The sequence below is a fragment of the Podarcis raffonei genome, chromosome 12 (genome assembly GCF_027172205.1).
Source record: "Podarcis raffonei isolate rPodRaf1 chromosome 12, rPodRaf1.pri, whole genome shotgun sequence".
NCBI classification, from domain to species: domain Eukaryota; kingdom Metazoa; phylum Chordata; class Lepidosauria; order Squamata; family Lacertidae; genus Podarcis; species Podarcis raffonei.
This window is the reverse complement of record NC_070613.1, coordinates 24478090-24549512: the sequence shown is the minus strand read 5'-3', so window position 1 is coordinate 24549512 and position 71423 is coordinate 24478090. Positions and strand designations below refer to the sequence as shown.

The window sequence follows — 71423 nt, the reverse complement described above, 5'->3', positions numbered from 1 at the left end:
TGCATTCTTAAAGTGGACTTCCCATTGTACCTTTGCAAGTAAAGCTCGCTGATCCTGCCAATCAGCTGATCCATCGCCCAGATCCAGTTCCCCACTTCTGGCTGTGCACTGTGTAATGTGATTGGGGCATGTGCTCCCTGATTGCCACAGGATTCCCCTGGATTCCTGTGGGGGAGTGTAGCATAGGAAGAGTCACTTAGAAGAGAAGGTGAATTATAGCAGGCAGAGAATGGGTTGAGCACTTCCTTCCTGTCAAAAGCTGCTTCGGTGTTGAAAATTTCATAACACCATTGGGATTTCAACATGTTCATGGTCAGCTTGTATCTTGGTCTTCATAAGAGTTATGGAACAGTAGGGCAGGAATGTGAAGGTCGTCTCCACTGCTGCAATTGCTGTTGTTTTGTCCACACACAGGAATAAGGTTAATCTGTCTCGATAATGTAATACGTTGTTTACCTTAAGCTATTCATAAGCTGAAATTTCACAAATGCTATGAATTTGAACCGGAATTAGCAATGCATTATGAACAAGTTCTATATGTGTAAGCAAATTGTCCTTTCTGTCCAATTCTCCCTGCTCTGACTCAATATACTGTATCCCATTGCCATTACTGGGATTGACATTTTGCAATAGCTCCCATGAGCAGCAATTTCAGCATTCATCCTTTTAGAGACAGTCACAAGCTACAAATTTAGTGGCCTGACCAGAGCTGATTCAGGCTGAATGTGACACATGGCAGCAGCATGCAGATGACCAGCTCATGTGCCAAATGTTTGCAAGCAGCTGGAATTTGACTGAGGTCATCAGAAAAGACCAGTAATGGGGATCCTCTGGGCCTAATAAGGCCTACTCATTTGGTGTTGTATATGACTTCAGGTGTAGGGCAGGTGGGTGTGGCTTAAGCAAAATAGCCTGAAGTCTAACAGGCCTGATTAGGCTCCTGGGCCAGAAGGTCCCCACCCCTTTCCTTCCTCACAAGAAAAAAAGAAACCCCTACCAGTGTTTCTCAAACTTGGGTCTCCAGCTGTTGCTGGACTACAACTCCCATCATCCCTAGCTAGCAGCACCAGTGGTCAGGGATGATAGGAGCTGTAGTCCAACAACAGCTGGAGACTCAAGTTTGATAAACGCTGCACCATCCTGAGCTCCCTCGAAGGAGCATGGATTATAAGAGCAATAACGACACATGCAATAAGTTTAATATTTTTCATCTGCCTTTTTAAAAGTTTAAATTGTAGTTTGCAAAGAAAACAGGAGCTGTATCAGGGTGCTTTAAAGAGGATATAGAGGAGCACATGGGGCGGGGAACCACTTTTGTCAACTGCATAAATTATCAGTAAAGAATTCTGCATGAGACACTGGGCTTTTGTTTCCCACTGGCTAGCTATGGACGGTTATTATAATCTCAAGGGCCAAGTTTGTGTTGCTGTCCTTCAGCCAAGGATGTGGCATGTCAATACACCTCTTCACTGCGCTAAAACGCCCCTTGGCTGTAGAGATGAAGGCCAAACTGGGCAAATTCCTTGGCGACTATGCCCAGAAGTGGCACACCTCAGGCCTAGGGACCCAATGTTGGGCATTCCCCACCCCTGCCAGTCTCTCTAGACTGTCTCTCCAAACCACATGCTTCACTAGCCCTGCATCACAATCCCCACTGAGTGTTTTTGCCTGGCTAGAAGGTGCCCTTGAACTCTGATAATGCTTGCTTGGATGGCGGATAAGAGAGCATGAAGCTGACAGAACAAAGGCTCCTGCCATTTTTGCCTCTGGCTCCACTCACCACTGCATGCAGCTCTCCAAAGATTTCCCAGATGGGAATGTGACCCTCTGCGTGAAAAGGGTTATACAGAATAGTTAGGTTCAGATACAGTATGTCAACTGATGGGAGGAGAAGCAGGAGAGAGCTATTGCTGTGCTTGCCCTGCTTCAGGCTTCTTAAACGCAACTGGTTTGCTGCTACATAAAACAGGACACTGCCCTATGTGGACCTTTGGAAAGATCCATCAGATATTTTCTTATGTTTCATTAAGTCCCCTGGGGTTTACTTCTGAGTAAAACAAGCACAGGGCTGTTATGACTTATGCTGCTTCAGAAAAGGATAACCAGTTGCAGCAGAATCCATGTCAAAAAGATGTACGTTTTCAGGAAAAAACATCTGTGGCTCCCTAGATGTTGCTCGTGAAGAACTCCCATCGGCTAGGCTGGTTGGGGGGTGAGGGGAAAGGTAGTATTTCCTGCAGGGTTCAAAGCTCACGCCCACTCCCATCCTCATCCCACTGGCTGGACTAGATAGGCACCCATCATCATCTGGGGGGGGGGGCACACCTTCCCCGCACCGATTTTTGCCATTAGCAGCTGTTACTCAGAAGCAAGTCCCACCGAGTTCAGCGGAGTTTGCTCCAGGGAAAATAGGCTGCGTGGGTGCCAATTATGGCGCACAGCTTTAAAGGGAAGTTGCAAACTTAAACGTCCTTCCCTTTTCGGATGCGTCTCCGATCGTGCAGGAGAAGCATTGACCAGAAAATGCAGCCCAACTGCTGCGAAAGTTTTTTTGTTTTTGCTTTTTTTAAGGAAAAGAGAGAGAGAGAAACCAGCTAAATAACGGCCCCGGCGCCTCAGATGGGTTCCACCGGCTGGTGCCATGTGGAAGGGATTGATAATGACGCCCGCAGCCTCTTGTGTCTCTTGTGCTCGCGAGGCAAAGAGGCTCCTTCTCCTCGGGCTGGAGGCGCCTCGACACGCGGGGACTCCCCAGAGCAAAGGGGAACTCCTTCGCCACCCAGCCCAGCACCTCCCTCCCTCGGATTCGTTTTCCTCGCTTCTCAAAACCTCTGCGTGAGGAAAAGGGGACGCGACGGTTCCCCCATTAGCGGTTCCCCCATTGGGCGTCCTGCCCATCCCGCCCCCACGGTATTCATCCTGCAGCCAGTTCCTTCCATTTTCCACAGGCTCCGATCTCCACGTCTCGCCTTCAACCTCCCCACATCTGTTTCTCGTTGAGATCCCTCCAACTTCTCCACCCCCTTGTTGCGGTGTGTCTCTCCCCCCCCCGCGTTCTCCGCCCCCGTCCTTTCCATCCTTTTCTCTCTCTCCCCTCCTCCCTCCTGCACCCTGCGCAGCCACAAATCAGGAGTTTGCAAGGCCAGGGGGTGGGCACCGCCTCCCTCCTCCCCCCCCCCGTCGTGGCTTTTCTCCCCTATTAATCATCCCCCTCCCTCCCCTTGAGCAGGAAAAGCCTTTGCATCTGCTTTTCTGGGCCGGGATTGTGGGGAACCAGCCCCGCTCCGCCCGTCCCGGGGGACCCCGTCGGGCTGGGGTTGGCCGCAGCGCGGGGCGGGGCTTGGCTTTTGTTGGACGGGGCGGGAGGGCGTGACTGGCGTATAAGAGGCGCGCGGAGCCCGCTCGGCCGCTCTCCCGCGCCTCTTCCTCCCGCTGCTCGACGGCGCTTTCTCCCCGGGATTGCCCACCTTCCTCTTCTGGGATTACAACCATGAGTACCAGCAGCAGCAGCCGGAGTTCCTACCGCCGCATGTTCGGCGGGGCCGGCGGGCGACCCAGCTCTTCAAGCAGCAGCCGCTACGTGACGTCGTCGAGCCGCTACTCGCTGGGCAGCGCCCGGCCCAGCAGCGTCCGCCTGGTGTCGTCGGCGCCCGGCGGCGGCGGGCTCTACGCCTCCAAGGCCGTGCGCCTGCGGAGCAGCCTGCCGCCCATGCGGATGCTGGGCGTCGATGGCGGCGTGGACTTCTCTCTGGCCGACGCCATCAACACGGAGTTCAAGGCCAACCGCACCAACGAGAAAGCCGAACTGCAGGAGCTCAACGACCGCTTCGCCAACTACATCGACAAGGTGCGCTTCCTCGAGCAGCAGAACAAGATCCTGCTGGCCGAGCTCGAGCAGCTCAAGGGCAAAGGCACGTCCCGCCTGGGCGACCTCTACGAGGAGGAGATGCGCGAGCTGCGCCGGCAGGTGGACCAGCTCACCAATGACAAGGCCCGCGTGGAGGTGGACCGCGACAACCTGGCCGAAGACATCATGCGCCTGCGGGAAAAGTAAGGCGCGGGTCCCCTGGACGGGGCGGCGGGGGGGGGGTCCGGGGCGAGGGCTGGGCTGGGCGAGTAAACTACATTGGCCCCAATGGGACTTGGGGTTTGAGTAGCGGCTTGCCCTGGCAGACTTCCTGCTCTCCGAGTAGTGGTTCCGTCTGTGATGGCGCGCGCGCATCCTTTGCAAACAAAGGAAATGTGCTTCTCGTTTCAAAATGCCTGCAAATTTGTGCGAATTCAGCCAGCCAGATTGATTGATTTGTTGGTTGATTGGATGGTTAACACTTCCTCCTTCAGGTTACAGCCCTCGTTCTGTCTGTCTCCATCCATCCCTCTCCCCTTAGGAATGAAGTTGTCGCATCAGCGCTAAGCAAATATAAAAGTCTGAGCGTTCATTCATTCCTTTGATTCAGAAAGCTTGTGAATTCAGTCACGTGGGCTGATTCAGAATGATCACATTCACTTTGTGAATCGCATGAAGGACTCGTCATGTGAAAAAGTTCAGAAAACTTTTCCACAGCTGAGCCTGCGCTGGCTGGAGGCACTGGAGAGGCAGCTGGGCAAGCGCCTTTGTCTTAAGACTCTGCAGTGTGGTGGGTCCCCTTATTCACACTCTGCAGCACAAAGAACAAGGGATGAAGTTCCATTCTTGTTTTACTCTGATGCTTTAGCAGGGTGATTCCATTAAAGGGGAATTACTTGCAAATAAACATTGAGAGGTGTGGTTTACTTCCATGTAAGTGTGCATAGAATTGGGCTGCTAGCCCCACCCAGTTCAATAGACTTTACTTTGGCTTCAATTTGCATTTTTTTGCTAGAAGCAAGGCCCATTGCACTGGGTGGGAATTTCTTCTGAGTAAACTTGTAGAGGATTGTGGTGCTAGCCTGCAATTCCTCACAGACTTACTTCTGTGTAAAGTTGCATAGATTGGATTGCACTGTTACGCTACCCATTGTTGAATCAGTTTATGCTGGTACTTTCCAAAGTTGCATGGTTGCAAGTGCCTGGTAATTTTCCACGTTGGTATTAGAATTATAAGGTCTAGATCAGGGCTAAGTTTGAATTTATGGTTTGGGGAGCTGCTGCAAACCTCCAGTTTTAACAAAATGTGTTAGGCAAACAATCCACAATTGTAGGTCAGCTCTCCCTCCCACTCAGCTAGTTTAATAAGTGGGGTAGCCTTCCCCCCTCCCCTTTTTTTTGCTGGTCTTATGTTTATTGTTGGATTTAACGCTGCTGCTTCTGCAAGAGTTCTGCTCCAAGTCTGGTCACACTGTAATGAAAACGGAGCCACACAAATGGAGGCATGGGGTCCTTTTGTGTGGAAGACCTCCCCCTCCCACACTCTTCCCCCTTTTGCTTCTCTTTCCCTCATGGGTGTGGCTGACTGTCCATCAAATCTGAACTTCACTTGGTCAGCTTTCTTCATTTCTTTGAATGGGTCCTTTAATTTTTCCAGACTTCAAGATGAGATGCTTCAGAGGGAAGAAGCTGAGAACAACCTGCAATCTTTCAGACAGGTTTGTAATTTCATACATCCCCCCACCCCCACCCCCCGTTAAAGTTTTTAAGTGTTTGTTAAATTCTAGTGCTTAAATGCTTACAAGAAAAAAGCGGAACGGAAAGCCACCTGGTGGTTGAAAATGGATAATGGGAGTGTTCTGGTTCTTCGGTACAAATTCAAGTAGTTCTTTTACTTCCCTTGTGTTTTGACTCATACGAAACAGTATTTCTGCATTTTTTTTAGCAGTATTGAAATGTTAAGATCATAAGAGCCCAGCTCAATCAAACCCAAAGGTCAGTCTAGACCAGCTTTCTGCTTTTGCACAGTGGCTAATGGGATTCCTCTGGGAAGCTGGCTACATTTGTTGCTCCCCAGCAACTTATAGTCTGATGTACGCTGCCTCTGTTCCTGGAGTTTTCATCTAACCATGATGTCTAGTAACTATAAAGATCTATACTGGGGTAGCCACCATGATGATGTTAACCTAAACCAATTTCCCCCAACCATTGGCCATGTTGGCTGGGACTGATGGGAGTTGTAGTCTAACAACATTTAGATGGCACCAATATTGGCTAACCTTGATCTAGACACATTGTCATATAACAGCATTGTTGCATTCAGATGCTGAAGATGAAAGGATAGCATATTGCCATGGGCCAAGTAGTAAGTTTGTGGCGGAGAAACTTTTTAACAAAACTTGCTGGTCATGCTTTCAGGCACTATGTTAACACCAGCTGTGTCCAGCTTTTTGAGCTGTGCTTGAATTTAGCAGAGGCACTTACAAGCACATAGCGCTCTTGCAGGGGCCAAGAATTGTTTCTGTTTTATCAACGTCTAGCCTGTTACCCAGAGAAGCTCTGTGGAATCGGTTTTTCAGATTGGTAAGGGTGAAAGGGAGCCATCTGTTCGCTTGGCTGAAAGGTATTAATGGTTTCTATGGGATTCACTATGGAATGCCGATGCAGGCATTAACAGCGACTGTGGTGGCAGCAGATTGAAATAATAGGAGCCTTTGTGTTCTGGGGGTGCTTATGGCAGGCTGCATTCTTGCTGGATGTGTAATGATGCAAGCATATTTAGAAACCCATAATTTAAAGCATTGGCCACTTCAGCTGGTCCAGTCTCTAACTGATTATTGAACAAGATTGTCCACTAATTATATTGCTGACATGAAGACCGACCTAAAGTCAACAAGGATGTTAATTTAGGACTGCATAATAATTAATACTTCAGGCATTCCTTCCCATCCCACTAGACTGGTTCACTGGACATTTGAAGTAAATAACATTTGGAGCCTTTCAAACCTTAGCCATTTTGCTTTGAAAAATGAAGCTTTTCTGCCTTAAGTTCTCTGTGTGCCAATTTTTAATACAATAACTAATTTTCAAACCTCTATTTCAAAGGAGAATGTCAGATGGAAACAGATCCTTTTAAGTAAAGCCATCTCCATAAGACAGTGAGAGTCTGAGTTTGGGCAAAATTCATGAAATAAGTTGCATTTTTCAATTAACGTAAAATAAAAATGTTTGCAACTTTGCTGACTATATCCCCCCCCCCTTTTGATCCAGATTCTCAGTTTGTGGAACAAACATCTTTAGCCCATACTCCTATATGCAACCTTGTAGTAAGCCCATTGAATCCTGTGGGAATTACTTTAGAGTTGAAGCAGGATAGCGCATTTGGTTTGAGACTTTCAAGTAAAAGAAAAGGAAGGTGAAATTCGAGAGATCTGGGTGCACAAGCATGAATGAGACATGTGGCTTGCAGAGTTGTCTTCTACAGTTACTGGTGTGGGCCCCCAGAGTGACCCTAAACTGAGTCTTGGTACTCTTTGGATATGTCTAGTACTGCAGAGAGCTTCAGTCTCTGTGTAGCTCAGAGCACCTTTGTGCGTGGCCTGATAGTTCCATTTGCATGGTTGTCTGCCTCTGAGCGTGGGGAATCCGAGAAGGGTGACTTATGGGATAACATAGCACATTGCTAGGACCACATCTGTCTTGTGGGTATTCTCCAAGACTTCCACTCAGGTAGAAAAAGATTACCAAATACTGAGCCTTCTTGACTCATTCCCCTTGCTTTGCTGGGACTCTTGATCTATCCTACATGAGCCACGTGACTGGGGGGAGCTATAAATAAAGGGAACAGTGCACAATGGTGTTGTGTCCTCTTTCCTCATGTGTTTGCAATGTTGATTGAGGATTATTTAGCCCAGACCCATAATGCAGATGCAACACTTAGGAGCTTATTCTGTTTTTACTTTTATCTCTGCCATACTGTAAACCTAAAGCACCCTGGCGATGTTCCAGCGTTCTTGAGCACATGGAAGAATATGATAAGAGATGGTCATGCACAGATGATGTAATGAAGTGAACCTTTGGGTACAATATCTGATCTGGTAAAACACTTACCATGTAGGAAGCTGCATGCATTTTGCTGGCGAGATGCTACATGTGGTACAATACCACTGTATAGCTTAGGCATTTGAAAGAGAAAAAGCAGGATCTTGGAACAGAACTACTTAGGGTGGTGAAATCATTAAAATCCTTAACATTAGGCTAAGCATTAGCTTTTGGAAGCCCCTAGGCTAATTCCCCACTTCCACCTTCCTAGCTAACTCCAGGTATGCTTAGGACACCTTGTGGGAAGGAATAGAGAAACCAGTGTTGTAGAGAGGTAGAATGAAAGATACTTTGCTCACGCATTTAGGGGACATTTGACTTGGGTCATGGCTTGTCCTAGACAGAAGGGTCCTAGGTTACTGTCAATTGACAAGCTCTTTGGCAGCAGGCCCAAAACAACTCTGCTGGAGTTCACTGGGCTATCTTGACTTGATATAAGAGCTTCACATACTCAGGCTGGTCTGTCTGCAAGAATTGCTTCCTCATTTTACTGTGCATGATTGACAGATGGAGGCCATGGAAGAACCAGCGCTCAGATCCAAATAGCCTAATTGCTACAACTCTGTGCAGCAGTGAAGTTGCCAGATACCTTTACAAGTTTAATTTAGTATGGATCCCAAGTTTGATTGTGACCTCCCAAATATAGGGGTTTAAGGCTGTGAAATGTGTGTGTGTGTGTGTGTGTGTGTGTGTGTGGTGTCAAGCTTCCCTCCCCATAATTTAATGGCTCAGAATGAAATAGCAGCTCACAATGAGTGTTTTCAGCAAACTGTCTTTGAAGTCTGTAAAGTGAGACTTGAAAGAGATGAGGGTGTCCTGCTGGAAAGAGCTTAGGAAGGATAAGCTGCGTCCCCCTTGGTTGAAACATGGGGAAGGAAAATGCTAAATCCCTGAAGCTGGAAGGTGGGGGGCAAAGCTTGTATTCCTCTAGTATTCCATAAATGTCTCAGGGCATTCCTCTAAAATGGGTGAGGAACCAAGGGCCTCTCCAGCTGTTGTAGGATTCCTCAACTCCCATCAGCCCCAGCCAGCATAGCCAGTGTTCAGGCAATGATAGGAGTCATGGTCTTGCAACCTCTGAAGCGTCCAGGGCTCCCCACCCATGCCATTGTCTTCAGGCGTAAAACCTCAACTCAGCAATGCTTTGTTCCTAACTAGCATCTCTTGGCTAGTGACCTGCTTCACCACAATGCATCTCTATATGTATATATACAGTTGAGCTCTTAGCCTTCTGCACATGTTAACTTGAGTATGTAGAGCATAGTTACATAGAGTGGGACTCTGCTTTTACCTCTCCCTCCCCCAAATTGTGTCACCCGCCCCCAACAATGGCATGCTCCGCATGTAGAAAAAAGCCCAGTGTGCAAGGAGCTCCATGCAGTGTGCCAGGCATGTGGTGCTCCAGCTTGCAGAAGCACATGCGTTCTTCTACAGGCAGAGTGAACCATGTGGTTGTTGAAGGTGCAACACCAGAGCTAAAACTGGCTCTTCTCTGCAGTCTACATGAACATGCCCTCTAAGTTTCCTTCATAGTTCTTTGCTTTCTCCATAATTGTGTTCCACTGAGAGCCAGCACCTGTTGCTTATTGGACTCAAAGGAACTCCTTCCCCAATAGTTCAAGCCCAGACTGTCATCTCAAGTCAAGCTGCAAGAGTGCACTCTAGTTATACTTGCATGTGGATATTTATTTATTTTTTAGTGCTAGCCACAACTGGGCTAATACTTTTGCTGCCTGAGCTTGTGTTGCTTTCCCAGACTCTCAAATAAAAATCTGCAATACCCCTGGCCAGCCAAGTTACTTTAGCATGGGGGTAGCCAATGTGGTACTCTCCAGATGGTACTGGACTGACAATTGGGCTGATGGGAGTTGAGAGTACAGCAACATCTGGAAGGGAGCACATTGACTACTCCTGCTTTAGCACCTGAGACTGAAAATCACACAAGAACATCTCCCCTTTCTAACAGTAAAATAAATAACAGTTTGCTTGACCACTTAAGACACTCCAAAAACATCTTCCAGCAATGGCAGTCTTTCACTCTTTGCCTAAAGGTGTTGTTTTTCAAAGTTTTGAGGGGAGAGTGGGCCACAAACACTAGCCTGGTGCATCTAGAGTAATCTGCATTAGTTTCATTTTTCAGCTATACTTGCAACAGGTGCCTTGAGAGGAGGATATGAATTCTTGCCATGGGCTCACACTTGTCTGGAATAAGCAGTGAGCTTTCAGGCATGAAATCTGATTTCTGAAATGGCATTGCTCAGTTCCTGTGTGAAATAACTGGCAGCTTTGCACAGTTGCAGAGAAAACAAAAGTAGGTTCTGAGATGAGCTCTAATCTCTTTTGCTTACTGCCAAGTACCTACAACACAACATTATCTGGCTTTCTGTTGTGGCTGAGCCCTACTGTATTTTGCTGTCCTTCTCCAGCCCAGCTAATCCTTTGCCTGGAGTCTTAATTGACACCAACTATCTCTTTTGTGTAACAAACCTGCTGTCCTAAATGGAATGGAATGATAAAGTTTGTGGACATTCATTAGTAGCTTGTTTCACGTGCATTAATATTTCAATTAACTTTCCTGACATAATATCCTAAAGTTCCTAAAGTACTTGTATGCCTTTGATCCTGTTGCAATGAATTTAGTGTGTAAATAGGTTACTTTAACCACACAAAAACTTGCCACACCATTCATTTCATCTCAGACTGCATACAACTTCTATCTAAGCTAAACTTCTTTTTTTTCTGGTGGTCAAATGTGTTTAGTCTAAGTTGACATCGCCTAGATACAGTGATGCTGGCTTTCAAAAAAAAAAAATACTGGAAAATTTCTGCTACTCCATATTGATCTGATTCTGCATGTTTCAAACTGGTATTCATAAGCCAAACTAAAAGTATGTCATACTAACGTTAAAGTTTTTTCAGTAGCCAAAAATAGTTGAACTGAAATACTGAATTAGAGTTAGGCAATTCAATAAAGTGCACTTGGTGTACTTAAAATATTATAATCAAAAATTTTATTGGAAATTACTGATAATGGAATGATTAAGACATGACATGACAATAGTATGTTTTTTAATTAAGAAAACAATTGAAGGTGTCAATAAGATTTATACCCCCCCTCTTCTGACTGAAAGCTGTGCAGCCTTTCTGAAGATAGCTCCCTAGAAAAAGTGATTGCAGTTTCAGATTTGAGTAGACTTCGTTGATCATTAATTAACGTTATGAAACAATGACTTTCTCAAAATGGAAAATTGTATGCAGAAAAAATATAGCTGTGGAGAGCTTTGGTCAGATTCTGTGCTGTAGACAATTTTCCATGGAGAAATGTCAAACCTCCACCTCAGTTACTGAAGGAAGTGAAATTAAGCCGCTCCTTATTTAGACAGTAGTTTGTTCATTGCAGACATTTTTGCCCCATATTTCAACATTCTCCCAGTTAGCTTATGAACGTTTCTGACACCTTTCCCCCTGTTGTTCCTCCCTCAGGATGTTGACAATGCCTCCTTGAGCCGTCTGGATCTTGAACGCAAAGTTGAATCTCTGCAAGAAGAGATTATCTTCTTGAAGAAGCTCCATGATGAGGTAATTTTTGAACTCCCATCAGCTTTCCAATGTGATTCCTTAGGGGGGAAATGAATTGCATTGGTAAAAACGTTCAATCTCTGGAATGTCATCCTTTTTTTCCCTTGAAGGAAATCCGTGAGCTTCAGGCCCAGATCCAGGAACAACATATCCAGATCGATGTGGATGTTGCCAAACCTGATCTCACTGCTGCCCTGCGCGATGTGCGTCAACAGTACGAAAGTGTTGCTGCTAAGAACCTCCAGGAAGCTGAAGAGTGGTACAAATCCAAAGTAAGCGAATGGCCTTTGGCTTCAATTAGAGGATTTCTTTAATAAAATAAAATACTTTAGTTCAGCAGTTCTACATTTTGTCATTTGGATGCAAAGTGCTAATCTTAGTTGTCTGAATGTGATGGTCATGGAACTATTAGGGATCTACTGTAGGCCTTGATACTACAGAAAGCACTGCCTCAAAATGGCGGTATACTGCAGATTTCTTTTAAAAATAAAATAAAACTTGTGTGTACATTAGAAGATTTATGTCCCATGCTTTCTGTCACAAAAAGGATTCTGAGAGGTGGCTTAATAAAATGAGACCATTAAAAGCAATCCATTAAAAATAAATCATAATTAGTAATGAGAGCATTTCACTCTCGTTTTAAGAGAGGGACACTTACAAGCTACACTCAGCTCCGGCTACGTAAGGTGTACACTCTTCTCTTCCCAACCTCCAGTGCCCCAAAGAGAATACCAGAAACAGTTAAGAAACAACTCATAGTCTCCAAGTAACACAACACACAACTTCAGAAACCGTGCCGGAACTGAACTGGGTGAACACATGAACTTGGCAAGTCTGCCCAGGGATGCAGTTTTAGCTTCTTATCATCAGCATTAGAATTCTTCTTATAATTCTTATTTATTGCCTACCCTTAACCAGCAGATCCCAGGGTGGGTTACAACAATTCAAAATTGAGAATTAAAATCAGTGAAGACAGAATACAATTGCAGGAATAGGGTGGGCCATGAAAACACACACATTATATCTGTGTTAGAATCACTGATTTTATTTATATTTTGGTTAAAAAAATGTTGCTTGGGTTTAGCCTCTTAGAGATTTTCTGTCAAATAAGTGTTATATGAATTTTCTTAATTTATATTTTGGATATTTTAAATTTAATACATATTTTCAATTTTTAAAATGAGGGTGGTTCCTGGTGTTCCTTGATAAGTGGCTCTTAATAACATGTAAAGGTTGAGAAAATGTAGGTGCAGCATTGAAAGTTCAGGGTTTCTAAGAATATACCGTATTTTTTCCGTGTATAAGATGCCCCCTATTCTGGGGGACTCCAAATTAAGAAAACACCCCTGAGCTCTACCCGTGTATAAGACGAGCCCCAATTTTAAACCTAATTTTTTGGTTAAAAACCCCCTAGTCTTATACACGAAAAAATATGGAATTCCCCATAAAACTAGAATCCTGTGACAGGATTGTGTGTCTCTTTGTACCTTGATGTTTCTTGAAGGGATAGTTGCAGGCCAGTAACATTCTGGTTTGTTTGTTTTTTAAAAAAAGTATTGTGTCCTGTTGCTAAGGAGCATCAGGCAAGCTGCAGATGGGTTTGGTTATGTTGTTAAAAGCAGTTGGAATTCTGTAGGGACTTCTCTGCATGGTAAACAAATGTCTCACAGACACATATATCGGGAGGTCACGTTGCAATTGTGAAATGAGCCCATTAAAAAAGACAGGGTTATATCATGCAAGTCTTCATGCGGCAGAGGCCTAGTCCACCCAAAGTGGCCTTTCCTCTAAGGTGCGAATCAGCTGAGGTCTGCTCCTCAATCATGCCCTTTGGTACCAGAGTTTAATTCTCCCAGTCCTTAATATGTGTCTTAGCTAAAAGGTGGGCTCTTGAAAAAGTTCATCTAGTTAACCTTGGTGTGGTTGTTAGTTTGCAGATCTGTCTGAAGCAGCCTCCCGGAACAATGATGCCCTGCGCCAGGCCAAACAAGAAGCGAATGAGTACCGCAGGCAAATTCAGAGTCTCACCTGTGAAGTGGATGCACTTAAAGGAACTGTAAGTGAAAGATGATGCTTGGAGGGGAAGGCTTTGGCAGGTGGTGGTAGTTTAAGAAGAAAAGTATGTTTAGGTCTGCATTTCTCAGCTATTCTTTCGGAATAGCGCAACTTGAATATTACATGTTTGCAAAAGAGACCTTTCAAACAGTAAAGTTGGCATATGCCCTAACAACAACAACAACAACAACAACAACAACAATTTATTATTTATACCCCACCCATTTGGCTGGGCTTCCTGATGTGGAAATGAGCCTGTGGTTCACCTCTGCCTCTGATCTCAAGCTGGTGATAAAACTAGGGCCAAGATCTCAGGCTACCCTAAAAATTCTTTCAATTGGAGACTCTAGGGATTGAATGTACAGCCTCGTTATGCATGTGATCTGCTTCTGAGCTGTTGTCTTTGCAAAATGTTCTGCACTGGTAAAATGAATCTAATCTTACGACTCGAGTCCATTCTGCACATTCTTGTAGCAAGTGAAGGAGCCTTCTGTCTTCCTTGTTTACACTTGGGAACATATAAATCTGCCTTAACACTGAGGCAGACAGTTGTATCTCACTCAGGATTGTCTACACCAGGGCTGGCAGACATGTGGTCTTCCAGATGTTTCTGGATTAAAAAATACGTTTTTACGTATGTAAACTTGAATCAGCCCTGGGCAGCATTGCTTAATGGCCAGGGATGAATTGAGCCATTGGGTTTTGTTCCACTTTAATCCTACTAGAGTATAAACTCATTGAAATTAATAGACGTTATTAACTCGGGTCCACTTGCTTGGATACAACCTATTGATTTCACCATTTTACCCATGAACTGAATGCTATCGCTTGAAGCCTCAGTGTATGTTTTTGTAAAATCTCTCCAGAACGAATCCCTGGAACGCCAGATGCGTGAGATGGAGGAGAACTTTAATCTTGAAGCTGCTAACTACCAAGACAACATTGCCCGACTCCAGGATGAGATCCAAAACATGAAGGAAGAAATGGCTCGCCATCTGCGCGAGTACCAAGACCTGCTGAATGTAAAGATGGCTCTTGATATTGAGATTGCCACTTACAGGAAACTGCTGGAGGGAGAAGAGAGCAGGTACTAGATTCATCCGGTGGACCCTCAGCAGGCATATCTGAAAACAGTCTCAGCCGCCGCATCTAAATATGACTTCTGTTTTCTTTTTTCAGAATCACAATGCCCATTCCGACTTTCGCTTCCCTGAACCTGAGAGGTAAGCAACTGCCATCTATAACTGGTAGCTGGACGTCCTTGGTATATTAATAATTTTTATATAAATAGTACTAAGATTGAGTTTAACTTGGCAATAGAAGGTCTTGGTTTTGGCATCTAATGTATGTAAAGGGTCTGGACTTCCCTTGATGCACTCTTGAGTCCTTGTTGCAATGCCCAACTTGTATCAGATGTGTAAACTGGGTCTAGAATTGTTCAAGCGTCCTTCTCTGGGTCTGGGTGGTCTTGCCTTTTGCCTGTGGGTGGGTGTGGATGGTCCTGACTTACGGTTGACTTTGCCGTTTGCTTTTTCAAACATTGTTTTGTTGGTAATCTAAACAGAGCTTTCAAAAGGCCTGATATCTCATTGGTTTTCCATAGCAATATTACCCAAGCACTGATCAAAGATCAGCATTGCTGTGGTATCTTTCTAACATGAGTGAGAATTCTCTACAGAGTTCTAACTGTGCTATTCTTATCTACAGAAACAAACCTTGAGTCTATCCCAATAGACACCCACTCCAAGAGAACACTTCTTATCAAGACTGTTGAAACTAGAGATGGACAAGTGAGTGCTACGAGCAATTACAGTTGTGGGGCTGTATATATACGTACATATTTACATTTATGCTGTTAAACGTATCTTCTAGGGGTGTGGAACATACTACTTTAGCATACTGGAATATATTATGGGGGTAACCTTTCCTCTCTTCTGGACTGGCTGTGTGTGTGCACACACAAAGACAGTCAAAATGGCCAACCTTTTATGCCCAGGATGCTTAATGAAAGTTGAGTGTCTACCTCCAAATTTGTGAAGGATCTAGATCCTGCATTTGCCATTGTTTCATTGGAACGGTGGGAGGGATAGATACTGGTTGCAGGGCATGAAAACTTGGATGAACGGGATTCAATTCTACAAGGATACTGGGTTAAGCCTAGAATTCCATCCAAAAGTCATCAAAAAGCCTATCTAGCTCTGGTTTCTGAGCCCTTAAGTCAGGCTGCTGTCTCTGTTCAAAACCTCCACAATGTGAATAATTTTTCCATTGAATGCTGTGCTTCAAATGCTGTGTGGTGTAGCAATTCCAAGGACTTCTCTGCATTTGTTGGCTGTCTTGGGCAGGTTTAAGCATGTGGTGACAGAAGGCCAGCTGTCTCTAAATTGCTGAGTTGCCTTGCTTTAAACTCCCCGCTCCACACACCCCCTTGGCTCCCAAGTAGATATCTTGAGCAGGTGGTGGGAAGCTGGGAAGACTTTCTGGTGTCCCTCCATATGCTTTGAGGTATCAGAGGGGAGGGCAAGGGGAGGTAGGCGCAGTGTTGCACCAGCCTGTTGAGTTGCACCTTCCCTTTGCTGCCTATACAATCTGTGGACCATGTGGCAAGCCAGATAGTGGTGTTTGAACAAGATTCCTAGTCACTAGCTTCAAGTGGAAAATATTGCAAGTGGCAGTTAAGCTTCCCTGTGAAAGGTTTAGGAGCTGAGATCAATTGACAATTAAATACCCTTCTAATGCTTTACCATACTTGTCTTAATAGGTTATCAATGAAACTTCTCACCATGATGAACTGGAGTGAAGAAAATAGCACATCTTCCTTGTGCCGAAATGAACCCTTACCAGCAAAACTAAAAAAAGAGAAACAGCTTTTCAAGTGCCTTTCTGCAGTTTTTTCCAAGAGCGCAAGGTGGTTATGCTAGAAGATATAGGTCTTAGATCATGCAAAACTGACTCTCTTGATGGGTTAGAAGAGCTTAAAAAAAAGGGAGTCTAGTTCAGATAGCACTATCTTGTGCTGCAATACTGTTGTTTTTTTTAAGTTTCTGAATTGAATAAAACTGCTTTTTCAGCACAGTATGATGAGCAACCTCTCACTGCTTCAATAAACATTTGGGAAATTGCTTTCTCGTGTCTTCTTAATTTGCAGCAAGTTTTTAGCAACATAGATCTACTTTCATTGTAGCAGCAAGAAATGCTTCCAGGATTTTTTTTTTAAATTGAAAGCACACACGCACACATTTACATCTGCTCTTTGAAACTTGATGTCTGTCAGGATTAGCTCTTACACAGTAATTATACACTATTGAGGGGATAAATTTATTTTCCCTGGGGTATAAACACATGACTATTCCTTTTCCAGCACCCTCATTGTGATATTTGTTTTAATATAGGAAAAAGGTGTCTCTCATAGGAAGCTTCTTCATACCACATCAGACCACTGGTCAATTCAGGCTAGTATTGATGGGCAACTTGTGACATTGCTGATGTTTTTCAACTCTCATCAGCCCTGGAAACATTTGGAGAGTGGCAGGCTCCCCACCCCTACTCTACATAGACTGGCAATGGCTCTCTAGCATTTGAGACAGCTTGTCTGTCTCAGCACTATAAGGAGAGACATAGGATTGAAACAACCTCTGCAGCCTTTTGCATGCAAGCCATCTGCTCTGCAAGTGGACTATGCTCCCCCACTAGTTGCCCCTAGTGACCAAGACACACACTCCCTTCAGATCAGCTTTTATACTGGGCTGAACTAATAGTAAGGTATTCCTTCCCCAAAGCTGTGAAGTTCTTTTTTGCACTCACCTGAAGTCATTAAAAAAACCAGACCCTATTGTGCTTCCCATAAGTTGATCTGAGCATCTTCTCTTGCCCCCAACCCTACCTGGCAGCAGTGACTTTGGAGATGCCTAATAACGGTAGCTACAAGACTTTTGCACTCCTTGCGTTAGATAATAAATGTTTCTTGGACCACTGCTGTTGCATTTCTATCAGATTTTGGGTGTCCTGCAAGCTACTTTTTCCCACAGGTGCCTGAAATAATGCCATGCCATTCCAGAGCCTGTGAAGGCAAATAGGTCTTGCCGTTGCCACTGTTTCTGGTGAATTTTTGGGGAAGGGAAGAGGCACTGATGCTACTAGGGTCAATTTGGTTATAAGCCAGTGCTTGGGGCGGAAGTTTATGGCCTCACCAATTTTGACATCACTAGCTGCAATAGTAACCTGCATGGAATGTGCCTGATGGTACAAACCATCTGTTGAATGGAGCCTGTTCCACAATGTGGGTATAGGATGCATATTACTCACTAGTCTTTTTTAACAATAGACTGCTTTTGTTGTTGCTCAGGTGCACTCATTTAGTCCTCATTGGTACGGGGTGAAAACCAGTAAGGCTCTTTCTCTTTGCAGCTCCCTGACCTGCCTTCCCATGTCTAGTAAACAGCACGATTTGACTCAGGAATGTGAGAGTACCACAAATCACCATTTGTCTCATTGATTGGAGTAAACACAGAGCACATATTTATGTACATATACGTAGTGCCAGGCTTCCTATATATCTTATTATGTACAGTTTCAAATTGAACAAACTTGCAGGCAACCATTCATGCCACTTTTGCTGTTTTTATGTACTAATTTAACAGGGACACGTGAATGGGTTTATTTTAGGAGCAGCTTGGGGTGATGCATATGGTTCTCCCTGCCTCATTTTCTCCTCTTAACTCCTTTGAAGTTTTTTCCTACCACCAAGAGGTATATAAACTTCATGAATTAAAAAATATCAACAACCCTGTGAGGTAGGACTGGTCCAAAGCCATACATGGAGCTTCATGGCTGAGTGGGGTTTTGAACCCTGGTCTCCCAGCTCATAGTCCCAACACTCCTGCCATTATACCACATTGACCTCTGTGTGTGTGTCTTGCATGCCAGTATTCATGGCTGGTTTAGCTTCCATTCATTCGCTCTTGCAGCTGAGCGCTTGTTTTGCTCACATCTGCTTTGTCTGCATAGCACAAATTATTTCCCTGGTGGGCTTGTGGTGCCAGCATGACTGGCAGAGAACAAGGCTTAGGCCCTGTTCCCTCCCAGCAGACTTTGGCCCTGTAGGGACCACACAGCCAATTGCTAGTTCGTCTCACGCAAGTCAAGCCTCAGGTAGTGTTAGCAGAGTAAATTAATATAATCATTTGTTGGGTGATCATGTGGCTTACCCCAGCCTTTGAGAGCATGGGTGAGCAGGCCTTTAAAAATTATAAATACCCCTCTCTCTGTTTATTATGGAGCGAAAGCTTTTAATGATAGCTTGAGAACAGGTGGGCAGTTGATGCAATGCCTTTCCAGATTTTTTTTTCTTTAAGAACTGTGATTTAGAACAGTGTGAGACAAAAGGTTGTTGGGTCTTGCTGCTTAGTTATTATAACCATTACTTACTATAGGCATTTAGCATTATAAATCCATTTTATTTTTACTATGCCCTTAAAAAAAGATTCCAGATGTGCTTACAATGAAAATGAAGCTGCACTGAAATTATGTCTGTATCCCTGTTTTTTTTAAACAAACAAGCTAGACTGGATTGAATGTAGCTGGGAGAACACACTCCCATCTTCTTTTTCTATTTTCCCGTTCTTGAAAATATCCCACCTAAGTGACTATATAAAAGATACCAGCCTCCAATTACTTTTTTACTAAGCATCTCTTATCGGGCAACCTTTTCTTATCTTCAAAGCCATTATTTCTGATTGAGCAGCATTAACATTAATGCCACACATTAATATTTCATTTGTATAAATTGATATGATATGAAAGGGGTAGGCGAGGAAAATATGGCATTTGAAGACCAATGCTCATATGGTGTCCACATGGAAATTATATTAACATTTAGGATGGTATTTATTCACTCCCTGTGAGCATGGCCTCTTGTTTCAAGCCTGGCTTTCAGAATTCCTAGTGCTGACTGTATTTTATCAGCCCTCCCAAATAGTCATCCTGTCTTTAGACACATACTAAATATATATCCATCCTGCCCGAGATTAAAAGCCAGCCCACCCTCAACGCTTGTGCTTCACTGAACTCTTGGGTCATTGATTGACAGGGTTGAAGGGGAATTCAACCCTCCAAAGGGCTTTTTTTGGCCTTTCCCTCCATGATTCACATCATGGCCCTGGCTCAGGAGAATCCTAGGCTAGCTCCAGTGACTTTCTAACCAAGTGGCAATAGCATTTTGGCAGCAAGAACGGATTGCAACGGAGTCAAAATCCTTGCACTAATACAATTGCAAACCCATTGTTGCATAAAGCCCAATAAAGTTGTGGCCTGTTTCATCCTGCAAAGGTGTGTTGGTTGTGCTCATTCCTGCCGCCCTCCCAGGATGCCACCTGTGACTGCTGCACAAACAACAGGATAGATGTGAACTGTGGCGGATGTCATGTGCACACCACTTCCCAAAGCAGTGGTTGGAGAGCAAACAGGAGTGTCTGCAAAGCCAAATCACATGCACACACATCGCTGGAGAAAAGAAATGTGACAAAGCTGACAATGATGTGAATGATCTCGCAAGCACCTAGTGGCACTCTGCATTGTCAGTTGACCAGCACCTAGGTACACCAGCAGGGACCCCTCAAGAAAGCAGAGGACAAACAGGTTTTAAGTCCATCCGAAGAAAGAACTAGATGTGATTCTAGATCTATCGTTTTCAGGAGCAAGAAGAGAGCTACCCAGCAAATCCAGGTAAGAATGGAACAACACCTTGAACCCTGTTCTGAGCCTCCTGTTTTGTAGCCCACTTCAGAAATGCCTACTTCACAGGCTTTCCCAACCTGGTGCCCTCAGGTGTTTTGGACTGCAATGCCCATCAGCATGGCCAATGGCCAGGGATGACAGTAGCTGTAATCCAAATATGTCTGCAGGCCACCAGGTTGGGGTGGCTGATTTATTATTTAAAAACCAGGTGGAAACTCTTTTATTTCCTTGGGCTTTTCTTTATTATTTGTTGATGCGTCATTGCTTTTGCCTCACTTTGCTCTTGTGTTGTTTAACCGTTATTATACATTGGACAGTTAGCTTTATTGACTCTTTTTAAAGGGGGGGGGGGAGTTGTTTGAATTTTTGCCTTGCATGCAGCCTTGAGCTCACATTGAGGGAAAGAGCATGAAAAGTTTTAAATAAGTGTAAATAAGCACAAAGGCCACTAGGTGGCTGATAAGTCAAGACCGCTGAGGAGAGGCATCAGCCAGACAAAGCTATTGAAGGAAGAGAAATTAGATTCCACTCTGTTTTTCATCCTAGTTCCAGCCTGACTTCCACAGCCTACAGATGCAAGGACAATCAGAAAATAGAAATTGCCAACAATCCTGACAGTGACTCTGTATTAGTCCTGCCATGTTTTTAACTCATCTTCTTGTATGCTTTTCATTTTCTTTCTCCGGAGGAAGGGAGATGTGGTGATTGCAATCAAAAGAGCCACGGGGTGGCACTGTGCAAAGAAGTTTGGCTTGAACTTGGAGGAAGAAACACTGAATTGTTACTCCATGTAGGGTCTCGACTCTCTCTTAATTCTGCAGCATATCCCCCACTCAGGCTAGGGTGTGTGGGGGTGCTATTATGCACAGGAGAAAGAATGCAGGTTCAACTAGTGCCTGCGTGTGCTGTGTTTTTGCCTGTGTCAATACGTGCAGCTGAAATGCAAACATGTCATTGATGCAATACTGGACCACCAGCCCATATTTCCACTTTATTAGTTGTTCTGCGATGCTTCTCCAGTTTTACTGCATTATTGCCATCCGGAGGGGCACTCTTGCACAACAAAAAGCTCCACTGTTAATAATTTTTCACTCTCTGTGAGCTGTGTGCTACAACTTCCCAGCATTGAGCATGCAGCTTCTTTCATTTGTGCCCATCAGGAGCACCTCCCAAACACTGTCGAGTCAAAGGCTATAGCTGGGGAAGGCAGCCTGCAACATCAGGCAAATTTTATGCTGGCATCAAGGAGGAAATATAGCAGGGGCAAATGGGGATGTGTGTTGTGGGGTGGGAGAAAGGAGAAGCAGAGAGAGAAAAAGGAATGGCAGTGAGAGGGGGGTTACCCTATTCCACCTTTGGCTCTGACCCTGTTCCTGCCCCCTGCACCCCCCAGGGGAATGCAGCCCACAGCAGCAAAAAAAAGTTGCCCATCTACCCTCAGGGTAGGAAAGTGCAAATATGAAGGGGGCAGCGGCAAGTGGTTGGCACGGCAGACTTCTTGCCTTTTTCTTGCCATAGGACACTTTGTGTTCTCCTGGTTGATAGGAAAGCCCTCTCTGAATTAGAGACAGTGTGGTGTAGAAATTAGTACAGGTGTGTTTATTGGTTGTGGGTGTACCCCAAATAGTGAGGCGATGAAACCAAGATGATTGGGAAAATGCTCAAAGCTTGAGAGGGAGGGGGAGGGGGGACTTTTGATTGGCAGGTCTAGTTTTTAATCATGTGAATTATGTCCCCAGTGCACTCCAGTCACAGTGATTTGGGGAGGATGTGAGGAAGTAAACACATGGGTCCATTGTGTCATGAGACAAAGGTTATTGAGAGCAGAAGCAGGCAAGGCCTAGGCAGTGGCCTACACAAATCTTTCAAGCCTAACTGTTAGCAGTAAAATGCTGTGTCACTGTGACTCGTGACTCATCTTGGGTTCCCTATAAATGTAACCAGCCTTCAGAGTCTCTGCTCAGTTTGTCGTGTAGTGTGTGTATGTGTCTCAGCCAGTATGCTGTGTTGTTGCAGACGGAGTGACTTCAGGACTCCAGTTAATCAGTAACCAAGATCTGTGCCTCTGTGAAGAGTCAGCTAGCTATTATGAGCACTCTGTGTATGCTCTTTGACTATGCTGTTTATGACCAAGTTTATTTTCTTCAGTAAAGTTTTATTCTGCTTCTGAAGAAGACTCTGCTTTGATTAATTTACAGCTGCACGACACATTGTTCTCCTGTTGGGCCAGTCTCTCTCAGTCCTACCCTATATTGCAGGATTGTCATGGGAGGGCAGGCGTATAGCCCCAAACTCCTTGGTGGGAAGGGGAGAGTAACAAAAAATACACATCAGAGGATATAGTATCTGGAGCATGCACTCACCTTTTTGAGAGCTTTCTGCACAGCAAATCTGGGGGGAGGGGAGTTATTCCCTTGCCTCCTGTCCCACAAACCAACTTTCTCATTATTATTTTTCATCTTTCCGATGTGGCTGTTCCAAGCAATTGCTCCCATGCAATCCTAGCTTAACCAGCAGCAGAGAAACTAACATTTGCACTTCAGAATATTCGGCAATTATTTCATATCAACACGGCTAATAGCAAATTCCGTGGGGGTTTCTTAGATTTGCAAATGAGTGTATGAGGCCGTCAGTCAAATTGCACCTCATCAAATAAACATTTCCAGTAATTGAAATGATATGAAATGGCTTCTTTTGATGGGGGAAAATGCAAATATAATTTAGCAAAGCTATGAATCCACAGCCTCCCACTTCTGTGGATTTTCCATGGACGGAACTGTACATTTCTCTGTACAGACAAGCTAGTGGAATATTTCTCTCATCTGCAGCGTGCCTTTCCACAGGGAGGAAATGACTGTCCAACCCTATGCATTTGCGCTCATACAGGAGGCAGTGAGGACCATCAAACTGGCTGGATTTAAAAAGGGATCAGACAAGTTCACGATGGGGGTTATGCTCTGCCTCAACGGACCAGGAAGGCAGTATACTTCTGAATACTGGTTGCTGGGATCCATAGAATGGGGCAGTATGGCTATATGTCGGTTGCTTGTTGACAACTGGGGGTGGGGGTTAAATAAGAATATTGCCTTCATGTACTGCTTATAAGTGGCCTAGAAACGTCTGCCTGGTCCCTGTTAGAAACCTTCTTATAGGAACCTTCTTATAAAGCTTTGGTTTTCAGCTGGTGGTTTGGGACACATTATCTGGGGGGGTAGCTTGATCTAAGAAGCTTCCAGGTTGGATCAGTGCAAGGCCCTCTATAACAGGCCGTCCCTGAAGATGACTTGGAAACTTCTGTTGGTTCAAAAGTTAGCAGCAGATCCCTGACCGGGGTTTCCTTTAGCTCTCACATAACACCTGATTTAGTACAGCTGCCCTGGTTGTCATTTGAGATGTATATTCTAGGACCCACGTATTTCTGCGGTTGTAATTTGTTTTAGGCTGTTTTTAGCACTGTGTTCAATGTTGCAACCCATCCTGAGACCTTAGGGTGAAGGGTTGGTTAATAATAATAATAATAATAATAATAATAATAATAATAATAATAGTTGCAAAAGCAGCACTACCACCATACAGATATACGGCAAAAAAGAGGGAGGGATGTTTGGTTAAAAGTGCTTCCTGAGTCTGAAAAGGCTGGAGACTCCTGCTACACAACCTACTCCATAAATTAACAGCCTGTTTTGTGGGCAGATTGCAATCAAGATCAGCACAGCAACAAAGCTTTATTATTTATCAACTTGGATTTGATTTGTGCTGCAGTGTGTATGTGCATGTTTGTGGTTGAATGGGGGTCAAAAAAACCAAAGTGAAATGTCCTGGAAGTTCCCTGGATTATGCTTCACTTTCCCCCGCTAGGTTTTCTTATTTTGATTTTTACAAAAAAGGCAGACTGCTACTGAACAGAGCAAACATTTTAAAGGAATCAAAGCAGATGCTCCTCTCATTCCTCTCCCCCTTCATTATTTCTAGGACCGAGAGCATTAATTAATTAAGCAATGCAAATGAGAATTTCCCAGCAAATTTTAATCAGAGCTGTCACCTGCAAAAACAGTCCTAGGTGCTGATGGCACGGTAAACAATTTATTTCCCTCACTTGATTCAGGATGTGCTTAGCAGAATTTTGACAAGGACTGTTAATATTCCCTCCCGCTGTTCCAACAGGGGAAACAATTTAATATTTTTCAGTGAGACAGTGGCCTAGTTTGCACAACTCAGTCCTCATACAAACAAGAAAAGAAGCTTGGAAGTCGCAGTGAATAGTTAACATGTGAGCCAGGAATTAGAGTTCATGGCTTCCAAGAAAGATCTGCAAGTCAACTTTAAATTATGGTTTCGCATTCTGGCTTGTTTACAAGTCACTAGCTACCATTATTGGTTTGCCCAGGATGGGAAGGCACGTTTGGTGTTCCCCCATAAGAGCACAATATCTTAAGAGAGTTCCCTCTTTGATGTCACATCTGAAGGTGAACTTACCTAATTCACACTGTCTGCACAAACTTCATCCAGCTAGTCCTTCCTGCTTCTGTCTTCTTTCCTCAACATTCTCTTCTGCCTATAAAGCAGAATTGGCCCCATCCACACCTTTTCACTGGGGCTTAAACCCAGGCAGCCAGGGTGGGTGAGGAGCCAAACTGCCTCACTGTCTGGCCAAGACTCATTGCACTGCTATTAACTGCAAGTTCCTGGCTTGTTTCCCTGCTTATGCAATGGGAAAAGTAAAGGCGGCAGCAAAAGGGCTGTGTGAGGCTGGATGGAGTTTCAACCATGCAAACTTGGCCAACATAAAAAAATTATTTAAGCTTATTCGTTCTTCAGTTAATCAAAGAAAAGCAGGAGGATTGACTAGTGGCCTGATTTACACATCCAAACAAATCCATGACTACAAAGCAATCTCATACATTTCTACTCGGAAACTGATCCTGATGAGTCCAAAGGGACTTACTTGTAGGTAAGCATGCATAGGATTGCAGCCTTAGGGAACACTGATTAAGAGGAGGTCTATAGCTCAGTAGCATTTGCTTTATATGCAGGCAGTTCCAGGTTCAAGTAGGGCAGCAAGAGACCCTTGTCTGATATCCTGGGGAGCTGCAGCCTGTCAGTGAAGAAAATATGGCCCCAGATGTGCCAATGGTCTGAGTCAGCTTCCTGTATTCTTGAATGTCCAATGTCCATAATCTTGGCTGTGTTTCCCTACATGATGTGCCATTGTCAAAGGCCATACAATGCTCATCGTTGGTTTTGCTACTGGTTGCATGGTTATATGATGACTAAGCTGAAGAGAGGAGGAGCCACAAATGTTCAGAATCAGGGTGTATAAACTTTTCAGTGGGCTGTTTCCAAACAGGTTTTCAAGAAACCCAGTGGCAGAGGCCACCCAACCATTAGCTTCACTGAGGCAGTCAGCTCAGGCGGCAGGCTGGGGCAGCTGGAAGGGGTGGCACATCTGGAAAGAGGAATTCCACTTCTCCTTTGGCTGTGGATAGGAATGGCTGCCATTGCCACCAACCCAGTAACCCTGAGGGAGACAGTCCCTCCGCTGCTGCCTGTTCCTTCCAAACCTCTTTTCTTCCCTGCTGCCTTCAGCATGCCAGGGCTTCCCTAGGCCACCTCCAGTTGCCCCAGGCAGTGGAAGAGGAAGAAACAGGGTGTGCAGGGTATGTGTGTTGTTTGTGTCCCATTGTCTTGGGCTGGCCCTCCCCAGTAATTCCATCAAGGTCCATGATTTGGGTTTCATTGCAATAAATGGAAGCTGTGCAAGAGCACCATAGCTAGAGCAGAAGAAATCCCAGGTGAGGTATGTTTTCCCCGTGCAATCCTATGCACATTTACTTGGAAGTAAGTCCATTTTGAAGGGACGCGGGTGGCGCTATGTGTTAAACCACAGAGCCTAGGACTTGCCGATCAGAAGGTCGTGGTTCGAATCCCCGCGACAGAGTGAGCTCCTGTTGCTCGGTCCCTGCTCCTGCCCACCTAGCAGTTTGAAAGCACGTCAAAGTGCAAGTAGATAAATAGGTACCGCTCCAGTGGGAAGGTAAACGGTGTTTCCATGCGCTGCTCTGGTTCGCCAGAAGCGCCTTAGTCATGCTGGCCACATGACCCGGAACCTGTACGCCGCCTCTCTCAGCCAATAAAGCAAGATGAGCGCTGCAACCCCAGAGTCAGTCACGACTGGACCTAATGGTCAGGGGTCCCTTTACCTTTTTAAGTCCATTTTGAAGCTTACTGTCTAGTAAGTGTGTTTAGGACTGAAGCCTTACTGATCTGGCTGAAGGCATGTATATAATCTAGTGGAAGACATGGCTATAACAAGGCGTTGTTGTTTTTTTAATTTCCAAATAAAATTGCAAAAATATTCCAGGTCACATCTAGTTAGTGCAACATCCAATGAGTGCAACATCCACTGTATACACCATGACATGAAAGCAAACAGTCTTTGGCACTGAGGCACTTCATCAATACAGAGCATCGACGACATCATCTGGCTGACAATAAAACTTTACCTCAAAGTACAATAAAATTAAAAACAGAAGTATGACACAGCACTCCTCTCAATACATCACACAGAAAGAGAAGTTATCCATACATTAATACAGTCAGACACTTAGCAACAGTTTCAAACAGACCATAATATCACATTTAGATTTTAAAGCATCAAATGCCTCCTGGCAACACTGGACCTTTCGATGGGGGAGATTTCCTAGAGCAGAAGACTATCCATGGCTACCAGCCATGATGGCTATGTTCTACCTCTGCTGGGAATCCTAGGTTTGAAGAGTGCTGTTGTGCTTGGGCCCTGCTGCTGTGCTTGGGCTTCCCATTGGCAGCTGGCTGGCCACTGTGAGAACAGGATGCTGGACTAGATGGGCCATTGGCCTGATCCAGCAGGCTCTTCTTATGTTCATATAGTATTATGAAAAAGGGAGGTCCCAATACAGTGAGAGTTGTAGGAGACAAGAAGCCGCAAGTAGTTACTACAATTTTCAAGTATAAATATCCCAAAATGCAACGTTCGTCAATCTTGGCCAGCCTACAGCAACCCGGTGCTCTCTGGCTGTTTTAGACTTCAATCCCCATTCTCTTTGGCATGCGCCAGTTGAATCTTTAGTACAAAATAGCCAGAGGGCACCAGGTTGGTGAAGCCTGATAGTATCACATGCTGAAAGGAAAGGCTATCCAAATATTTACCAAGATACGTAGAATGGTCTTTTAAAGACAACCTTTCAACTATAACTGAAAGACGCCTGTTGTTGTCATCACAGGGTGAGAAAAGTCTGTATAAGGATTCCCTGTAAGGACCTCATTTAGCAGTTGACCCTCTGTGGGATTCACAGCTCAATAGCTCAGTTGGTAGAGCATGAGACTCCTAATCTCGGGGTCGCACGTTTGAGCCCCGTTTTGAGTAAAATATTTCTGCATGGCAGGGGGTTGGATAAGATGACCTTTGTGATCCCTTCCAACTCTGCAATTCTATGATTCTGTGTCTGTGGGAGATAAACACCCTGTGTCAGATGTGGGCGACACATCTCGTCCCAACAACCCATTTCCTCACATTCTAAACCCACTGTACCATACTGACAATTGCAGAGAAACTTTAAAAATTAAGAACAGTTTCCGGCAGTGCTTTTTTTTCAGGGGGTACTCAATGGTACGCAATACCAGCACCTCTTTTTGTTGTTGTTAAAAAGTGTGGCACGTACTGTAACAACAACATGGTGAGTATTGGCACCTGTTTTTTTAGAAGAAGAAAAAGAACTAGTTTCCGGTAATACTATACGTCCAGTAATGTAAACAGTGTGCAGTATGGAGTGTGTGTGTGCTAGCATGCAATGCAGGGGTGGTGGACATTTTTCAATCCAAGGGCCACATTCTTTTCAGGCAACCTTCTGGGGGCCATATGCCAGTGTTGGTGGTGCCAGGGTACTCTGCCAGGTGAGCAGAGCAGTTCTTGTAAATTTTATCCTTGGACAGTAAGCTAGTTTTTTTCTACACTCATTTGCCTGCACAATCTCATGGTTCAAAAACATATCCCAGGACACTCAAGGAAGATGCAAAGCAGGGCCAGGGTAGGGTGTGGTCTGCAGAGAATCCACAGGGCCAAACAGAGAGGCTTGGGAGGCAGCATTCGGCCCCGACATGGTGGACTGCAGGAATTAGGTGTACACTGCCTGTTCCATTTCAAAGCTTAGGAGCTTTTATGTTAGGGGTGCAAAACTTGTGTCCCAGCAATCTGAGGACACCCTGTGACACCAGCATTGTTTTATGGCTTGCCACATGTTTGACACCCAGCCAGTTCTTTACGGTCTAAGAGGAAAGAGTTGGGTTTATCAAGCCCCCAGTGGACTTCCATTCACAGCTAGGCTAGACTGCCTTCTGCTTGTTTTGCCTAAATTAACCCCAACATAGAACTAGTCTCCATTTCTGAAATTGCTATGTCCATGTCCATGTGAAAAAGAACCCTCCCTCGTTTTCCTCACCTAGGGAAGACTCAACCCACAGAGTTATTTCAGAAGCCATGCTCCTTATTAGATGACAGAGCTCTACAAATGACCTGGAAATGTTACTCTAGGGGCATATGATGGTTTTTTATTAGGTAACATTATGTACCTTATTCCCTCTTGACTCATATTGATAGAAGAAAATTTAATCAGGGCTTTTAAATAATTTAATTCTAATAGGTAGTCTGATGAAATGAGCATTAAGAATTTAAACGTAGAAGCCCAGTGTGAAGCTCTTCTGTAAAACATGCATCAATTAGATACAGATGTAGCTTTTGAAAAATATACCTTGATTCACAGGTGCACAAGATGGAGCCTGGAACCACAGCAACCTTTCGTGACAGAAAACTGGTAAGTCAGAAATTGTCATGAGCTGATGGGGTCTGTGGATAGCTGCCCCATGTGGCGAGAACATGAAGTTCAGGTGACAGTTTCTCTGTGAAACACAAACAAGCCTGAACTAACTCCATTCACTTAAACTAGTTAGAAAGGAACATGAGACAGTGTCCTATTCCAGTTAGCCCTTTTGAGCAACAAGGTCTTCCTGAGCTCCTGGCTCACCTCAGAGTCCTGCCCACAGCCCCATCCTAACACATAGAGCAACTTTTAACAATCTAATTTTGCTTTACCTTCTAACTTGCCTCCCTCCATTATGTCCATAGCTGTCAACCTTCCCTTTTTTGTGGGAAATTCCCTTATTCCAGCGCCGTTTCTCGCTGCTATCCCAGATTGTTAGATATCCCGTAGACTGTCCCCAGGACAGGTGAGACTGCTGATCCCTTATTTTCAAGGCTGCTGATCCCTTATTTTCAAGGCTGCTGATCCCTTATTTTCAACTCTGAAAGTTGACAGCTATGATTATGTCATCTGTGCAGTCCATAATTTCCTCCCAGTAGGGCTAACTTCCAGAACTTAAGTCCAGTTGGAGGCAGCATCACCTTGGAGGTCAAACTGCAAGGAGGTAAGCCATAGGCAGGGGGGAGAATTTTGTGCTCCTCACAAAGGCAGGGGGAATATTTCACGCTCCTCACCCGCAAGTCCCATTTGCTCTTAAAACTGGAACACTACACTGTATGCCTGGAGAATGCCTGGCTTTCAACAGACAGATCTGCTGTCCACACATCTGCTGTCTTCAGCTCAACTACGAAGTGGGTGTGGGTGTCTCTTTAAACGAAAAAGGGGGAAAGGGCAGGCGGAAATAAAATTGCTTGTATTTCCTTGTTGCACTTTGTTGTTTTGGACAGCCCCCCCCAACTCCCGCTCTGATGCCACAAGTGAGAATAAAGGATAAATTAGCTGGCCTGTCACATCTTGTTCAGATGCTCGAGCAGGTATTCAAGCCCTTTCTCCGTGTTTAAAGAAATCATTATGACAAAATGTAAGAGAGCTGGATCACAGTCTTTTGGATACAACAATGAGGAGGTAAAACTGTTTGTGGGCTGCGGCGCTTCAGACTGCCAGCTGAAGATGTAACCATGTGTAATTGTTTGCAGATCAGCAAAATGGTGCAGTCATATTATAGCTGCAAGATACTAAGACAGACCGCTTCTTAGATGGCATAAACAAAAACAATAAATAGTTTTACAAATGTAACTGCCAGCTATCATCCTGAGATTTGGCTTTGTTTTCTCTCGTGGATATTCTGGGTTTTGTAAAAATTTTGTTTCCATGTAAGAAAAAGGGCAGGTTAAAATAATCTAAAGTCACACACACCACTATGGTAGGAAAAAAGGAAAAGACTGCCATCTTGAAGTGCAAAATACTTCTGAATTATAGTAGCACAATTTAATGCTCACAAGTTGACATTTGATCAAATCCAACATCAAACCGCAGCGGTGCATACAAATTCTCTTCTTAGCAATCATCACTCTGGAACTGAAAGAAGAAAATACGCCACGACTATTATTAATTTGTGAGCAAACCGTACCACATGTGCATCACAAGCTACAGTTGGCATTTATCTGCCTCTGGGTTAAAAAGGGTGAGGGGTTAAAGAGAAGTCCAAATGAATAAATCAGCTTGCATCACTTCACTGATGAATGAGCAGTCAGACAAGTCACTTCAGTTTTGTCTCAATTTAAAATCCCATATTGCTTCTCTGGCATTTGGTGATTAATCAAACATAATGTAATTTTGGCCACTCTCACTTTTTCTTTTAAAGCAAGAAATGGCTGCCTTATAGGGCTGCCCAGCAATTTACACGGCAGGCTCAATCATTGCAAGAACATCCGGGCCAGGCTGGAATTTTCTGCCTAAAACATTTGAAGCGGGGAAACTTTAGCCCTCCAGATGTTGCTGGATTGCAGCTCCCATCGTACATGACCATTGGCCATGCTGGCTGGGGCTGATGGGAATTGTAGTCCAACAACATCTGGAAGGACACAGGTTCCCCATCCCCGATGCGAGGCATGGGACTCCCCTGGCTTAAGGAAATGCCGGACATTCCCACAAAGAAACCTACCTTGGCCTAGTCAGTTAGACATTTGCCAAACTGCAGCTTGAGGATACCCCTTCCATGGAGCTGGAGAATCTGGCTGTATTCTTTGGGCATTGCATGGAAGCCAGGCTTGGGTAGCTGGTTGTCGTAGTAGTGGTGGCTGATAGGTGTGCCCTCGATGCTTTTTGAGAAAGGCCAGAAGCCATAGAGCTTCACGTTCTCGCACAGTTCCACAGCCGCACTGGTGATCATAAAGCCTGAAGACAACCGATAGGCTTTAACGCCCTTAGTCCTCCAGAACTGGGCAAGATTTCTGAGATATCTGGGATAGAAAAATATGGCCTCCTGCTTTGCGCTGAACTCTTTCAGAGTTTGGTGCACTTTGAAAGAAGCTGCTGTGTTGCTCCTGAAGGAAAAGGCAGGGAGCAAAAGGAAAGCTTCACCATAGCTTGCAATGTTCTCCAGGAAGGTGAGTTTCTTTTCATTCAGTTTGTTATATCTGCAGAGACGGAAAGACATGTGAAAAAATTTCATCAGTACAGATACTCTGGGTGTGATTCAGTGGGGTCCATTATTGTATAGTGGTACCTCAGGTTACATACGCTTCAGGTTACAGACTCCGCTAACCCAGAAATAGTGCTTCAGGTTAAGAACTTTGCTTCAGGATGAGAACACAAATCGTGCTCCAGCGGCGCAGCGGCAGCAGGAGGCCCCATTAGCTAAAGTGGTGCTTCAGGTCAAGAACAGTTTCAGGTTAAGAACGGACCTCTGGAACAAATTAAGTACTTAACCCAAGGTACCACTGTATTTTATAAACCGCTCACCACTGGAAACAGAATGAGAATTAAATCCCACCTACAAAAGCAACAGGAGCGATGCCCTGTTCAGTCCTGTGATACTCTAGCTGCATTCACATGATATTTTGTTCCATTTTCCTGAAGTTTCCTTAATTTTCATATTATATTTGAGCTTTCACACGATGCAAAAGCCGCTTCCAGAAATATCATGGAATATAGCGCAATTCCATATTATTTGCAAACTGCACCCCACCCCAGGAAGCAAATAACATGGAAAAGAAGACTAAATGTTGTTCTGTAAGGAGCCAATCGCCCCATTTCTGTTTATTTGCTATTTATTATCTAATCAACACAGTTTGTATGGCAAAACTAGCTGCTGTACTAAGTTATGGTGGTGGTGTTTGTGTGCAATGCTAAGCCAAACTATAGTTTAGCAGTATATAAATTTAATAAATATGGTAATAACAAACACAACAGCAAACAAGTGTAGTGGTGCACAGTAAGAAAAATGAGGCCACTTCACTTCTCTCACAGTCCTGCTGCTGCTCCACTACTAGGAAGTAAGCTATGGTTTGTCTTTTTTTATGGATCATGAGTGCCTGAGCTCATGGTTTCTTTCCTACAAAGTAACCACAAGCACTAAACCACAAGCTTGGAGTGAAACCACATGACTGGATTCATTCGTAACACTAAAGCAAACCTTGGCTTAGCTCCCAATGGTGTGGCAAGGGAGAAGTAGGTGTGGTTTTTAAAAAAACTGTGCACTAGCATGATTGCTTGTTCATGTTAAACCATACATAGTTTGGCTTAGTGCCACATGTGAGCTAGGCCAGTACTTTGAGCTACTTGGAGGCTTTCTCTCTCAAGTGGTTTATATAATTTCTATGCACACACACATAAAAAAAACTTGGTGAATGTGAAAGATAGCAGATTCTGGAAGCAGAACCTGACTGCCATTTAGATCTGGGATGGCAGAAGTCCTCTGCAAGTGATTATTTCAGAACCTTTGCAAAAGCAATATGTCCCACCTGCTGCAGCCTGCTGGAAAAGGGGGAAAGAGACAAAGGAGAGGCTGAAAGAATGGAGAGAAAATGGGGTGGCAGAAAAAGAGAGAGTGAAGGTTCAGACTAAGGATGGGCAAAAACCTGAAGTTTGGTTTCTCGTTTTTCCAGTCTTAAGTTCAGTTCTTCATGTATTAACAACAGACCGTTGTTTCATGTCCTCAAGAAAATTCAGTGTATCTTAGTGTGAATTTCTCCTAATATACATATTTTTGTACATAGTTTAAGCCAATGAACACATTTTTTTCAATCTCATTTCCCCTAACAAAACATTACTTTCACTAATATTTGCATTTCTGTGCACACCCTCACCCTGGTAAAAATTAATTGGCTGGAGCACAGCATTGCAACATTTGGAGAAGTGTGAATTTCAAAGGACAGTAGTGTGTTGGATAATGTGAATTAGGTAGATTAGCCTTGAAATGGGAACTGAATCGAATTTCCCCCAACCCCTCGTTCTGCCACTGCCTCACCATTAGCATGCAACCCCCCCCAATGGTCACCCCTGATTTAGATGGTGGCTATGATTTTTGTAAAACCGTCCTTGCCGCACAGCTGAGAATTTGTGGGAGCAGAATCGCAAATGGCTGCTTTATTCCTTTCACCAAAGCTTCAGCTCTTTCCAAAAGCACGAAAAGCTTAAGGGTTTTCAATCTGCATTAGGCTGCCAGTTAAAAGGGAGCTTGGGACCGCTAACGAAGCAATTGCAATTCAGTGGCTGTAGTGGTGACATGCCGATGCGTTTCTCTAATGGAGAATCAAGCAATTAAACACGAGTCACACAAAGAACATTGCAGTCATACTCACTTCTGTGCTATGATGCTCGGGTTGACTGTCACAAGGTTTGTCTTGTTGCCAACATCTTGACTGATGCTTCCCATTGTTGGGGGAAGGTTACACCTGAAGTTTTACAAGAGCCGTTTAGGAGCCACTTCAAACATACCATTGTTATAGCATCCAGACATCTCTTCAACATGTCACTTGAGTCTGTTCCCTACAGCTGCAGTCCTAGGCACACGTAACTAGGAAGCAAGCGCTATTGTCTGCAGTGGGACTTTCAACATGCATCTGCTGTAAATATTGTACACACAGGGCCAGTCCAGCCATGAGGCAAGGTAAGGAGACTGCCTCAGGTGGCAGGATCCACAGGGACAGCAGATCCTGATGTAGATATTTACACACACACAACAGTGGCAGGGCAACAGGAGACCCCTCTTTCTGTGCATAGTAGCCATTCTCTTAACAAAAGCAAACCTAAGAGTTAAACTAGATGTGGCACTAAATGCAGATGCCACTGCCAGGTTTCATCATCATCATCGGGACATTTTTGTCTGAACCACAGCAAACAGGGAGCGAGTGTTGAATTTCCTGTCTCTCACCACTATTAGCCTCAGCTCTCACAGACCCTAAGAGAACAGAAATGTCACCTAGGAACTGACCACAGATATGCTCGTGTAAGCTACTTACATATTTCAGAGCACATTTCTGCTCTTCAAAGTGGCCAGAAATTTGTCCTTAAGTAGAAATCATGCACTTCTGATAACATGTCTGAGGCTTATGAAAACGGGCAAGAAAAACTGCAAAAATAAGGATGCCGGTGTCAGAGTGCCTATGTCCCTGTGCAAGGTACGCATCACAGTTTAGAGTTTCTTACCTAAATACAAAGTCGGATTTATCAATTTCTGCTCCACAGCTGGAGTTCTTGAGGATCCCCCCATTTCCAACCACGGCACAGTTCTTGAATGGGTAATCCAGGGGCTGTGACTGAAAACAAAAACAACGGGTGCACTCTGTTCTTGCATAGCAGAACCAAGACTTCATAGGTCCTGTGTCCACCACCACTAATTCTAATAAACTGCTATAAAAGTTATTTATTGATCATTGGTCTGAAAATGATGATGGAGCCTTCACAGCCTGGGGATGCTGGAATCAGCCAGATATGCCTAGGAACATCTCTTTATATAGGATCTGGCTGCTATTCCTTCTAACCCATTATTGTCTACATTGACAGTAGCTCTCCAGGGTTCCAGGCAGGGGTCTATCCCAACCCAACATGGGGATGCCATGGATTGAACCTGTGATCTTCTGCATGCAAAGCAAATGCTCTACCACTGAACTATGGTTTCTTCCTGGGCCCTGAGAACATCAGCTGAGACCCTTCTTCTTCAAGGGGCCCCGCAATCTGAGATGCAGAGGGTGGCTCCAAAGGAGATGACCTCTTCTGTGGAATGTCCTTCACAGAGAGGCTCACCTTGGTGCCTTTGTTAACATTATTTAGGCACCAATCAAAAAATGTTTTAGAGCTCCAGGTCTTTTAAGTTCTACTCAGAATAGACCCATTGGAATTAATGGACCCAAGTTAGTCATGTTAATTAATCTCAGTGAATCTACTTTGAGCAGAACTAACTTTGAATACAACACACTGATTATACTTTTTAATTTCTATCTTAACTGGAGCGTTAGGGTGGTGGCTTTCAACTGTGTGGGGATCATTTCGTGGCTCTCTGTATCCTATGACATTTGCCTTAAACTGTGTTAATTTCTGCTTTGATGTGGTTGTTTCACTTTACATCTTTTTTGTGTTGCTCTTGACTGGGCTTCTTTGGGAATTTTGGTTCTGGTTGGCCCATCACCCACAGAACTCTGGCTATTAGGTTACTGATAAATGAAGAAAAAAAGAGGAATATTTAATAGAGCAAAAGTATTGAGGGACAGCACCACAGAGGTTTCCTGTAGATGCCTCACTTGATTGAGTATTCATCTTGATTTGCTTGCATGGAGGTTAAACTATGCCGACTTTATTGTTTATTCTGATTTATTTGTGGAGAGCTTATATGGCACAGAGCATTCCTCCTGCTTTCATCCTGAGTTGCTTGTTGGGTACTAATGCATCTCCCAATGAATCATTCATTCATCCCACCCTTTCCAATGGATTTCCCCATCACTTTCCTAATCACAAAAAGTTGTTTTTTAAACGATTTGTTGCACTAAGGCAACAGATTGCTTTAATCTACTTTAATTACACAAACCTACACTTCGTGATATGTGCTTGAGCCCTTCTTGCAAAATACTGGTTCTGGAGGCACCCACAGAATACCAAAGGATTGAAGGTGTGTGTGTCTTTTAGATTACATTTTTATGGCCATGAAACCATCCAAGGAACTCTTATTACCTCAGGCAGCATTCTGAATATATCCTCTGTGATGTGAATGGTTTTCTTGTTGTCCACTTCATAACTCATGTTGCTTCCCAGCGGGGTATTATTTTGAGAAGCGATAAAGTTGTGAGCAGCATCGCAGCACGAGGCAAGCTCTGACCTGCACAACAACAATACATAAATGATCAGCATAATAAATGTTGTGGAGGAGGCAAAGAAACACAAAACAAAACCAGCTTTATTACTCGTGGTCCTTGGCAGCACCCAGTGCATCTGATTGTAATAGAGGAGGGAAGAGGAGGGATGCAAGACCGCAAACAGCTCTGCTGAGAAGCCAGGCTCCTCGCTCCATCACCTGTCACCTGGCAGAAGCTGCCCCAGGAAACTCCAGTAAAGGAGGAAAGAAAAGGGGTGAGGAACCACCCAATCCATACAGCAAAGAGGTACAGTTTTTTCTTTGAATTTTTCCACGCCAGATAGTCATCAGAAGAACTTGGAACAAAGAACTTGCATCTGACTTTCCTTATTTCCTCCTTCCTTCCAATCCACTTTCCTTTTGTGTTGTATCCTTTTAGGCTCTAAGTCTGAGACCTTACTTTTTTCCATTTTAGCTGATCAACACTGAAAACTCAACTTCAAAGAGGCTCCCTTTAACTGATGGTCATCAGATTGTGAGGGGTCATGTACGCCTCCATTTGCCATGTTGCTTTGGAAAACAGCAATCAGGGTTTTGATTGCTGTTCTGATTTAGTGCTAAACAGTGGGGAGGTTTTGCAGGGTGGAGGCAGCACCAGGGGAAAGGCAAAACTACTTGGACGGAAGTGTGGAAAACCCCTCAGTTAAATGAAGGTGCTCCTAACACTAGAGCATTTCCCCCTCTGCAGAAAAAGTTTGCATTCCAGGCACTGAGGAAGTGCTTTGAATACAAAACTACTTCCCTGGAAAGAAAGAAAAAAGATTCATTTTTAAACTGAACATTTGTGTCCCCCACTCCCCGAGAAAGTGCTTGAATATGTAGGAAGTGCTTTGCATCCATGCTGCTTCCGCCAGCTCTCTTGGCTGTCTGTTGTGCCAGCAATTTTATTTTTAAAAAATTTCATTCATGCTTTGACCAGCCCAGTCACTACCATGAAGAATATAGTGCAGAGCTGCCAATGTTAAGTCATGGCAGAAAAATATGAAATTGAACCCATTAAGTTGACCATTTCAATGCAGCTCTAAGCTGAATTCCTGCTTTCCAAAGGTATTCTGGAGTCTTCGCATGCAATCCAGAGAGAAGTTTAGGGCAGCACAGTTCACGTTTGGGCTTTCAAGATCTGAGCATCAACTGAAATGCCTTTGTGATGGATAACATTCATTAGCAGTGATGGTGCTCACCTCTTCTTTATTGCCCCCAGCATAAAAGGGAATGCTTCAATATAATCGGAAACAGTCTAGCATAAAAGAAGATTTCAGAACTAATAAGAAAAGAATTGTTTCTAATTAATGTTATGGTTTAGCTAATGTGATAAAACACAGTCAGGCAGTGTGATATTAATGCAACGCAACACTGTGCCACGGAGGGAATAACAGAAGAGTAGTTTGAAATTATTCATTTTTCTTTCTTGAGAGATCAATAAACACAATAAAACTTGATGACGTTCTGCAGTAGAGACATTCTCTTTTGGGGGGATCATATACAATGAGTAGAGGTACCTTCAGTTAAATTCCCAGCAACTTAACCATCCTTGACATTGGACTTTGCATGAGTTTATTATCGTTTATAATGCTTTATGAAACAAATAAGTTGGCTTTTCTAATCATTAAAATGTCCAAAGTCAAGCAAAATGAAAGAACAGAACAGAAGAAACACTAAGGTTTAAAACAAACACAACTCATAAAACCAGCGACGGCAAAATTTTCATTAAAATACTCAGGCTGACAATGGCACCCTTATTAAACTGAAAGGTTTTCACTGCTGGCAAAATCACAGGTTGTGTGAGGCAGGCTGCATCAGACCAGTTCTGATGTTTACAGAAAAAAATGGCATTATCTAATGAGCAAATACCTTTCTGTGTACCCTAGAGCTATTCCTGCTGTTTTTGTAGACTGAGACTGAGCTCATCCGTCTTATCTCTCTTTCTTGCAGCCAGATCCTATGGATCAGCTTCGCATGTTGCAGCACAAATCGCAATTTGCTCCATGGCAAATTGTAGTCCCAAAACATCTGGAGGGCCAAGTTTGCCTATGTCTGTTCCAACCTGTGTTCTGTGCATGCAGTGCTGTTTCCATTCTGCTGCAGCTCAGTTTCTGACAGAGGCAACATTATTCTACACCATTAATTTCAGTTGAAAGGATAATTCATTTCAATACAAAGGAAATGCAATGCAAATAGGGGAACGGGACACACCTACAATTACGTATCATTTGCAGACTGAAAACAGCAACAGTGAATACTGAGCATATTTGTTGGATTGATTTTCATTCTGGATATAGGACAAATAAGGCAAAATGGACAATTTCTGCTTCTGTTTCCATTGGGATTCTCTGAAATCTCTAAAGCAGCAAATAAATATTTCTTTTGTTCTCCCAACACCACCATTCTGTACTTTACAACTGTTTCTACATTCCTGATACATTGGAGAGAGAAAGAAAGATCAAGCTAACCATGTTTTTTTTTTAAAAAATAAATATGCAGTTTTGCATTTTATTTTTTAAAAACTCGCTTAAATCACAGCACCATCATGACTACAGTTGACTTCCGATTAGCCTGATGCTTAAGCACATTTACCTGGGAATGAGCATTGTTTTGCTGTAGGCATAATTTTAAAGTAACAATAACAAAATCATCTGTAACCATGGATGTGCCTAGCTGGCCAGCCCCCCAAGTAAATAATAATAATAATAATAATAATAATAATAATAATAATAATAATAAATTTTATTTATATCCCGCCCTCCCCAGCCGAAGCCGGGCTCAGGGCTAACAACAATAAAACAGTACAAAAGTACAACACAAACAACACTCTAAAATCATTCATTATAAAATTAATTAAATTCAAGCCACTGGCCACCATTGGGCCAGAGCTCCGCGAAGATTGCCGAGGGAGGGAGTCAGGCTGTGCCCTGGCCAAAGGAAGAAAGAAGAAGAAAGGGAAGAAGAGGAGACCAGCACCAGTCCCAGGGGGCTCTGGCACATCCATGCAAGCCAAAGTGATGTTGTGGGTCTGTTTGCCACAGCCATCATCACCTGCTGCTTTCTGGGCAGTCTTTTGGGTCCCCTATGTTGTGGCTCAAGGTCCAGCCTTCGCTGCCTCCCTGCTTCTGTGCTGACGCACACAACTGAAACGTGCCCAGTTTGCAGCACAGAATGTATTCTGAAATAAAGCTCAAAATACAGGCAGTGAAAAGGAAGAACACACGTAACAATGCAATATTTATCCCACTTATTTCAAGGAAAACCGCTGATTTCAGCAAAGACAACAAAGGATCTTGTGGCACCTTAAAGGTAAAGGGACCCCTAACCATTAGGTCCAGTCATGGCTGACTCTGGGGTTGCAGCGCTCATCTCGCTTTACTGGCCGAGGGAGCCGGCGTACAGCTTCTGGGTCATGTGGCCAGCATGACTAAGTCGCTTCTGGCGAACCAGAGCAGTGCATGGAAACACCGTTTACCTTCCCGCCAGAGTGGTACCTATTTATCTACTTGCACTTTGACGTGCTTTCGAACTGTTAGGTTGGCAGGAGCAGGGACCGAGCAACAGGAGCTCACCCCGTCGTGTGGCACCTTAAAGACTAACAAATTCATTATGGCATAAAGCTCGTGGCTTATGGCAACTTACGTCTTAATGAATTTGTCAGTCTTTAAAGTGTCAAAAGAAGACTCTCTGTTGTTTTTTGCTGCAAGAGGCTAACACCCTCTGGAAATCATTTCACTAATTACAGCCCTCAGTATAAGCTTGTGGGACAATTAGAATAATTCAGCTTTAGGGGAAGCTTGCTCACCAGCAGCTATATAAGTGACAGCCATACAATATTTTAAGAAATAATTGGGGTTCCTTGCTTGTTGCACCTGCTCAGCAAGTTTGCCCAGGCAAATGGTCTCTCAAACATTTATTAATCCACTGCTGTTTAGAAGCTTGCTTCCAATGATATGCTATGAACAGCTCTGCTGCTGCATTCAATTGACTAAGAAGGTCTTTAGGCAGAAATTCAGGCTCATTAGATTCAAAATGATGGAGAACCATGGCTTTGGGAGTTACCTATAATCTAATGCTTTAAAAAAAAATAAAGCAGTAACCAGCAGTCATTGTCACTTCTAGATGGCCTGTTTACTGAGCATCCATCCTGATTTCTTTGCAGGGAGATTAAATGACATTCACTATTTATTAAGCATTCATTTGAATTGGTTTGCAGGAAGGTTAGATGGCGATGCGGCAAAGCAAGGATTATCTCACATGTTCCAGTGCATTTTCCCATCCCTTTTCTTATCACGAAATCTTATCTTTCAGGGAAGCAGGTTTGTTGTGCAAGACTTTAACGACACAACCTGAATTTAACAGTATGTGATTGAATCTCACTTGATAATACTGATGGTCTGCAAACACCCCACGTTCCAGAACTCCCACACTATTGGATATTCCCACCAAATTGGATAGTTTGCATTCTGCACATGGTATAATGGCATTAGGGGATTTAAAACATCCACGATTATACTGACACCATTATAAATGTGCTCCATGTATTCCATTATGAGGGACCTGATGCTCTCAGCTTCTGCCAACCTAGCAGTTCGAAAGCACACCAGTGCAAGTAGATAAATAGGTACCACTGTGGTGGGAAGGTAAACAGTGTTTCCATGCGCTCTGGTTTCCGTCATGGTGTTCCATTGTGCCAGAAGCGGTTTAGCCAAGCTGGCCACATGACCTGGAAAGCTGTCTGTGGACAAATGCCAGCTCCCTCGGCCTGAAAGCGAGATGAGCGCCACAACTCCAGAGTCGCCTTTGACTGAACTGTCCAGGGGTTCTTGATATTTACCTTTTATCTATTATGGGGGTGAGGATGGGGAGGTAAGGAACTTGAAGGGGGATAATTAGAAGAAAAAATGCTAAAGGGGAGAGTGCTAAGAAGCCCCTTCCCAGGGTTGTATTTTGCACAAAGGAGTGATAGACTCCTGAAGTTCAAAAAGGCTCATCCTTTACCAAAGAATCATAGCTCAGTAGTAGAGCATAAGCATGGTGGGCAAAAGATAAAAGGGTCCACCGGCAGACTCACTTTCCCAACTCCAGCTCAGCTTGGGAGAAAAACATCTGGTTGCAAGTAGAGCAAGTGCTCAGTAGACCCTCACAAAATTTCCTTTCTCTAAAACCTGGACCCCCTTTCCCTATTTTGTGCATGACTGGACTGATGTGGGCTTAAGCAAATGGGTCTCCTTCCATTGGATGTAGATTGTGTCTATTATTATTATTATTATTATTATTATTATTATTATTATTATTATCAAATAAGAATATGGGGAGACTACAGAGAACTATACATTACATTTCTAAAGAAAAGTCACACAGCTGTCTGACCTAAGGAAGAGTGGTTTTGGGAGGTGCTGGTTTTGAGTGGAGATGTGTTGGGGGAAAGAGTACTTAACCCGTGTCCTCTGTGCAGCTTCTGGAATTGCTTCCTCCAAGACTACTCCCTGCCCTCCCCATATTGCAGACATTTGAACTGTTGGATGTGGTGGGAAGCAGCAGCTAAGTTGGGTTATAGTGGAGAAGTGGCTGGCAGGGAAAGGGATAAGCACTCCTCCCCAGGTTGATTCGCTGCTTAATATCACCCACACCTGAAGCTACCGTATTTTTCGCTCCATAAGACGCACCTGACCATAAGACACACCTAGTTTTTAGAGGAGGAAAAGAAAAAAAAATTATATTCTGAACAAAACAGTGGATGTATGATTTTTGTGGTTCATGCTGTGGCCACAGACATGATATGTGATTTGACAGTGAGTTTGGGGTAGCCCAGTGCAAAAATCCTGAGAATCCATATGGATCCGTGCTTTGTAACCATGTTTTTGCGCCATTGTGGTCCCACGAAACAGTGGATGCATGATTTTTTTTGTGTGCAGGCTGTAGCCATGGACATGCTATGTGATCTGATGGTGAATTTGGGGTGATCCAATGCAAAAATCCTGAGGATCCATGTGCTTTTTCCTCCCTCCTCCCAGGCAGCCTCCCTCCTTATCTCCCTCCTGATCACTTGCCGATCAGCTGCTCAGCGGCTTGCTTTCAACACCCCCTTCCCTCTTTCTTAAAAAAAAAGCACAATCTGCTTTTCGCCCCTGGGCAATTCGGCTCCAGGGACCACACATTTGCTGCATAAGACGCACAGACATTTCCCCTTACTTTTAAGGAGAAAAAAAGTGTGTCTTATGGAGCGAAAAATACGGTACTTTCATCCTGCTGCTTTTGTTTGATGTGCATCAAGCTCTGCCCTCAACCTTTCCTTCCTGTTTCAACAGTTGCTTTAGCTTAGAATCATAACGGTCCTGTATTTAGGGCAGAAACAGACACCAAAAATGTAGGTTAATTAGTATGTCGTGTGGTTCACTGAGCAGCCGGAGAGAATTGATTTGTGACTGTGCTCTGTGATTGACATTTTTCCCTGTTTCCAACTTTTGGTTTTAAATTATGTGTCAGGGAACATTTGCTGGTGATGGATGTGTCAAGCCCTCTCTGCGTGATCACCACTTCAAGCTGCTCATTAATTAAATATCGGTCTTCTTGCATGTTCGATACAGTGCCAATAATAGATGGGAATGTGTGACAGGCTTCAAGAAAGCAAGTCACTAACATGTGATTATAGCAGTGTAAGCCCTTTACACCCTGTTAATATTTAGAAGGAAATGTGAATAGCTTTGATTTCTTCTACTTCCAAGTTTTATCTTCAGGTCTGTATTTATGAACTTGCTACAGATGTGTCATGGCTGTCCTCCTTAGCCTGTTTAGATCCAATATAAACTCAGCCCATTGTGTTCATGGTTGTTTTTCTGCTACGCATGGGAGTGCAGATCCCACACTGATGCAAATATCTGCATGCATTGATACCTCTTACCTACTGTAATGACACACTGACAGAAAACACTGACAGAGCTGCTTGCTGGTGGCTTTACCTGTGCCTGGCAACAAGTATTGGTGATCAACATGCAAAGCCCAAGGTCTGTCCTTATCATACGCTGAGCAATGAGACAATGAGTAATATGAATATGAATATGAAAAGCTGACTGGCATGCAGTTTGCTTATTTTTATTTCAATGTCTGTCATTTCTTTACTTCCTCCCAGCTGCTCAGTGGGCACAACACTTGCCCCACCCCCGGGCACCAGCAACCCACGCTATGCCACTTGCTTTCTCCCCTTTTCAACAGCACTTAAAGGACCAATTCGTCCTGTTGCATTGAGTCAGTTTGCAAAGCCAGCCTCGGGCTTAGGGATGGCTCATCTGCACATGGTCTATATACCATGGATAGAGTGTTGGAAGTACAACAGGAGAGATCATTCAGTTAGTAAACTAAGGGTTAATTCTGTCAACAGTCAGCCAACTGGTGTGTGAGTTGGTACCACCTAGATCAGACCACTTCAAGTAAGTGATGCCTTAATTGGCTGTATAGTTCAGACAGTTTCTCCCCTTGCATGTTTTCTTACTATGAACCTAAGAAAGACCAAACCACTCTGTTTATATTTCCTTGTGTTATGCATTGTTCTTTACTCAGTAAAGTTTTATCAATTTCTTTTCTGTCTGGACTCTGTCTGCATTATTCAAATGATTCCACTAACATGGGGGACCTCGGGCCACATCACCTATACATAAACCATATTTTACCAGCTCTGCATTCTCAAGTGCTTTTGCTTGATCAAAAAGTGTCTTTTAACTGTGAGAATGCCTCTTGCTTGCTTGCTTGCCTGGATGGAGAGAGATACATGTGTGCATAGGAGCCAGCTCCTAGGGGCCAAAGTCCCTTCCTCCCTCAATAAAATATTTGAGAATCCCCCCCAAAATTGATGGGCATTGCCATTTAAATGGTGTGCGCGTGCCATGTCTTGAGATCGATTATATAGGGCATGGCTGTCTTGAATCCCCCCAATATTTTACTCAAGTTGGCACTCCTGTGTGCATGTGTGGAAACCTCTGAAGTCTGCTTGGCTGGAACGTAGCCTACTGTAGAGAAGGTTGGAATCATTTGCCTCACTCACTTTTGCTTCTGACCACCCCCAGAGCTGGCATGTGGCACCTCTGTAAGTTTGTCCACAAGAGAATGCTCCCCACCTCTGGTCTATCTGCATAAAAGCCTGCAAGCATCAGCCAAAAACCTACAGTTGACTTCCAGATGAAAGCCAGGCACCTGCTGTGCGCATCATATTGCATGTGTGAAATTACGCTTGGTTGGAGCATCCTTGCACAGACAGTCAGAGGCAGCAAATGGCCTGGATTGCCATTCCAAGTATCATCTCTGCTGGCTCAGTGCTGGGAAGCCAGAAAAAATGAGAAGAGTCTCAGTTATGCCACAGCTGTAAGGAGAGCAACTGAGCAGAATCCTATGGGCATCTACTGAGAACCAGTGTGGTGTAGTGCTTAAGAGCAGCAGTCTCGTAATCTGGGGAACCGGGTTCGCGTCTCTGCTCCTCCACATGCAGCTGTTGGGTGACCTTGGGCTAGTCACACTTCTTTGAAGTCTCTCAGCCCCACTCACCTCACAGAGTGTTTGTTGTGGGGGAGGAAGGGAAAGGAGAATGTTAGCCACTTTGAGACTCCTTAAAGGGAGTGAAAGGTGGGATATCAAATCCAAACTCTTCTTCTTCTTCTTCTACTCAAAGTGAGATCTATTCTTTCAATAGGACTTACTCCTAAGCATGTAGAAGACTGCAACCCAAGGGTCACGATGAGGCTCCTCTAAGCAGCAGTTTCCTTTTCAAGACATTTCCATAGCGGAAACAGACTCCCCAAGAATGTTGGCACCCCAGATGCTTGGTTGATCTACTTCTCTAATGGGGGCACAGAGACATCAATCCACAACATGTGTGTCTTCACAATTACTGAGAAATTCAGGGGATGTAGTCAGTTCTAAGAGGAGAAGCCTGTTTTCTCAGATGTATTAAAAGATCAGAACTCTTGCCAGCCTCTGATGTGTTGTCAAAGCAAGATCTCTGTGAAATTTTAATATCCTGTTTCTGAAAAGTGCAAAAAGGAGAAGATATCGGGCGGGGGCGGGGGGAGTTACATGAAAACAGGCACTTGTTAAAGAAACATTTCTCCCTCAGAACCACCGGCAACTCAGTTGGTTATGTATGCAGAAACAAAAAGTCACCCTGCCTCATTCTATTTGAGGAAAATCAGACCAAAAACAAAAGCCTTAGATTCTGCCTCATTTTCTTAATTATCTTCCAGTTGCAGAACCTATAGTTTGAGTTTATATTTAAAAGCACATTAAAAATAAGTAAATCTGTGGGTTGTTTTTGAAAAGCAGCTAATTGGTAACCTTCTACAAAGATAATGTCACCGCTGCTGCATGCGAGTTATAATGAAATAGTTTTTCAAACTGTTTATTGGGTACTGTTTAAAATTAGCTTCCATTGCTCATTGCCACACATCTGCATCAAGAGTTCGGAGGCATGACCCAAAGCCCATCAAACTCAGAGGTAATAGTCCCAGTAACTTCAGACTTCAGTGCAGCTTAGAGCATTAACCACAGGGCATTGCCTTCCCTAATCACCCTCGTAAGCTGGCGCCTCTGGCATGCCCAGTTCTCGTTCAGCTGCTTTGCAGAGTTTCACCCACCCCAAAGTGTTAAGAACATAAGACCCTGCTGGATCAGGCCGGCGGCCCATCTAGTCCAGCATCCTGTTCTCTCAGTGGCCAACCAGATGTCTGTGGGAAACCAGCAAGCAAGACCCAAACACAATAAGAACACCCCTTCCTGTGCTTTCCAGCAACTGACATTAAGCAGCATTGAGGACTCTGACCATGGAAGCAGAACTGTTTAATTATTATTTGCTGAGGTTTAATTTTACTGTTTACTATTAGATTTGGATGGATTGTTCATGTTTTATGATGTTTTTATGTCTTGGAAGCTGCCCAGAAGTGGCTTGGGCAACCCAGCCAGATGGGTGGAGTATAAATGAATAATAATAATAATTATTATTATTATTATTATTATTATTATTATTATTATTATTATTATTATTTCCTTGATCATTCTGGTCGCCCTTTTCTGAACCCCAAAGTCCTACTTCCTCTATAAAGATGGTTCTGTTCTTCTGCAAACAGTTAGCTCTGCTGATACTTTCCTTCTGCGCTGTACTGGGGTGTGCTTCTTTCCCCATCCCCTTGGCTACATAAGGACCACCACTCAGAGAACTAAGATCTTTGTTAGTGTGTATCAGATGTGTCCCAGCAATTCTATACAGGACCTCTGAGGTTTTCCACAGCAGTAATCTTCTCATCAGCAAAGAACATACTCTTTAAGGATTTGATAATTATGCTAGTTAACAGCTGCTAGAATAATAATTGCAAAACGTCGGAAGACTTCTCTTCTTAATCTCCTTGGATTCTGGTATCGGGAACGATGTCAAATTGCTTTAATGGAAAGCTTCGCCCACAAGGTTAAAGTGCAAAGGCATGGGTGGAAGACAGATAAATTTCCTACGGTTGCCCACAAATCTACGGAATCTGTGTCATTGTTGAAAGGCACATGTCACCCATTCTCTATACGTAAAGAATGAACACTGCTTTTGAATCCACTGAAATAGCTTGGGTTAATTCTGCTATGCATTTCTTTATATAGTGAAGGTATTTAATTTATATCCTACCCTCCCTCCCAGGGCAGCAAGGTAGACAAAGCAGTATTTCTATTCATTCCTTCAGCTTTTGCACTGCTGAAAATTGCCCTAATATAGCATTCTATTCCCAAAGCAGCAAGAAGCAGACAACTGTATGTTCTGTACAACAGATGTAAAAAAAAACCCAAGATTTTGATTATCTCAGTATATCACATTTTCATAGACAGCTCTCCTGCAGACAGTTTTGTAGAATTAAGGAAACAAACTTACCTGAATCTGGCATACTCTTGTGGCTTCTTCTTCCACGTACAATTCTGTAGTTTCCCAACTATCTGCAAATAAAAGTCTTCAGAATATCTGAAAAGATTAAAATAATGTGTTATCAAAAGCATACTTTTTTTTGCCCTTTAATACATGGTGTGGCATAGACCGCATCTGCACCATGGGTTTTTAGCATCCTTATAGCATTTTAATAGCCATGTCTTCCCCCAAAGAATCCTGGGAACTGTAGTTTGTAAAGGGTGTTGAGAATTGTTAGCAGCAACAATTCCCACAGAGGTTTAACAATCAGTCCCTCTTCCTAGGGAAACATAGATGAAAAGCTGCTTCTTGATCTCAGAAACAAATATGTAAATGTTGGTTAAAAACTGTTTGAATGGCGCAGTTCGCCATCTTGATTCCAAGTGGCATCCAATTCCATCTAAGCATAGATGAAAACCTGCTCCTTGATCTCAGGAATAATAATGCAAAATTTGGATATATGGTATCTGAAGAGGTGTCCAGATGTGTAGAAATCAGACAGGCAAACCACTTTCCAAAATACACAGCAGAAGATGAGCAATGGTTTTGAATTAAGGCCGAGCAGGCAGGTAAAAGGTCAGCAAGTGATGTGAGCTCTTCAAGTTGGAAATTTCCAGCTGAGCAACATGGACATTGCTCCACAGATCTCCACAGTATAATGGAATTGCTTCTGAAGAAAAAACCTGGCAGCCCTACGTGAAACAGCCTCTCTGAAACACACATCTCTTCCCATTTGTGCCACAGATAATCTCCTTCTTGTTGAACCAGGTTTTTAAACATTTATGATGTTTGGAGAGACAGGCAAGCCTTGTGAAGCAACATTCTGCCCTGCGCTGCCTTGAATGTTCATTTATTTATTTCTTGGGCTCTTTCAACAGCTTCCCTTTTGTGTTCAAGGCTGTTCAATATTTTTGTTGCAAAAATGAATGTTTGTCTGCCGAGACACATTCTAAGCAGAACATCACATTCAGATGCAATGAGCCTCAGTGGCAAAGGCCTCACAAAGATGCAAGCCATTGAAATGTTTCGCCCCTTGATAAAGCATCTTGCAAACAAGACTTCATACGACTTTGAAAAACAAATATTCTGTGTGTTTGCTGCCAGTGCTAATTCTGTTTGTGCCTTGAAAGTGCAGCCATATTGAGTTCAGTGACGTTTACTTCCAAGTGGGTACATACCCTCCAACATTTCTCCGATGAAAATAGGAATGTCCTATTCAATCATCATCACCATCAGCATCATCGTCTTATTATTTATACCCTGCCCATTCGACTTGGTTGCCCTATCCACTCTGGGCGGCTTTCAACATATACAAAAACAAAATTAATCATTAATTTTTTTAACAAGTTCCCTATACAGGGCTGCCTTCAGATGTCTTCTAAAGGTTGTAATCTACTTATCTCCTTGGCTTGGGAAGGTTGCATAACTCCATACCCTCCAACATTTTTCTGATGAAAATAACTTATTTTCATTGCACCCCTTCCAAAAATAGTGCAGGGTCTTGGTTTCCCAGCTCTAAAATAGGAGAAAAACATTGGTATACCTGGGGAGGTTCACACATCTTTCCTTATTCCAGCTCCCTGATTTCAGCAGCTTCCTTTGATTGGGATTAAGGGAAAGATCCATTTAAAAAGAAATGGGGGAAGGGACCAAGAAAAGCTGGACTCCTGAATACATATACTGTAAGTTGTCTAAGTTGGACCTGTGTACATTTTTCAAAGTAAGGGTGTGTGCAATCTTGTGCCCCAACAAACACTGTCTGGGGACTCAACGCTAGGAGACCACCAGGAATCACTCACTGCTGTAGCAACTCTACTGGCTAGCAATAAGTAGCATGGGGGATTTCAAGAGCAGAGTGAGACTCCTCAGATCCCACTCACAAGCACTCTGGCAATTATCATGTTAAAGTTCCCATCCTTGGCGACCCCTCCAAACGACCACTGTCCTCTGCCACAGCAGCTACACACCCAGGATGAAGCAAGTGATTCCTACCAACTGGAGCCAATAATGGAACACGTACAGCAGAACATCAGCCCCAGAGAACCATCATTGAGATGATGACAATTTCATGCACGAATCACTTCCTGTGAAACACCCTGAAGCAACAACAAAAACCTAAATAATAAACCATATTCATTCATTCATTCATTCATTCATTCATTCATTCATAGGCCAATACAGATAATATTTTCTTTTTTTAAAAAAATCTTCACTGATAGTTAAAAGGTAAAGGACCCCTGGAAGTTTAAGTCCAGTCAAAGGCGACTATGGGGTTGCGGTGCTCATCTCACTTTTCAGGCCAATGGAGCCGGTGTTTGTCCACAGACAGCTTTCCAGGTAATGTGGCCAGCAGGACTAAATCACTTCTGGTGCAACGGAACACTGTGACGGAAAGCAGAGTGCATGGAAATGCTGTTTACCTTCCTGCCGCAGCAGTACCTATTTATCTACTTGCACTGGCGTGCTTTCAAACTGCTAGGTTGGCAGGAGCTGGGACAGAGCAACAGGAGCTCACTCCATTGTGGGGATTTGAACCGCCAACCTTCTGATTGGCAAGCCCAAGAGGCTCAGTGGTTTAGAGATAAGGCTCGTTGGAAGGGATGGTCTTCATTAGGGACTGAAGAGACCATGGAGATGGCACCTGCCTGATATATCATGAGAGGGAGTTCCGGAGGATAGGTGCTGTCACATTCAAGGCCCAGTTCCTACATTACATGGAAAGGGTTTTCCTGATGAGATGGGATCTGCAGAAGTACAGTGATCGGCTGGGTATGTAAAGGGTGAGATCATTTGAGATGACAGGACAGGTGGCTGCTCTCTCTGCCTTGAAGGTCAGGCACCCTTACAGCACATATAAAGATAGCAGGTCATACAGCCTTAAAGCCAAGAAGCGAGGAACTCTGCTGAATAGTTTTCTTTCTTCTTTTTGTAAAAGGGACACTTAGCAAAAGAGAGACCCAGAACAAACAGGATGAGCAGAACAGAATTGTTCTTAAAATAAACATTTCAATGTAATAGACATTGACACATTGTAGCTGATAGACACATCCGAAGAAGAAGAAGATTTCTTAGAACAACCCCCCCTCCAAGTCATTCCAACTTAGCTGATTTTACTAAGCAACCACTTACATAAAAAGTATGGTTATATTAGCTGCAGGCTGCAGTTCAGCCAGGGAGAGACAGAGAGAGAATTAGTTGGCTGTGGGGAAAACCGCTTGACAGTTCCATTCTTTGATGCTGAATATCATCGTATACCACAAAATAATTTCACTTAGAAGATTGAGGCCTAAGGGGGAAATCTTGATAAATTAAGGGGAAAGACTATAAAGCTGATACAACAGATAGGACACTGTGAGTGTGTGTGACTTGGGGCAATTATGCTGTCGAGGGGAAACTCCTGCACGGTTCTAAAAGCAGACTTCTGCCTCAGGACACCAGCAAGTTGGAGATCACAAAATGAGAACAACTGTCAGATTCTGGAAGAGATGTTATTGGACTGGCAACATATTAAAAAGCCACAGAACCAATGTCTAGCTCTGAAGCACATCAAAGCACTCTGTTTAGACTCCAGCTCAATGGTCACATGAAGGACCTACTGAGAGAGAGAGAGAGAGAGAGAGAGAGAGAGAGAGAGAGAGAGAGACTATTATAATACATATATGTTTGTGGACTGCTCTAGGGACTCCATGGGGGGCTGTAAGGCAGGGTATAAATAATTCTAATAAATAAGCAAATTTATTCACTGTGAGGGAATAGATCCTGAAGAATAAAACTCAGAAGATGGATTATACCATCTCATGCTCAAGTAGAACATGATATGGATAACAGAGATTAATCTAAAAAAGTTATTGAAGATTCTTGTTTAGTGTGGAAGTTGGACAGCTTCAGAATCCTTCCAACTATGTAGCATTGAGCCTGTAGAAGTATCTGGCATGGGCACACTGTCCATTACGTTAAGTGCAGGGATACACAGCGGTACCTTGGTTGTTGAGCTTAATCCTTTCCAGGAGTCCGTTCGACTCCCGGAACTGTTCGAAAACCAAGGCGTGGCTTCCGATTGGCTGCAGGAGCTTCCTACACTCAATCAGAAGCTGCGGAAGCACCATCAGATGTTCGGCTTCCAAAGAACGTTCGAAAACTGGAACACTTACTTCCGGGTTTTCAGTGTTCGGGAGCCAAAACATATGAGTACCAAGGCATTCGAGAACCAAGGTACAGTGGTACCTCTGGTTGCGAACGGGATCCGTTCCGGAGGCCTGTTTGCAACATGAAAAGAGCGCAACCTGCAGCAGCGCGTCTGTGCATGCATGGGTTGCGATTCACCACTTCTGCGCATGCGTGTGACGTCATTTTGCGCTTCTGCGCATGTGCGAGAGACAAAACCCGTAAGTAACCCTTTCCGGTACTTCTGGGTCGCCGCGGGACGTAACCTGAAAGAACGTAACATGAAGCGGACTTAACATGAGGTATGACTGTACAACTGCATAGACTAGAGAGCAGACATTAGCTCAATGTTGGAGAACATAGTTTGTCTCTCATCCCTTGTTACTTTCCTTGGGTCCCCGGTCCTGTCCCCCCCCCCCCGTTTACTCCCTGACTCTCTGTTTCCTCCTCCATTTCCTCCTCCATGCTCACTCACACATTCCCACTCCTTTCTCCATTCCAGCTCATCTCAGTCTCTCTTCTTCATTCTTCTTCCTTCTTCCTAGCTTCCAACTCATCCATACTCTCTCTGCTGCTGTCCTTTTTGATCCCACTTCTCTTCCGATATGTCAGTTGACCTGCTCCTGTTTCCCCTTCTCTTTCTCAGTGGCTGGGACCCACACCAAAGGCATCTCTTGAACCCACCTGTATCCTCCACCAGGCTGATTAATCAGTACCTTCTTCCCACTTCATCCCTTTCTGTCACCTTCCAGCTGGATCACCCCAACGTCTCCTCACACATGATTTTATAGCAACATCAACTCTTGAAAGAAACTTAAGTTCAGAATGGCAACTGGAGCCCTTGAGCAACAAATCTCTCACCCTGAAGATGCTAACTGGAGAGGGAAGCGTGATAAACCTTGACATTGTTCTGTTCCCTTAAGCTCTCAACACTTTCTATCCCAATCCCTCCAAGTCCCATTTATCCTGAGCTTTAGAAGTGATTATCGGCAGCTTTCCTGCGTCTGCACAGAGTCCTCGTCCTCAGCAATAGTCCTTGGTTGAGTCATCATCACTTCTGTGACACAAAAGTCGAATAAAAGGAATTAAGAGATCAAAGCTTCTTGCAACAACAGATGCAGCAGCACTCACTTAAAATTTACTTACTTCTACCCAACTTCTAATAATTAGTTTTTAATTAAAGATTTTCTTGTGCAACAAACAAACAAAATAAAACTAACCCTAAAAAGTACATATATAGTGTTTCCATTTTCCATTCATAGAATCTTTTTCACAGTTTGTTTGCTTTCAGTTTGAGACACCGTAGTCATATACTGTACATAGTGCAGTTGGGGGGAAAGAGAGAGGAGAGAGAGGGGGGATAATGATATTTCATTCTATTGCATAGTGTTTGTGCAGGGTTTTTGTATCAGCATCACGTGGGTAGGTCCTTTATTTAAATATTTATTTATTTTTGAGGGCATTGCAAGAGATTGGAGGGTCCAGAGTTTGGTTGGTTGCATTCAGTTGGTTGCAGTGTAGTTTGGTTGTATGTGTGTGGGGTGAGTGTGTGCTGAGTCAAGTTAGCCATATTGATTCGTATGCTGTTGGGGGGGGGAATAAGTCATAGTCTTCTTGTGCTGTATATATAATGAAGGGGATCCACACCAGGGTGAAGGCATCCTCCATTGCTTGCCCCCATGCTAGTGAACCAACAAATTTTTCACCCAACTTTTGAGTCAACAGAGGTTTCCAAACTGGCTGTTTATCTGTAGCCAGTGGCAGGTGGTGGAGAAAACAGATCCTAATGTGAAATAAACAAGACACCTTTAAGTATTGTATTGCTTTAGAAGTTTTACTGTCAATCCACAAAGCCCCTCAAATTGGGCAGGACTGAGAGTTTCGCAAGGTTTTATTGAGGTTGTGTTAGAATCAGATATTAACTGCATGCTGTGCCGCACAATGCCCATTCAATACCAGTTAAACAAAAAGGGGGGAAAGTCTTCAATCGCCTACCTTTCATTTTTGAACATGAAATAGCTCTGCTTGGTCTCTAAGTGCCTATTTGTTTCTCAAGGAGACTTCAGGGCCTTTATTGACAGCTTTTGCAGAAGGAGATAAGCATTTCAGTTTACAGCACTTTTTGAAACTTCTTCATTCTGTCTCCATTGATTTTTTTTAAAAAATAATAATTCATGTTTTGAACAGCCAGGGCAGTCATTTTTCTTTGTTATTTTTGTAATTATTTAAGGTGGCTGTTCTTTCTTTCTTTCTTATAAGATGACAATCATTTATCCCATCAGTGCTCATGAGATTACAAACATATTCAAAATGCAACCCAATACAAACTGGGTGTTTCAAGTGGAGTGTTTTGCTTCAAATGTGGGTAAATGGTACATCGAGGACCAACGTCTCCAGATGCAGCCTGCAGAAAACGGTGCACAAGTGTGAACAGCAGGTGACAATCTTATAGCGATAATGGAGGGAAATAGAAGGAACCCATGTAGCTAAATAACTTAAAGGTCATCAAAACTGATCAGCTAATCAGACATTTAAATCAATGGAAATTCCATTTACGTTGGCAAGGATCTACTAGAAGGACACACAATGAATTCAGATAATGAGGAGATGTGTATGAGGCTTAGCGAAAAAGCCTATGCTTTGCATGGATAATTTCCCATGTTCAATCCCTGGAATTTCCAGCTGAAAAGAGCTCAATTAGCTGGGCTAGCAAAGACCTCTTTGCAGTACACTCCCCGCCAATAAGTCTAGACAGGGCTGTCTGATTAGTGGTCTAATTCAGTATATGGCAGTTTCTTACAGTCTTACATAATTCCAACAATTGATCTGGTAAAGGGATGGTGAGGTGACCTCTGGTGAACGCCAATCTCCATTTTGATTTTTGAGCCCCCAGTAGCCTACATAATGGGGGCAAAACACAGTATGTGTCTTGCCTAATAGCTGTCGAAAGTCATATCCTCCATCAATTGGCCTAGTCTCGCCAGTGCGCGGCTGCTTTCTACAAAGGGAGAGGTCTAACCATGTCAGTGTTGGGCACTCCTGCATACACACATCTCTTTTCAGCAAGGCATTCATGACCTTGCATTGCCTTTCCCCAACTCTCCCTACAATAAAGCTGCGGCCAAAGTTTAGCATTTCCCATCTTGGCCAGCTGTTCTCTGGTTGTTGTCATTCATTTATCCATGCCATTTCATCCAAGAAGCTCAAGGTGGTGTACAACGGTCTCCACTCCTCATTTTATTCTCAGAAAAACTCTATGAGGTAGATTAGGCTGAGAGGCAGTGAGTGGTCCAATGTGACTGACCCAAGGTCACCCAGTGAGCTGAGTGGAGATTCGGACCCCAATCCCCCAGTCTGGCTCTCAGAGCCAGTGTGGTGTAGTGGTTAAGAGCAGTAGTCTCGTAATCTGGGGAACCGGGTTCACGTCTCCGCTCCTCCACATGCAGCTGCTGGGTGACCCTGGGCTAGTCACAATTCTTTGAAGTCTCTCAGCCCCACTCACCTCACAGAGTGTTTGTTGTGGGGGAGGAAGGGAAAGGAGAATGTTAGCCACTTTGAAACTCCTGAAGGGGAGTGAAAGGCGGGCTATCAAATCCAAACTCCTCCTCCTCTTCTTCTTCTTCTTCTTCTTCTTCTTCTCCTTACCTTTACATCACACTGGCTCTCTAATGGGATTGAGTAAGCTGAGTGACTTGCTTGCAAATTCAGTTGCCTTAAGGAGCCACAGACGCCTTCAAGGAGGAACTAAAGAAATAGCTCTGAGGGATGATGGAGAAAGCACACAGCTGCACACCACAATGTGGAGGATGGAGATATCTCCTTCCCAACCAGCATATGTTACAAACTCATTAGGAAGCAGGTGTCTCCTTAATGACCTTGGAATCTGCAGATAACAGACAGTTCCTACATATATTGATGCCAGAGTTTGAACCTGGGACCTCTGAATTCAAGGCAGATGCTCTGTCACTGAGCTACATGCCTTAAGCATGGGTCACCAACATAATGCCCGTGAGCACACATGTGCTATAATAGGTCTCCCTTGACATGCACAGGCTCCCATCTCACCTAGTGTGAAAGAAGCCTTCCTTAACCAATGGAAATGTTTTTTTAAGCCTAATTATGCTATGGGGAGGGGAGGTTACAGCTGGAAAGCAGAGAGCTGCAACACAGTCCGCAACAGTTTCTATGGTTTGCAAATGTGCTCATGGGTTGGCTATCCTTGGTCTTAAGGATATAGGCAGGAATTCCCCCACACCCCATCCTACCAGCCAGGTATTGCACCAGCAAGCTGCTCCGCTGACTACTGCAGAGTTTGCCTGTCACCATAGCTGAGCCATCGGAATCACGACTTTGCACTTCTCTCCTTGCTCCCCACTCCCTAGTGGTGGTCCAGATTTGCAGAACATGTCCTTGTGAGGGGCTACTGCTCTGATATGCTGTGTGCTCTTCCATCACACTGTGACTCGTCAGAGCAATTTGAATGCGAGAGCTGACCTAGAGGCATCTCTTTCAACTGAGGCAAACTTTTAAACGTTATCTGCTGTTCAAAACACTTTTAAAAAGAAGCCTAAATGAAGAGAGTGTCTTGATGGTTTTCGTCCTGATGAAGGATTTTGGAATGCTTGAAGTCTAACGAGAAAAAAAGGGAATGGGGGGAGACTTCTCAGGAGAAGCACTAAATGAAATACCTCGCTGAAATAGGTATAGTCATTGTTGCTTGTTGAAACATGCAGCATAAAAATCAATACACAGAGAAAAGAACAAGATACTAAGGGTGTTTGCTAGAGGTTTGCTTTGTCCTTGTGCATTAACATTTGTGGACACATCATGTGAGACACATCATGGTGGGACAAGCTTTTTCACTTGGGGAAATCTGTCAGGGACCTTGTGCTGACAGTGGGCAGGGCTGAATCCAGTGGTAGGCGGGGCCAGAGCAGAAACAAGGCAGGACCTCCTCTTTTGTTTTCTGTCACTCTGCTTTCTTCCAGTCCCTCTTTCCACCGCCTGCTTCCCACTCTCATCTGGTGCACCTTCCTTCCCACTCAACAGGCTGCTTGCAAAATACTTTTTGAAATTAGACCACAGGTTGCTCATCTGTTTTACAGTGGAACCAGAAGTTATTAGAAGAAATTAGAAGTAATATGCTTGTTGGGCTAAAAAGACAACAACAAGGAACGCCATACATCCAGGAACTCTGGGGCGTGAAGTAGACAGGGACTTGAGGTTGAATCCAAAGTGAGTTCTTGATTAATTTCAGTGGGTTTGCTCTAAGTTAAACTTGGGCTGGTGGACTAATGGAAACTGTGTCAGCTCCAGTCTCAGAGCCTCTTTAAGCACTGAAAGGAAGAGGGGTAAGATGTGAAGCATCAACCCTTGTACCTGACCAGCAGTATTATGCTCCTAGATTGCCAGGGTGCCATTGATAGGTGCTGGTGGGGTGGCTGGCAAAGTCATTTAAATAATGTAGTCCAGAGAGAAAAGAAATCCTGACAACACATTGCTGAGGAACACAAAAACAGTATCGAATTTGAAAAAGGAACACAGAAGTTTTTTCTTTTCTCGTTGAGGTCTTGTACGTAGCAGGGAGACATTCAACTAAACATACAGAGGAAATGCTCCCTCAGAATCACACTGCCAATAATGTCACATGCTACCTCAACAAATATCATTCCACTCTGCCTTGTGCTTAAACAACCCCTCCCCCAAAACTTGGTCAACTGACATATTGATAGCAGAACTAACTGTTAATTAGCTACCAATGATCTTTCCCTCAATTCCGCAGGGTGATACTATATTGAGGGCATTGTGGGGGGATTTTAATGGTGGCTAGACCCATTCTCCCAGTTGCCCAGGACTGGCATCAGCAGTGGGCCTTGGGAGGTGCCCCAAGATGTCAATTATATAAATACTGGGAACCTGGGATTCTACCTGTGCCTGTTTTATGTGTACTTCAGGCTCCAGTTCAAGTCCTTGACTCCAGCTTTTGTCACTGGTCTGAGGGACTCAGGCTTGGAGATTATGCATTCTAGGTCTAGATTCAGATCTGGCCACTCTGCGCTTTGATCTGCAACCTCAGTCAGTCTCGTAACTCATTTCTTTACAACGCGACTCCACTATAGCCCTGGTTTTGCATTGAGCATCTCACCCTTGGAACTACTGCCATCACACATCTGGGTATCCTGGGTTGTGTTTAGCAGCTGTATTTGGATGTAAACCAAGTGAATTTAAGAACAGAAGCAGACCTCCCTACCTTTTTTTCTTGATAGATGAAGACCAATTGTTGTTCCACAACTCTTTGCATTTTGAGGCTTGCTCAGACTTCTGAATTCCAGTCTGATTGGGAGCCGTTCTGTTAACATAAAAGGGAAAATCAGTCTTTGAAAGAATAAAAATGGTCTTGGCAGCAGCTGCACAATGGATGGCTGTGAAGCAAAGATAAGCAGCAGCAGCTCCAGCTTGTGAGGGGAGAAAACTCAGGATGGCAAAGTCTGTTTCACTCTCATTCTGTGGTTTCTGTCCAGAAGTGGGCTGCTCTGAGTTGCCACCAGAAACATATTTTATTATAAAGAGGGGAGTTTTGCTTGCATTGTTCAGTGTGTTATGTTGATTTTGATGAAATCAGAAATGTAATATCTATCTATCTAACCACACACAGCTTCAACATAATTGCATTTCAGAAAGGCACGTCTATTTTAACAATAAACATTAATGGCTTTTACAAAGACGCAAGATGCTCATTTCAAATATGAATGTGCATTTCAAATAGCATTATTATAGCTGTATTTGTTACCTTTATACCCAGCCTTTCTTTCATGATTGAACTCAAGGCCACCTTCTGCTTGTATCATGTTGAGACTCTGTGCTGCTGCTTCACTTCTGCAGTGTTACTGCTGTGTGTGCTCTTAAGACAGGGGTGGGGAACTTTCAGCCCTTCAGGTGGCCAGGGATGATGGGAGTTGTAGTCCAACAACATTCAGAGGACCAAAGGTTTCCACCTACTGCTTTAAACCTACTTTCTAGGCCTTGACTTCAGGCAACCACCTCAATGTGGCAGGAAATGCTCCACACAGAGAATTTAATTTGCCTGCATTCTCTTCAGATATTAGGGCTGTGCACCAGATTCAGCCATAACCCAAAGCATGCAGTCCAAAATATCTGAAGGCCACCAAGTTGGCAAATGTTCTCCTAGACATCCCACCCATCCCCACCCCTGGTCCTACTCCCCTATTACTCTAAATCACCTCTGTTCATCTTATTCCCCTGAATAAGTTCATGGTTCTGTCAGGTGGATGGAGATTTCAGGATCAGAATTCCTCTTCCCCTTCCCTTCAACCTTGGTTCTGCCTTCAGAAGGAGACCGCTGTTGATTCCCCTGGCAATGATGTCTCCAAATACCCTACATAGCTTTCATCTTCACAGTAGGAATGAATGACAGGCACACAATAATACAAGAGAAAATAAAGTGCCGCACTAAAAATAAAAGTGGTTTGGAAACTGGCTCCGAGATACACACACAACCATAAAAATCAAACACTGAGTTTATCTCTCAATGCATCTCTATTAAATAGCTTTAATGGGACAGTGCAAGCAGACCAAGTAAACATGCTAGAATGCAATTGCTTATGAACAGCACGAGTTCACAGCTATCCCAGCATGAGGTTGTGCAAGAATTGCAAATGTGTTATGCTGTCATGAGAAACAGGTGTGCCCGCTCAAATATTTTGGAGGAGAGTGTAAAGCAGAAAAGGGACTGAAGCAAAGAAGCTCCATCTTCCACAGCCAACGGGCCTTAAAGTGTCCTAAGAGTGGTGACAGGCTTTAAATAAATCCATCATTACTTATAGTAGAAATGCAAACAGCCCAGTGTCACTCAGCTTAGTTCTGCTCCAGTCTCCAGGCCACCTATCATTTTGCTCTTTCTCCTCGGGTTTTTGAGATCCAGGAGCCGTTCCTGACATTTTGTGCTTGGGAAACACACAACATGGATCTCGCTTTCAGTTTCCTTCTGAGTGCATGGGAGTGCAAATGACTGCCACCTCTAGGGGGAAAAATGAAAGCTAATAACATGAAAAACGAGCTCTGTGTGCTGCAGTTCCTCTGCGGTAGCCAATGATTCCCAAAAGCTGGGTAATATTATATTTCCTGGTCCAATGCTTTCTTACCCAATCACAATATAATCTCCAGTTTTCAAAGGTTGGGTGACTTTGACCTTTTCTGCATATTAGCATTCCCTTCTTTCTTAGCCTTGACTCTCATACTGCCTAAAACTCATTACTTCTAGTCGTCTTAGCTTCTGGATTTCAAGTGGGAAGTCAAAAACTGTGCCAGCTCACAATACATGCACTCTTTCCCCTCTCCTTTCAAAAACTATTGGAAAGAGCTAATAGATTCCCTGATTGCTGGCAACAATTCTCCTTCTGGACTCTACACTTGTCTCAAGTGCCTGGCACTATCTTGGCACACGGGCAGCTGGATCTTGGCATAAGGACTGGATAGACACCCACATAGTTACCCCAACTATGATCCTTCTTCCCCAAATCCAGGATTCACTTGCTATTACAGCCAGGTGTGGGGGGAGAGTGTTGTTTAGCCTGAGGGACACATTCCCTTCTGTGTAGCCATCCTGGGGCCACATGGCAATGGAGGGCAGGCCCAGAGGGGAAATGGGTGGAAGAATGGAAGTTATCATACCTTTGTATGTAGGCTAGTTTCTGCAAATACAACTCTCTATCACCCATCCCAGACAAACAAGGGGCATTAACTAAAGTTCAAGGACTCATTCCAGCCATGGGGAAACACCCAACGTGGGTGAAAAGTAGAGCCAATGAGGGGTGTGGTCTGGGAAGAGGCCTGGGGGCCAGGTAGAAAGAACTGGAGGGCCTCATTTGGCCACTGGCCTGAGGCTCCCTACCCCATGTTACAGTTTGGACACTCCCCAAAGTGACAAAATATGTATAAATTTTGAAAATACCCTACCATGTTCTTCTGTTTCTAACACTGCTATTCATTCTTCATTCTCTCCCATTTTTATTAAGTCAGCTACTCCATGGCCATTATAAACCAATTGTTGTTCCCCAATAGGATACATGCTTTTAACTTCTTAAGTATTCTGCCACTAATTTTGTCGAATTAGATAATGAGACTGCATTGCTGTTTTAGGGTTCGTGACACTTTGATTAATAAGGTAATATGCAATCTAAATGCTCAGTGAAATGGACTGTAAAATCTTAAACGGCAGAAGTAACAAATTGTCTTCCGACATTAATCACGGCAACTGTGTAAGAGGTTGTCTGACACTCTCTTCCCACTCTCCCCCCCCCCTTCCCCCAATGGAATTGTCACTAATGTTTTAGGCCAATGAAAGGTTACTGAAGCCAGACATCACGGGAAGACATCTCCTTCCCATGCCCCATGGCTGGCTCAAGACATTTTGCTGTCTGATGCAAAGATCAATATGGAACTCCTAGGAACGTAGGAAGCTTCTCAAGATTGAGTCAGACCATTGAATTGAACCTAGGACTATTGCATGTAAAGAAGATGCCCTACCATTGAACTCCACTCCTTCCACCACAGTCCATGTATAGAAGCCAACTGCATTGGCAGCTGAATCTGTCTTTGACATTGGCAATGGGGGAACATCTGAGGGTGGCAGGCTAGTAGGCCTAGTGACACACTCAGATCTGCCTTCCAACATGTTGCTCCTACACACCCCACCCAGCAACTACTGCCTGTGGCAGTTGCCTCATTCTTCCTAATAGTAGGGACAGCCCCAAGCAAGACCAAACCTTCAAACTAGTTAAGCCACTGGAATGGGAATTAATAAGTACATTTAGCATTCTGAATTCCAGTTTCTGCAGCAAATCCAGAAAAATCTCAGGCCATTTTAAACAAAGCCAAGCTGGTTTGGGTCAGCAGAAAGTGCTTCCCCGCTCCTCCCCACAAGGCCAATAAAATTCATTTGACACCTAAGGCAGAAAATCCCACAAGTATCTCTCCACGTTCCCGGTCAGTCAAAATACAGTCACAACAATCAATTAAGTACTAACAGTTTTGCTGCCAATTCATGGCACTTAAAATCAGTGCCTGAGGCAGCTGTCTGATTCTGCCTAGTGGCAGGGCTGGCCCTGTCTGTTCCATAAACTTGACAGTGTGGCATATTTGCCATAAGCAAAGGCTCCTGTGCATTAAACAAAGTTCAAGGACTCATTCCAGCCATAGGAAAAGAAGAGACTGACCCTTGGAAAATGCTGTGGTGAGGATCATCAACAAATTACTCTCCTCTAAGGCAGGGGTGGCCAACTGATAGTATGTCCCAAAGTCTTGGAAACAGCAGTGCCATCAGTGCCAGACTCTGAGACAGAGGTCCAGGGCCCCACACAGCAGAAGCAGGAAGGCCCCTCAAATGCAGCAGCGGCAGGGCTGGATGACCACATTTCAAAGGAAAGTCATTATCCCCTAAAAGAGAGAGCCTTTGTAAGGCCATTAACTCAAGAATCTAAAATTACTGAACTATGCCATGGCTTGGTAATAAGGTGATGTCCACAGAGACTATAAAGCGAAGCAAGGAAGCCTCAGGGCTGTGATCTCCCTCCTCTTCAAGCACCAAGCTTATTTTCTTCTATAACTCAGGTGCAGCAAGATTACATGAGCAAGCTCAGTGAAAAGAGAGCCTAATCAAATCAGAACTCTGCCTGGAGGGGCAAGAACACTACTGAATGCCGAATTCAATTGATAGCTACTCTGGGTTCAGCAGCTGGCGAGGATGGGATGATGGCCTCTTCCCCAGAACCCCTCACTCGTCCGTGCAGAGCCTGCTCAAGGTGGGTGAAGCAAGCCCTGCATAAGGGAACTTTGTCATTTCTAAAAATGAGGCATCACACTGCATGTACTGCAACAGGGGACTCATTCACATTTCTGTTTGTCTTGAGATTTCATGTAATCAATGCTTTTCTTTTTTAAAAAAGCTTTCAACATAGAATAGAATAAAGGTCAACCTAATCCAAATAAAAATAAGATAACAGGAAAAGAAGAAGAAAAACAAAAGAAGAAAAGAAAACAATACAATACAAACCCCTATATCAAGATTGCATCTTAACTCTTATGCCGCACAAAGGAGTGTGAGCCCTCCCAGCTCTCACCTGCTGCTTGCCCTGGGAAAACCCTCAGAAAAACTGATTGACGTTTGTTCCAGTTTGTTGTTTTTTTAATATAAATTTTTATTGATTTTCCAACATAAATTATAACACATTACAACTTACAATACAAAGACAAACAAACATATAAACATGTATAATTTCATAACCTTTTTTTTCTTAAACCCAATTTCAACGACTTCCCCATGCCTCCCTTTTCTGCATCCCTGTTTTAAACTTTTTCAGCAACCCCTAATCTCAATTACTTATAATTCACTTTCTTTAACCTTTTTCTCTTACCCAATCATTTATCGCTGCAAATCTGCTTTGCCTTACCCATGACATTTTAGCACTCAATAATTTTACAACAGTTCTTGAGGTAAAGTTTAAATTTCTTCCAATCTTCTTCCACCGTCTCTTTTCCTTGGTCACGGATTCTGCCCGTCATCTCAGCCAGTCCCATATAGTCAATCACCTTCGTCTGCCACTCTTCCAGCGTGGGTAGTTCTTGTGTCTTCCAATACTTTGCTAGAAGAACTCTTGCTGCTGTTGTAGCGTACATAAAAAACGTCCTATCTTTCCTTGACACCAATTGGCCTACCATGCCCAGGAGAAAAGCCTCTGGTTTCTTATGAAAGGTACACTTAAGAACCTTCTTAATTTCATTATAGATCATCTCCCAGAAGACCTTAATCCTTGGGCACGTCCACCAAAGGTGATAGAAAGTACCTTCCGTTTCATTACATCTCCAGCATTTGTTATTGGGCAAATGATAAATTTTTACAAGCTTGACTGGGGTCATGTACCACCTATAAATCATTTTCATAATATTCTCTCTTAAGGCATTACATGCCGTGAACTTTATACCGGTGGTCCATAACTGCTCCCAGTCAGCAAACATAATGTCATGACCAATGTCTTGTGCCCATTTAATCATAGCTGATTTAACCGTTTCATCCTGTGTATTCCATTTCAACAGCAAGTTGTACATTCTTGACAAATTCTTAGTATTGGGTTCTAACAATTCTGTTTCTAATTTTGATCTTTCCATGACGTTTGTTCCAGTTTGGCAGTACAGTGGTACCTTGGGTTACAGACGCTTCAGGTTACAGTTGCTTCAGGTTACAGACTCCGCTAACCCAGAAATAGTACCTTGGGTTAAGAACTTTGCTTCAGGATGAGAACAGAAATCATGCTCCAGCAGCATAGCAGCAGCAGGAGGCCCCATTAGCGAAAGTGGTACCTCAGTTTAAGAACAGTTTCAGGTTAAGAACAGACCTCCAGAATGAATTAAGTTCTTAACCCGAAGTAGCACTGTATACAGTGTGTTTTCCCGGGGAAAGCAGTGAGACAAAAGAAAGACCTCTCAAGCCTGTGCTTAGGAATCATGGGACAAGTGTAGATGAGCCCTAAGATCTGCTCTGAAATAAACTCACTCCTGCCCATGCTCAGGGCTCCTGTTGTGGTTCACAGGGGCCTTCTGGCCAGCCAGGAGCCAAAGCATGGATCTGCTGACTAAGAGTCAGGACCATGGATAGCTCACTGTGCATTCAAGATCAGGCCAGGCAGGCGGCCTCACAGATTTGCTTGATGTGTCAGAAGCCACCTGCAGATCTATGTGGTCCTGCGCAGCAAGGTGGGTGCCTCCAGCTCCGCTTCCTCCAAGCTGGACGGGGGGGGGGGGGTTGCTTGGGCTTAAAGAGGTTGCACCTTATTCCAAAGGTATGTGCTCCAGAAACGCTGAGGTGCCTTTTGTCCTCCCATCCAGGGAGTACTTTTTGAACATGCAAGAGACAGGGTGGAAGATGCAGCCTATGCAACTAGATTGGGGAAAACAGGAGCAGAGAGGTAGCAGCTGTGGCATGGGAGTAACGTACAGGGTTGCGCTGGGATGGAATTTGGCTCAAAGAAGCCAACCCCCAAGCTCACCCACAACACAGCCTGAGGTGGAACACTGACTTGAGATAATCGATCACGTTGACAAACTTAATTTCCATAATGGGGTCCACAGATTCTTCAAGAGTATTTCTGTGTTTGGAAGACAAGCATGGTCCCTGCTAAGTTCTACCTCTCCTGCGCTTGTCAGGGGTGTAGAGATGTCATTCAGGAAGAAAAGAGGATTGGGGATTATTTTCTGCCCCTTTAGCAGAAGAGATGTATGACTGACAGAAGAGATGTATGACTGGCAGCAAGTGAAGCTGAACATACCCCCCGTCCACACCATATATTTTAAGTGCTATGATACCACTTTATACAATCATGGTTCCTGTCCCCAAAGAATTCTGGGAGCTGCAGATTGTGAAGGGTGCTGAGAGTTGTTAAGAGACCACTGTGCCCCTCTGATAACAACAATGCCTAGAGTTCCCTGTGAGGATTGACTGTGAAACCACTCTGAGAATTGTAGCCCTGGGAGGGGAACGGGGTGGGATGTGGGTCTCTTAACTCTCAGCCCTTTTTTAAAAAACTGCAGCTCCTAGAACTCTTTGGGAGAGCCATGGCTGTTTAAAGTGGTATTATGGTGCTTTAAATGCAGCGTGTGAATGTGGCCATAATCACCTATTTATTCCTGTTAAAGGGACAGCTATAGAAGGGAGAGTTCAGAAGTCAACACCCCTACAGGAGAAATGTGGGGATAGCTGGCCGATGCTTTCCGGCATATCAGTTCTGCCAGGTGCACCCCAGAAAGGCTATTTCATAATGTGTCTTAAAGACAAAGTCTGGGAGGAAATAAGAATGTTAATGATGGCAGTCAATTTAGCACAGCTGCCAGGCTTGCTGAGCAATGTATATTGCAGTCCATTACTTATGTGCTAAGTAACTATTCCCATTCTTTGTAATAACTATTTTACCCTCAGGGGTACAACGTTCTGACAGAAGAAAGAACACAGAGGTCTCTGTAGCACGGTTAATAATTAATTACATTTGGTTAATTATTTCACAGCCTCTCCAAAAGGGTCTGTTGTTGTAGACAGGAGCCATGAAAAAAATAACAATCACACAAGCACAAACCACCCCTGTTTCTTGTGTCCACGCACAAGCCAGGTCATTGCTTGAGCTGCTGTGATGTCATGGAAGGTTTATAAGCACTCTAAGCTCTAAAGGCAAAGTCTGTCATTGTGGAAGGTCAAATATCAGGGCAGGTGCTGTGTGGGAGGTACGGTGTCAGTTTGGGAGAAAACCCTTCTTGCCTGGCCAAGGTTGCCTGGAGAGGTTGTGTGGTATAGAGGAGCTGTCGAGCAAGAAAGTAGAAACAAAATAATAAAATTGGGCAGAAGTGGGCATAGAGGATATGGGGGCATAGATAAACGGGGCGTAGAGGAATGAGATGAAGAGATAGTCAGGAGACAGGATGGAGAAGGGAAGAGACAGCTCACACAGGGCCTAGAAATAGGACTGGTAACATGCTGCTGAGTAGACAACTGGCGGAAAGAATTTCACACAATCATTTTTCTGGAAGTGCAATAGCAGAGATATTTCTATTTGGATCTCAAGGGTTAATTCTGTTAATGTTAAAGTCAACTAGTCAAGAGGTGGGTGGGTGGAGGTATTGCTTAGTAACCAGAGTGGCATGCTCTTTAACAACAACAACAACAACAACTTTATTATTTATACCCCACCCATCTGGCTGGTTCACTGAGGTGGCAAATGTCCTGAAAAGTGTTTTCCTCTGTATATTTGGTTGACCAAAACAAGGACTGAACCCCTCTGTTCCTTTCTCTTCAAATTATGCACCATTTCCCTCAGTTTTCCTCAATAAAGTGTTACAAAGATTCTTTTTTCACTGGACTCCATCTGCATTACTTAAGTGACTTTGCTAACACTTCTACAGTAATCAGCCATAATTTTTAGCCAAATAATTCCAGTGCATTATATGGATGTAATGTTTCATCCCTGGAAACAGGTGCTTTCCCCTCTTTATTAGTCAGTTAATCTCTCTTGCCTGACTGCTGCTCCTACAACATGCATATTACAAACTTTAATAGAAACTGACAGGAGAGTCAAGAATGTTTGGAAAAAAACTGTAAGAGGCATCACATCTGTTTGTGTGTCCTGCAGTTCAGCACCTGGCATGCTGGTAGGGAAAGGCTTACTAGGAAAGGCTTTTGTTGTTGCATTGCTACTCCTGTGGTTCCTTTTTTTTGCTCAAAGTATTTTCTTATCTTTGCTTCCACACAATTAAACACTAGATGTAAGCAAACAAAAGGAACTCTTAAAAAAGCCGTTGGGACATTTATATAAGTGGATTGACAATTATTGCCCCTGGAGGTGTCCCCAGTGTTCTGCAGAAGTGCAGCAAATGTTGAACATTCAATCACAGAATGAAATAAATATTGTCAGTCCTTCACTGCTTTTGAACCCTAAAGTAATTTGAAATTATAGGAGTCACAGAAGGCCAAAGAGACAGAAAAACATACTATTTTACTGTAAAAGGGTTTTGACCAAGAAAATGGATGTTCTGTGCCATGGCTTAAAAATAAAAAGAAAGAAAGAAAGAAATCACTGCTCGGCTTAACTTGGCAAATCCTTTATTAATTGTAATGGAATAAGACTTGTAAGGCCTCCGTTTATACCTTTAATCAGCATCAAAATCTAGGTGATAAGGCTTATTTGATATTGGAAGTGCTGTAGAAGCGAGCGCTTTAGTAATAGAAAAATGTCAGTCGAATGCTGGGGGGGAAATACTTGCAAAAGGCACAGATCAGCTGAGGAACTAGCTACATAAGAAGAATGAGTCTCTCTCCCGGGAGACTTAAAACCAATGCAGAACAACCTATAATGTCAGGTTGAGGAGAATCCTGTCACATATGGAATTGAACACCAGAGTGAAGTGGCGGTTAGGGTGTTGGATTAGGAGCAGGGAGACCTGGGTTCAAATTCCCGACTCAGTCATGAAGCTCACTGAGTGACCTTGGACCAGCCACCATCTCTCAGCCTAACTCAACACCCAAGGTTGTTGGATAAAATGGGATGTGGGGGAGCCATCAACACCAAATTGAGCTCCTTGGAGGAAAAGTGGTATGTACATATAGAGAGAAAGCCCCCAACCCACCCAAAATACAGGGGAAGAATTACCTGTAGACCTGCCTGAGAATCAGAATTTGTTGCTAGCATCAGAAAAGGGATTCAGATCTTCTGGGTGTGGAGTCTGAACCTGCTGCTGAACCCACCCGAGGCAATAACTCCTCTCTAAAGCCCTGATCAAAATGTTAGAAGGCATAGTGTGAGCTCATCCATCAAGTGTTGTAATGCAAGGCTCCAAACCTGATAACCCACCCCTTACATTCTGTTTAGCCCTCAGTTAAGGGATGGAGTTTGCATGGTGATCAGCTCCAAGCTCAATAGAATTAACGCTGGTCAGTTCCCTGGCTGTATTGATCTTGCCTATAGATTCTACTGTCCATGCACTGGTAATCCAGGCTGGATTACTGCAATGTGTTCTATGCGGGGCTATCCTTGAAGTTGATCTGGATTCTGGAAGCTGCAACTGGTGCAAACTGCAGGGACTCAACTGCTCATTACCTCCATTGCTGGAGAAATTGCACTCGCTGCCAATCGGCTACTAGGCTATGTTCAAAGTATTGGCTTTGATGACTAAAACTCTATATACAGCTTGGGACCAGTTTACCTGAAAGATTGTCTCACCCCTTATATACCCAAATGATCACAGTACTCTGAAGCATCTTCTCAAAAAGTCCATTCCAGACAATACAGCAATTTTGTTGTTATATGAACTACATGAATCTCAAGGCAATTTACAATCCTACAATAAAAGCTACTAGGTTTAAAAACAGTAGAACCAAACAATGGAAATAACGACCCAAAAGAAACCTTACCAATCCCATCCAGCTGGGGAAAAATTGCCCACACAAAAATGTTTTCAATCTGAAATCTCTCTTCATGCAAAACTTTTTCAGAATCTTCCTCTTAAACCTGAACCTAACTGGCTATTTACAGTACAATCATATATATGTCTACTCAGAAGTAAGACTCTTGGTTAAATGGGATTGGGAGGCTGGTATAGGATTGAAGTCACAAACTGCCTGGATTCTAAAAGCAGGCGGGGGCTGGACCTGAGAACTCTCCAAAGGTCAAATTGGGTGAAACTGTTCATCTTACTCTGGTGACATTTCCCATTTCTGCAAGTTTTCACACCAAATCTTAAAACTATTTTTGTTTTTTTATGCCGTGGGAGTTTAATGAGTGGGTTGAGGAGACAAGAAACTTCTCAAGAAAAAAATTACTGTGGTCTCGTGGATCACAGCTAAAGTGTTTGAAAGAGAAGCACCTGAGCTTGAGGATGGTGACTCACAGCAGAAAGGATTGAAGCGAAGCGAAGATGATGGGTAAAGTAAGTAAGAAAGAATAAAGAAAACAAAAGTGGGGGTAGAATATATTCAAAGCTGAAGATGGCTCCTCTGCTAACCTAAATGGGAAATAATTCTGATTTCATTTTTTTCCTGGAAAGGAATCTGGTTTCCACCACCAGTTACAAATTTTGAAATGAACAAATGATTCCTTGTGCTGCTTCAGTTGCAATATATCATTAATACTTTAAAATGCAATTTTAAAAGTAACTGAAATAATATAGGGATAAGATAATCTACCACCAAGTTTTTCACCGCTGTTGGTGAAGCCAAAAGGCACGTTACAAGAACAATGATTTGCGAAAAAAAGAAAAGAAAAAGTAAGGTATGTTGACCCCTAAGAGTTGGGATCTGGAAGTGAGAGCAGGACAGTCAGGGACCAACCACAAATATCAGGAACTCGTGGGCGTTTTCAAGATGATCGGCCCTTCTTGGAACACCCCTGGTCCACAATCCAGATGTTCGCGGCTGCCTTTCTCACGCTGGACCAGCGCAACTCTCCCTTCTTGGTCCAACCCAACACGGAGGAGAGAAAAGCCGTTTCATCATCATCATCAACAACAACACAGCTCAGCCTTTTTACCTGTTGGTGGTCAACGGAGACTCCAGCTGGGCAGGTGCCGAGGGCGCTCGGAGAGATCGCATCACCCTGGGGGTGCCCCCCGTCGTCGCCCTGACCTCCTTCTCCCAGCCCCTGGCAAGCAAGCGAGACAAACCCAAGTTGGCCAGCCGAGAGCATTAAGTGGCGCGAGGAAGGAGCCCAGTCCAGCCACAGCAAAGACCTGGGCACCTTCGTGCATGCCCCACCCCGCAAAAAAACGCGCGCCCCCTGCCTTGGGGAAGCCTCCCTAGTGCAGGGAAGCTGGAGCTGGCCTCTCTCCCGACCCCCATCCCCGTGACTTCATCCCCGCCGCGTGGGATCCCGCCACCCCCAGCAGCCCCCCAGGCAAGAGCCCTCCAGTACCTCGCGCCGCCGGAGCCATCGGCGGAGAGCCACCCGAGGCACAGGCAGAGGAGCAGGCTGCCCAGCAGAGCCGCCAGGGCAAGGACCGCCCGCATCGCCGCCGCCGTGGGGAGGAGAGCTGCCTGCCGAGCTGCCTGCCTGCCGCGGGATCCGGCCGCCGTCGCCGCTGCCCCCGCCCGCCCGCCCGCCTCCCACTGCAGCGAAGGCGACCCCGTCGGGCAGAGCAGGGGCGGCGGCGAGCGGCAGAGCAGGGTCGGGGCTCCTCGGCTGCTCTCGCCCCCCGCCCCTCGCTCGCTCCCGCCCCCCGACGCCGCTCTGGCTCCGCCCCCCTCCGGCTCCTGGCGGATCCGCTTCGCCTCCTGCGGGGTCTGGGGAGGCGAGCCGCCGCCGGAGGGGCCTCAGCTCATCCCAGCCCCTCGGCAGCCCTAGCTAGTCGCTCAAACACTTTGCTCCACGCTGGCTTGTGTCACAAAGGCAGGAGGAGAGATCCGGAGAGAAGGGATGGGGAAGTTGGGGGGCGGGTCGGGGGGATCTGTGCCTTGGGAAGATCGGGGCGGGGCGGGCGAGCTCTCCTAGCCACAAGACCCGGGTTCATTGGAAACGGCAAAGGCTGCCTCTGAGCATGTGCAGAGAGTCAGCGGATGGCCAAAAGTAGACGGGAACTCAGCTGATGAAGGAAGAGGCAGGATGGAGATCAGGCTCGCAGCCCAGGCGGTGGGCTTGCCAACCCTTCCCCTCGCTGTGGGCGGCTGTCGTGAGCGGTCTAGCCCACCCCTCTAAAGTTACCACTAGCAGAAGAAGCGGGGGGGGGAGCAATTGCTGCCTTAGATCTGCCTCTCCCCCCCCCCCAGCAAATCGCAGCCTAGTAGGATTTATGTTGGGGAAATGACAAGCTGGGGAATAGGAGCCAATCCTAGGGGCTGAGGTCCCTTCGCCCCAATAAAATAATTGAACCCCCCCCCCCGTTGATGGGCATTTCCATTCAAATGGTGTGGTATGCGGGGCAGGGGCAGGGCTTCCCTGGGCTCCCCCAATATTTTATTCAAGTTTGCTCCCTTGAGATAGGGAGAGCAGAGTCACAAACTCCTCTTTTAACCAGAGAAGGCACACCATTCTGCCCTGTCCTGTTAAACTCTGGGGACCTCCAGGGAAACCCTCAAGGTGAGGAGCCAGGGTGAGGGCTTTTCCCTGCTTGGCTTGAGAGCTTTGACTCTTTGCCCCTCCCTCTTGCTTGCCATACATGCTACATTCAAGGGCTTGTGCCTGTGATTAATTTTTACTGGCTTTTAATGACTGTATTGTTGTGCTGTATTGTATTTTAATTGTACTTTGGCACAGAAAGAGGGGAAATCTTGGCGGCAGGGGGACGGACAGCCCCCATCAGTGCTTTCGATTTATACGATGACACGTTCTTCTAAAGAGCACGAGG

The 71423-nt window shown here is 44.3% G+C and overlaps 2 protein-coding genes across 4 annotated transcripts; one reads left to right on the top strand and one right to left on the bottom strand.

Moving 5' to 3' along the window:
- The first annotated feature begins 3426 nt into the window (after window positions 1–3426).
- On the top strand, window positions 3427–16704 carry VIM (vimentin). The gene is made up of 9 exons (XM_053359461.1): window positions 3427–4050; window positions 5505–5565; window positions 11432–11527; window positions 11638–11799; window positions 13458–13583; window positions 14449–14669; window positions 14762–14805; window positions 15290–15372; window positions 16344–16704. Exons 1-9 carry the CDS (start codon window positions 3491–3493, stop codon window positions 16380–16382), a joined length of 1392 nt encoding a protein of 463 aa, XP_053215436.1. The 5' UTR covers window positions 3427–3490; the 3' UTR covers window positions 16383–16704.
- Window positions 16705–26621: 9917 nt separating this feature from the next.
- Window positions 26622–70188, bottom strand: ST8SIA6 (ST8 alpha-N-acetyl-neuraminide alpha-2,8-sialyltransferase 6). Of its 3 annotated transcripts, none has more exons than XM_053359465.1 (9): window positions 69995–70188; window positions 69614–69724; window positions 57784–57882; window positions 47340–47426; window positions 36283–36427; window positions 34765–34874; window positions 33918–34010; window positions 31277–31751; window positions 26622–27801 (listed from the first exon to the last, which is right to left on the bottom strand). In XM_053359465.1, the coding sequence occupies exons 1-8, from the start codon at window positions 70087–70089 to the stop codon at window positions 31283–31285; spliced, it is 1209 nt and encodes a 402-aa protein (XP_053215440.1). In that variant the 5' UTR covers window positions 70090–70188; the 3' UTR covers window positions 26622–27801; window positions 31277–31282. The 3 variants fall into 3 exon arrangements, with proteins under 3 accessions (XP_053215440.1, XP_053215438.1, XP_053215437.1); XM_053359463.1 differs by lacking the exon at window positions 26622–27801 and adding an exon at window positions 30440–30690; XM_053359462.1 differs by lacking the exon at window positions 26622–27801 and adding an exon at window positions 30440–30684 and having other exon boundaries at window positions 69995–70187.
- Window positions 70189–71423: the final 1235 nt, after the last annotated feature.

Coding starts and splice junctions, on each gene's coding strand:
- VIM (XM_053359461.1), top strand. CDS start 3,491: ATGAGTACCAGCAGCAGCAGCCGGAGTTCCTACCGCCGCATGTTCGGC. Junction 4,051..5,504: donor ATCATGCGCCTGCGGGAAAA/GTAAGGCGCGGG, acceptor TAATTTTTCCAG/ACTTCAAGATGAGATGCTTC. Junction 15,373..16,343: donor TTGAAACTAGAGATGGACAA/GTGAGTGCTACG, acceptor TTGTCTTAATAG/GTTATCAATGAAACTTCTCA.
- ST8SIA6 (XM_053359465.1), bottom strand. CDS start 70,089: ATGCGGGCGGTCCTTGCCCTGGCGGCTCTGCTGGGCAGCCTGCTCCTC. Junction 69,725..69,994: donor GATGGCTCCGGCGGCGCGAG/GTACTGGAGGGC, acceptor CTTGCTTGCCAG/GGGCTGGGAGAAGGAGGTCA. Junction 57,883..69,613: donor TCTCCGTTGACCACCAACAG/GTAAAAAGGCTG, acceptor TTATGTTAACAG/AACGGCTCCCAATCAGACTG.